This window comes from Chenopodium quinoa, unplaced genomic scaffold, assembly GCF_001683475.1.
Source record: "Chenopodium quinoa cultivar QQ74 unplaced genomic scaffold, ASM168347v1, whole genome shotgun sequence".
NCBI classification, from domain to species: Eukaryota; Viridiplantae; Streptophyta; class Magnoliopsida; order Caryophyllales; family Amaranthaceae; genus Chenopodium; species Chenopodium quinoa.
The window spans coordinates 3,444,802-3,516,890 of NW_018744895.1; the positions used below are offsets into that span (position 1 = coordinate 3,444,802).

General features: G+C 40.6%; 4 protein-coding genes across 4 annotated transcripts; 1 reads left to right on the forward strand and 3 right to left on the reverse strand.

Annotated features, from left to right (window-relative positions):
* Positions 1 to 32,599: 32,599 nt before the first annotated feature.
* Positions 32,600 to 33,978, reverse strand: LOC110705974. The gene is made up of 2 exons (XM_021883899.1): positions 33,931 to 33,978; positions 32,600 to 33,214 (listed from the first exon to the last, which is right to left on the reverse strand). The coding sequence occupies exons 1-2, from the start codon at positions 33,976 to 33,978 to the stop codon at positions 32,600 to 32,602; spliced, it is 663 nt and encodes a 220-aa protein (XP_021739591.1).
* Positions 33,979 to 34,970: 992 nt separating this feature from the next.
* Positions 34,971 to 39,148, forward strand: LOC110706073 (elongator complex protein 6-like). Its single transcript, XM_021883988.1, has 5 exons — positions 34,971 to 35,313; positions 36,032 to 36,104; positions 37,186 to 37,397; positions 38,243 to 38,389; positions 38,686 to 39,148. The coding sequence occupies exons 1-5, from the start codon at positions 35,020 to 35,022 to the stop codon at positions 38,806 to 38,808; spliced, it is 849 nt and encodes a 282-aa protein (XP_021739680.1). The 5' UTR covers positions 34,971 to 35,019; the 3' UTR covers positions 38,809 to 39,148.
* A 635-nt stretch (positions 39,149 to 39,783) lies between these two features.
* Positions 39,784 to 40,404, reverse strand: LOC110705975. Its single transcript, XM_021883900.1, has one exon. It carries the CDS (start codon positions 40,402 to 40,404, stop codon positions 39,784 to 39,786), a length of 621 nt encoding a protein of 206 aa, XP_021739592.1.
* A 4,903-nt stretch (positions 40,405 to 45,307) lies between these two features.
* LOC110706074 (two-component response regulator-like PRR73) lies at positions 45,308 to 59,649 on the reverse strand. Its single transcript, XM_021883989.1, has 10 exons — positions 59,455 to 59,649; positions 59,302 to 59,364; positions 58,439 to 58,932; positions 51,289 to 51,450; positions 51,021 to 51,154; positions 50,580 to 50,741; positions 47,446 to 47,626; positions 46,911 to 47,364; positions 46,026 to 46,767; positions 45,308 to 45,742 (listed from the first exon to the last, which is right to left on the reverse strand). Exons 3-10 carry the CDS (start codon positions 58,794 to 58,796, stop codon positions 45,638 to 45,640), a joined length of 2,298 nt encoding a protein of 765 aa, XP_021739681.1. The 5' UTR covers positions 58,797 to 58,932; positions 59,302 to 59,364; positions 59,455 to 59,649; the 3' UTR covers positions 45,308 to 45,637.
* Positions 59,650 to 72,089: the final 12,440 nt, after the last annotated feature.

Here is a 72,089-nt window from a genome sequence, read left to right on the forward strand (position 1 = left end):
CTCCATACTTACCCCTCTACTAAACGACACTTTCGACTTCTCAAAATTAATTTTACGACCAGATGCTACTTCATATTTGTTGAGTATATCAACTATCACTTCGCATTCCTGTCGAGTCGTCCTAGCAAAAAGTAAGCTATCATTTGCAAACAAGAGATGAGAGATAGAAGGCCCACTCCTACTTGCTTTTGCCCCATGTAGCTCACCAATCCGAACTTTATTATGCAACATATGAGAAAAAGCATCAGCCACCAGAATAAAGAGATGCGGAGAGAGTGGGTCTTCTTGTCTCAACCCCCGGGTAGGGGTAACCTTTCCACATACCCTCCCATTTATAATGAAAGAATATGAAACCGAGGACACACAATGCATGACCAAATTCACCCACCTTCCATCAAAACCCATAGTGAGGAGAAGTTTTCTCAGGAATCCCCATTCAACTTTGTCGTAAGCCTTACTGATGTCAAGTTTCAAAGCAATAGTACCTTTTCTACTCCGATTCCGATTTTTCATCGTATGAAATAAGTCTAGAGCAATAAGTGCATTATCAGTAATCAATCGGCTCGGAACAAAAGCACTTTGATTTTCAGTAATTACATCCAGCAGAATAGATTTTAATCGGAGAACAAGCACCTTCGAAACCAACTTTTACAAAACATCACACAGGCTTATCGGCCGGAACTCAGACATACTTGTAGGCGTTTTAACTTTCGGAATAAGTGCAACATTAGTATGATTTACATGATTCAGAGATGAGAGACCACACAAAATATTGCGAACAAAATTAAACACATCATCACCAACAATATGCCATAATTTTTGATAAAAAATGGCATGCATACCATCTGGGCCGAGGGCTTTGCAGGGAAGCATACCTCTTCTTTAGTATATGGACGGAGCAGCTCTTCATTATTTTCCGCCTTTATGCATGTCGACACATGTTGCAGCACCTCTTCGATACTCTCACTCGAAGGGTTCGAGGAGGCAAAAATATTCGAATAGAACCCACTCACTATTTCCTCAAACCGGTCATCATCCTCCTACTACACGCCTTCTACATCATACAACCCTTCTATGGTGTTTTTCGCCCTCCTATAGGAAGCCTTGTGATGGTAGTAGCTAGTATTCCTATCTCCATCACGCACTTCTAAAACCCGAGACCGGAGGAACCAATATGCTTCATGCTTTCTATGTAAATCATCAACAGTTTGCTCAAGTTGATCACTCCTCTTGCAAGACTCCTCCGTAACCCTGTCTTGCTGAACCGATTTTAATGCTAGTTCAACCTCTTCAATCTGCTTTCCCAAGGCATCAAATTTGTCTTTACTCCAAACCGTCAGGCAGCTTCTAGTAACACCAAGTTTGTTTTCCCAGCACATCCTGCTCAGACGCATAATACCACGCCTTCCTTACTATGGTCTCGCAAGTATCATCAAATAACCAAGCAGTTTCAATTCGAACTTGAAACTCTTGGTTCTTTTACGCCTCTTCCTAGCTTTCGGGGTCAACCGCAATAGGAGCATGGTCAGAGCAAAATTTTAAAAGGTGTTCAACTAAAGCTCGAGGATAAATACGAAGCCAAGAGGAAGAAGTTACAAAACGATCCAATCTTTCTCTAACCCTTGTGCTCACCGTTCTCCCTCTTTCCCATGTCCACCACTGACCTTTAAATCCAATGTCTTAAAGATCACAAGAATCAAGAACTTCCCTGAATCCTCCAATCTCTCTCCTTTCACGACTTACACCCACTTCAATTTCATTATATGACAAAATTTCATTAAAATCCCCCCCCCCCAAAACAATCAGATCACTAGCCTCATCACATAGATGTTGGATTAATTTCATGTTTGATGTTCGTTCCCCAACTCTGGCCACCCATAAATTCCCACAAAACGCCATCTATCATTTCCCTTCACCACATCTCCACAAATGTGATTCTGAGAAAAAGAAACAAGAGAGAAATCAACATCCTCCTCACTCCAAAACAGACATAAACCTCCTACCTTACCTCTACTAACTACTCCAAATGCATTCGTGTAACCAACTCTTCCTTTAATTCTTTCTACAGCTTCCTTACTAATTTTAGTTTTCGATATGAAAACTGAATCCGAGCTCACTGCTCTACTCTATTTACGGAGCCTTCGAACTGTCCAAGGGTTGCCTACACCCCGACAGTTCCAAGATAGAAGACTCATTGCAAGCGAAGGGGTTGGAACTCGCCAACCTTCGTCAATAAAATAGATGGCACAAGTGATTGGGAACTAATCTTCCTTCGTTTCCTCTCTCCTTCACTGCCTTCCATATCTACCTCCAACTCATCACTACTAACTCTTTTTTGTGCTACAAAATTAAATTCCCCCCCCCCTCATCCACTTCCATTGCCCCTTCTCCCTCACTCCTTTCAACCCTCTTCCATCCTTTCCCCCCACCTTTCCTACCTGCTGCACCGAAAATAAAAGCAGGTTGCAAAGAATTACCCTTACTTGCTTCCCCAACTCTCACCATCCTTGCTCCCTCAAGCCCCACCACTTTTCCCTGTCCTACATCCTCTCCAGTAGTTAAAGCAAGCTGAGCGTCCCCTGCCTCCTTCTTTTTCTCACAAAGCAGAACACTACCACGCTGCCCTCCCTTACCAGCCCCCTCTTCCAGCAATTCCACACTTCCTCCAGTCAAAATACTCAATCCCGAGGCAACAGCAGTCATATCTTTCTCTTTGGTTATGAAGAGCTGCTTCCTGCTACTAACAATGTGATTTAGCTCATCAATATGTTTTTGAACACCTTTCCTCAGCGAAGCACGCAAGAACAACCCCCCAACCCAGCCTCTTAGATCTCTCTCTTCTTCTAACACCGTAGTGCAGTCCTTTTCTGAATGGCCAATGATGCCACACGTAAAGCAAAAATACGGCAACCTTTGGTATTTAAATTCAATTCGAACCTCCTCGCCTTTCTTATCCTTCACCCATTGATATCTACGCAAAGGTTTCTCAATGTCCAACATTAATCTAATTCTCCTAAATCTACCGAGTCCTAGCGTATCTTCCACCACCTCCAAGAATTCGCCTAGGTTGGCTATTAAGGCTTTAACATAAGCATCCGACCTACAATTGAACGGCAGGTTCATTACTCTAATCCAGAATGGGGATCGAGTTAAATTGACACGGTTAGGCTGTTCATCACCCTTAATTTTGTTCAAAACGAGCAAATTGTTCTCCCAACACCATGGTCAGCCCTTCATAATCTTCTCTTTATCCTTCCAATGGAAGAATTGGAAAGCGTACAAATTAGAGCTTACAACCCTAATCACCAGATCATTGGACGGAGCCCAAACCTTCATCATTGTCCTTTTAAAAGCTTCAACATTGTATGGACGAGATGTGCAAAGTCACCCAATTAGCAAAAGGTCAATGTTTTCGTTCGATTGTGCACAGGCAACTTCCCCTAGATCAATTAATCCACCTTCATCCTCATCAATCCGAAGAGTCGCGCACTTCTGAATCAAATCTTCGGCCATCGCCGAAGCTAATGTTGTCGTGGCAGAGATTAGTCGCTCGCGGCAAAGAGACGACTTTCTTTTGAGGAGGGAACCCTTTCTTTTGAGGGATTTTATCATTAAGTAGAATGAAGTTAGTTACGGGAAGATTTGTTAAAATGTTATTTTTTTCTTTTCTTTATTTAAGTTGTTTCATTAATAATAAACTAATTAAGTGATGGTTTTGGGTCTTTATCTTGTAGTCATGTTATGCGGGAAATAAACTCATTTGTATGAACTCCTTTTTTCGAAAGCCTACACATATAAGTTCCCAATCGTGTTTCTTCATTCAAAAAAAATTAAGTTGTTTCATTTATCACGTTTGTTTATATATATATATAAGCAACATTTGTAATTCCTAAATTCCTAATGAGTAATTAAACGCATTTGTATGAACTATTTTTCCGAAATCCTACAAATATGGTTTTCCGGTCGTGTTTTTTCCAAAAAAAAAATTAAATTATTTTGTTATCAAATCACATTTGTTCCTAAATATATCTCAGCAACTTTTTAATTCCTAATGAGTAAAATTATAATTAATACTACTATGTACTCTGTCCAGTATACATTGTGTTTGGGTCCAAATGTCTTCCATTGGGCTAGTCCAAAGGTTTTAATTACAATGCCCAAAAACAAGGTTCAACCCTCTCAAGCATGCCAAGCCATATAAGCCCAGTCAGCATGGAAAGCCCATCTAACTTCAGGGCCCAGTCCATCCAATGAGCAAAGGTAAAAAAGCCTTCAATTGTCTTTCTTCACATTCATTCAATACAAGCCTCAAGCAATTAATTCTCTTGCATAGCTTTCTCTCTCTCTTTGACACTGTACTGACTTCGGCATCGAAGGGGCCTTCCTGGGCACAACCCCCGAGGCCAGCTTACTTGTGTTCACTGTGCAAGAAACCCTCGTCCCAGTCTTAACTTGGACCAAGATCAGTCTTCTCCCACCGAAAAGGACCAACCGAAGGTCCTATTGTTTTCATACCGAAACAATTTGGCGCCGTCTGTGGGGAAGATACATCAAAACAAGCCAAAAACCAACCAATCTTAGTAAAAACCAGGACTAAGAGTGGTAAAAGTGCCAAGAGTACTAAGAAGAATGCTCCTTCCTCTCCGAGGAAAGGTCCAATTACTCCACCCACGGTGAGAAGGAATCCACTTACTCCACCCTCACCGGAACCTTCTTCTTCTTCAAAAGCTCCTTTTTCCTCGGAAAGGGCAGCGTCGGAGAAATCTCCATCCCATCATACTCACCAACCGACTAGCTCATATCAGCAAAGTCAATCAAACGCTAAGAGTCCTCCACGAAGCTTCAATTCTCGGTCTCAACCAAGAACAACTCCTCAAACGGGGCCCTCTACGAAGGAGGTGACGAGAGCAGTCGCGGTCTTCATGGACCTCATGAAGGTCCAAGGAGGCAACTTTCCACCCACACCCCGTGTTCACTCACCTTTTCCGCCAAGAAACCTGAGAAGGAAGATTGGCCAAGAGGAGAGTGGACGAGCTCCATCCTTTAAGGAGCTAGGGGATAAATGGGAGGAGGACACATGGAGGACAGAACGGGAGAGGATAAAGAACCCCAGTTCTTCGAAAATTCCAAAGCCCGGAACTCCCAAAGTTACAAAACCAGCAATACCACCTCTGCGTGGCCAGAGCCTGCTCACCTATACGTCAACGAACGTCTAGGCTCAAGGGAGGCGAGCGTGCATAGTCGCCTCACCTACCTAGAGGGAACCGAGCCCTACCCCCGAATCGTCTCAGCCGAGGAAGAAAACAACTTCAACCTCTTTAAGAGGGAGGAGCGAGGTCCCGCCGGCTAGACGCAAAAGGAAGGCCGTAATGGTTCCTACTAGTTCACCCTTCCAAAGCTGGATATTAGAAGAGCATGTGCCAACGGTGAAAATCTCGGCGCACATCACTTATGATGGTACTTCGGACCCAAAGGACCACATTGCCTCTTACAAGGGGCACATGTACCTTAATCCCAGGTCCGAGGCCACTTGGTGCAAGTACTTCCCAACCACTCTTAAGGGGGTTGCTCAAGCATGGATCACCAAGAGAGTAAAGAAATGTTCAATAACCGGTTGGAAAGACCTTTCCAACAAATTCAAAAGCAAGTTTTCTACGGCAAACCGCCGAGAGAAAACAACTGCATAGCTGATGGGTCTGCAGCAAGGGGAAGACGAGAGCCTCCGAGATTATCTGACTTGCTTCAACAACGAGTCGTCCAGAATCACAAGTCTGGACCAAGGGCTAGTTGCTTTCGTATTGCGGAACGACCTGCAAGCTAGAAAGTTTCTGGACTTCATGGTCATGCATCCACCGCAGACCTTGGAGGAATCTCTAGATGCCTCGGATAAATACATCCGGGCCGAAGAATGGAACAAAACCAAATCCCAGTCCCTATCCAGGGCTAGGAAGGCAAAAGGAAAACAGTTCGAAATCCAAGGCCAGAGGAAAGGAAAGGCGAAAGCCTCAAACTGTCCTCGGCTCTTGAGCCGAAGAAAGAAAAGACCCCATATACGGGGAGATATGAATCGTACACTCCTCTCACCCTTCCACGTGCTAAAATCTACAACGTAACTAAGGACGAGGGGAGGTACAAGAAGCCGAGGACACTCCCACCGTAGCATCAGCAGAAAGGCAAGGACCTATGGTGTGAGTTCCATGAATCTCCTTTACATCATACCGAGGACTGTCTCCAGCTGAAAGATCAGATCGAGGACATGGTTCGAAAGGGCTACTTGAAAAAATATCTCGCGTATAATTGTGAAGAGAAATGAGCCGAAAAAAATCCTCGGGAAGATCTAGATTTCCCTCGGAAAAAGGACAAGCCGCAAGGCAAAGACAATCCTGATATTCTTGTCATTTTCGGAGGAACCTGCTCTCGGAATGCGTTAAAACGCCCTTGAGGGGCTTGACCCATCAAGTGAATCATGTAGAAATCCGAGCACCCCACTCTCCTGTGCCGAATATCACGTTCACACCGAAGACTGCCGGGGGGTGGCATACCCCCATGATGACCCGCTGGTAATTATTACGGGCATCGCGAACCACAATGTCTGGCGAACTCTCGTCAATGGTGGTAGTGGCGCGAATATCCTCTTTCGGGGAGTATTTGACTAGTTGAAGTTGGAGACCAAGCACCTGACTCAAGTGCCCTTCCCAGTATCTGGATTCAATGGTTCTTAAACATATCCTGATAGGAAAATTTCTCTTCCTGTCACCATCGGCAAAGGCCGAGCAGCCCGGAATATCATAGTCGAGTTTTTGGTCGTGGACGTTCCGTCTGTGTATAACGTGATTATGGGGAGACCCATTATTCACGATGATGATATATGTCTCGGACTAGGGACACTCCAAAAAAATTCAGGGCAGCCAAAAGGAGGCTTGAAGATGCAACCACCTCAAGCCATCCAAAAGTCGTCGCGGCGACAGGGATGATGAGGAAGAAAGAGAAAAGGACCGATGCACAAAAAAGCCTAAAGGCTTAAGTGCTTCGGCTCAGAGCTGCTTCGACCCAGGGCACCCCACAAAAGAAAAATCTTTAGGGAAGGAAAAAGCTAGTTCATCATCTAAGCCGAAAGACTTAGAGCACCAGCAGAAATCTTGGAAGCCTGTTGATATTGACAGCAGGCCAGATTGCGAAGAGTCCAGTGCCAAAGCTATGGAACTGGACCATCAGACTGAATCAATAGAGTTAGTCGAAGGGGATACTAAAAAATGTGTCAGCATAGGACTCGGACTTGATCCGAGCGTCCGTGTTGAACTTATCCAACTCCTTCGGAACAACAAAGATGTGTTCGCTTTCTTGGCAGCAGGCATGCCCGGGATTGACACGAACCTCATCTCTCACAAGCTTAATGTCGACCCCACATGTCGATCAGTTAAACAAAAGAAGCGGAATCACTCCGCAAATAATAACCAAGACATCGCAGCCGAGGTCAAAAAACTTCTGGATTTAAGTCTCATTGAACCTTGTCAGTATCCGGAATGGTTGGCCAATGTGGTGATGGTTTAGAAGGCAAATGGCACTTGGAGAATGTGTGTTGACTTCACGGACTTAAATAGGGCCTGTCAATAGGACTTTTATCCCTTGCCGAGGATCGATCAGTTAATCGACTCGACAAGTGGGCATGCCTTGCCAAGTTTCATGGACGCATTCTCGAGGTATCATCAGATCTTCATGCATCCCGATGACAAAGCAAAAACAGCCTTTGTTACAAGCGTCGGGGTGTATAATTATAAAATGATGCTCTTCGGATTGAAAAATGCGGGGGCAACATATCAAAGGCCGGTTAATCAGGTCTTCGCCGAGCAAAAATGATGTAACATGGAAGTCTATGTTGACGATTCTATCGTCAAAAGCAAAAAGGACCAAGACCATGTAACGGACCTGGCGGAAACCTTCGCCACCCTAAGGAATCATCAAATGAAGCTGAATCCAAAGAAGTGTGTCTTCGGCGTGAAGTCGGGCAAGTTTCTCGGCTTCATGGTCAGCAAAAGGGGGATTGATGCCAATCCCGCCAAACTGCAGGTAGCACTTGATCTTCCAGAGCTGAGAACAAAGAGGGACGTTAAGCGCCTCACAGGGAGAATGGTCGCCCTGTCCAGGTTCATCTCTAGAGCCTCGGATAAGGGGTTTCCCTTCTTCATAGCGCTGAAACTCCCAAAATCAAAAGAAAGCTCATCTTGGGAAGACGAGCAAAAAGAAGCCTTTAAGCAACTCCGTGAACATTTGGCTCAACTCCCCACGCTGGCACGCCCAGCTGAAGGAGAAACTCTGTACTTATATGTGGCAATTAGCCCGGCCACTATAAGCGCGATTTTGCTAAGGGAAGAAGAAAAAATTTAGCAGCCGATCTACTTCGTCAGTCACACTCTGACGGATGTCGAGACTCTCTACCCCCTACTCGAAAAAGTTGCATATGCAATAGTGGTAGCCGCTCGGAAGCTGAGACCCTATTTTGATTGCCATCAAATAGTGGTCTTAACTGATCAGCCGCTAGAAAAAGTCCTCGGCAAAGTTGAAAAATCTGGTAGGCTAGCAGAGTGGGACTTTAAGCTCACTGAATTTAGCATCAGCTACCAGCCGAGAGCATCCATCAAGGCTCAGGCCCTGGCGGACTTCCTGGCCGAGTGTTCTTATCAAGAGACTTTGGACGAGGAAAAGAAAGTGTGGACTGTTTTTACGGACGGATCCTCCACCGTAAACAGTTCGGGAGCAGGGGTAGTCATAACCTCGCCCGAAGACAAGTCCTTTGAATATGCACTGAAATTCTCATTCAAAGCTTCAAATAATGAAGCCTAATATGAAGCAGCACTCGCTGGATTAGAACTGTGCAGCATTGGAAGTCAAACATGTTTGTTCAAAGACAGACTCTCAGCTTGTCGCAAATCAAATCCGAGGTGAATATGAGGCCAAAGAGCCCTCAATGATAGCATACCTTACAAAGATCAAAATAGTTATTGCAAAGCTGAGAACTTTTGAAATCGAGCTGATCCCAAGGGGTCAGAACGCACAAGCCGACGCACTCTCCAAACTTATGAGTTCAACTCTAACTGAGTTGAACTGGTCTGTCTATGCGGAAGTGCGCCGAGAAAGAAGTGTGGACGAAGCACCTGAGATATGCTGCGTCACACATGAGCTGAGCTGGATGGACCCTATCCTAGCTTACAAGCTTCGGGGAGAAATTCCCGAAGACAGGAACTTAGCCTCCAAACTGAAGAGAATCAGCTCAAGGTTCATCATCTTCAGAGGAGAGCTACTGAAAAAATCCTTCTCAGCCCCACTATTAATGCATTGGACCAACATATGCTGACTACATCCTTCGGGAGATCCATCTCGGCATCTGTGAAAATCTCATCGGGGGAAGAGCCTTAGCCCATAAGGCATTGAGGGCTGGGTATTATTGGCCCACCATGATCCTAAATTCTAAGGAGCTAGTTAGAAAATGCGAAAAATGTCAAAAATTCGCACCAGTCATCCATCATCCATCCCGAGATCTTCAGCCGATCCTGAACCCACTTCCATTTGCTCCATGGGGACTGGATATCTTAGGACCATTTCCCGATGCTCCATATCAAAAAAGATGGCTGATAGTCGACATAGACTATTTTTGCAAATGGATCAAGGCCGAGGCAACCTCGGACATCACAGAGCAAACTGTCAGGAAGTTCATTTTGCAGAACATTATCACTCGCTTCGGAATTCCGAAGGTCTTTGTCTTCGATAATGGGAGGCAGTTTGATAATTTGCCGCTAAGGGGTTACACTAATCAGTTCGACATTAAATTGGCATATTCTGCAGTATGTCATCCGCAGAGTAATGGATAGAGGAACTTCCAAGAACCCCCTGGTCACTTCGAACGACTGAAAAAGAGGTAATGGAACATTCACCTTTTGAATTGGTGTATGGCTCCAAAGCCGTTCTTCCAGTAGAAATCAGCATAGAAAGTCTATGGGTAAATTTCTTCTCGGCCGAAGAAAATGAGCAACTCATGAAAGAGTCCCTCGACTTTCTAGACGAGGTCAGAGATTCGCCCCGAGACAGAATGGCAGCATATGAGCAAAGAATCATCAAATTTTACAACCGAAGAGTCCATGCAAGACTTCTCAAAATTGGGGATCTTGTCCTTCAAAATGTTGCATCTGTGCAAAAAGGCCGCATTCATGGGAAACTCTCAGCCACTTGGGAGGGACCCTATGAAATTCATGATGAACTTCAGCCTGGAACATACCGACTTCGGCAGTTGGATGGTCATGAGCTGAAGAATCACTGGAACGCAGATGTGCTTAAGAAATATCATGTGTGAAGCCCTTCGGGGAAGAAGAATCTATGTAAGTGCATCTTTCTGATTAATGAAAGGCCTTTGAGCCACCATTTATTCAAATTTAGCAAGTTTCTTTTTTTTAGTCTTCGATATTTTTTGAAAAAATTGAAGGTTTTCCTTCAGCGCCGCCCGAAGTATTGCCTAATGAAGCATTGTGCTTTGGCAAGCCGTAAAACCTACCAAGACGAGGATAAATGATTTCACCCCCGAAGTATTACCTAATGAGGCATTCTACTTCGGAAAACTCACTTCCTCTGGGCAAAGAGGTCGTGAACAAATCCGAAACACTTCCTAAAAAATAGGAACAATGATTGCACCCCCGAAGTATTGCCTAATGAAGCATTGTACTTTGGATGAATCAGTTCCGAGAACAGCGATTATACCCTCGAAGTATTGCCTAATGAAGCAATATACTTCGGATGAATCAGTTCCCTAGCATAGTGTTTCGGATAGTCATTCCCTCGGATGAATTATAGGGATCAGGATAATATTGATTTCGGAGTCTAAGGCTTCTGAACAACGAAATCAAATCCTTCAAAAATAAAGAAGAAGAGAAAAGTAAAAAGAGCATAAGCTTCAAAAATATGAATTACTACAAAAATTTTGCCAAGGCAAAAGCCTCAGATGCACTGAAAAAAGTTGAAGCAAGTGCTTCAGAAACCGAAAGATCACAACTTCAGATTTCTGAGGGGGCAAGAAGTTCTTAGCTAAACAATTTTTCCAAGCCAAAGCTCAACACTAAGAAATATTTTGAAGAAATTCAAAGAGAAAGATAAGTAAAGAAAGAGAGGCAATGGAAGAGAAAAGCATAGCAAAGCTGCGACAAATTCAAGCTGAGAATTTCAAGTAAAAAATGCAAAGAAGCATCCTAAAATTGGCAGCTGCCCACAAGCGGAAAACACAGCTGTCGAACTAAGTACAAATTACTCAAAGCAAAAAATAAAGTAGAGTTTTGTACATTCAAAGCGAGCTGAAGCAAAAGAAAGGCAAAAGCAGATGCGACAATAATATCAGTTAAGCACATGTTGATCCGCAAGATTCTGCAGACGACTGCCTGAGTTCCTATGCTTCGGCATTAGCAGGATCAGCACTCGGAGTATTGGAGGCCTCAGCATAAGCAGAAGATGAGGCAGGCTGAGCAGAAGCTTTCTCAGAATCTTTTTCTTTCCTTGCAGCCTCTTTTTCTTCTTGGGCCTCGGCTTCAACTTGACAAGCTAGGAAAGCAGCTTCAGCTGGACTGGCCTTGTTCATATGAACATCCTCAGGATCCATAGACTAGGTCTCAACCAAATCCCAGTTAGCTCAGACTTCAAAAACCGAAACCTTAATCAGCATGTAAAGTCAATTGCCAAGAAACCTTAAAGTCGTTCTCAAAGCCCTCTTCATACTGCTCTTGGGTATAAACCCAGACTTCTAGCAGTTTCTGAGCAGCCTCAAGTTCACTCGAGTCTAGGTAGCTCCTTCATTCTGGGCCTTTAGTTGGCTTTGAGCATCAATCAGCTTGGTATCTTTACCTTTCAGCTCATCCCTTAACGCTGGATCTCGGCTTCCGGCTCAGATTGTTTCTTTTCAGCCTCTGCTTCAGCTCGAGCAGTCTGTCCTCAGAAGCCCTCGACCATTAGGCGCCAAGTCTCAACCTCTCTTTGTACCCTCTACTCAATCCAAGCCTTGAAATCAGGAATATTTTCAGCCCTGTATTCTTGGATCAGCGCATGATACTCGTCCAACCAAGGGAAGACGGTCTGCTCTAAATCTTGGTAGAAGGTACGGAATTAGACGTTCATAGACTCCATCTTAGCTCTAAGGGCAAAAGCAGCTTCCTCAGCATCTAGCCTCTTCAGCTCAGAGATCCTGGCCTGGCACTCAACCTCCTCGGTCTTATCTGCCTTTGCTCTCAATTCATCGTTCATCTCCACGGCAAGGAAGTGGTTATGAAAGACCTGTAAGGATAAGGAACATGGATTAGCCGAAATATAAAAAAAAAATTCCGAGCCGAAGCTCAGTACTTAGGAAAATTTCGCGAAAATTCAAAGCAAAAGCTAAGTAAAAAGAGCAAGGCAATGGGAAAGAAAAACTTAAGCAAAAAAGCTTAAGAATAATAAAGTCTACCTGCATCAGCAGCCTCTGGTTCTCCAAAAAAGGGTCTAGCACCCTAACAAGTGGCTCGGATGCCCCAAAAGCAGCCCCAACAGTCCAAGCTCTGGCCCTTTCCAGCTAAAACATACTAGAAAGGTTGCCGAAATACTCCGTGGCCGAGCTGCGCTTGGATTCGAATAAGTTTCGGGCATGATCGGGGATAGGAACTAAGGGGACAGAGCCGAACCCCATCTCGGCAGATTGGAAGGTCTTGAAGGATTCAGCAACCAAGGTAGAAGGCATATCAATGTTTTTGGCTTCTTCAGCTTTCGCTTCTACCTCGGTCTCCTCGGACTACCAACACCAAGACCTTTGGGGTCTTCACTCAAAATCTGCACTTTGTCCTCGAGGTGGACGAGCAGTGCATCGGCCTCCCTCCGAACCTCATCAGAAAAAGGTTCGGCCACGTGCCGAGGGACGGAAGGAGGAGTCTTCATTAAAATTTCTCCCTCGGCACGGACCTCGGGAGGGGGAGGAGTCATTTCTCTTTATTCCTTCAGCTCATCCTCCTCGAGCCGAGGCTTCTTTATTGGAAGAGGGGCAGCCTGAAACTGCCCAGGAAGAACAACTCGCCTTTTTCTCTTCGGGCCAGTCATTTCTTCGTCTGATGAATCTTCAAAAAAGGGATTTGCTTTAGCTGGCTCTCCTCTATTCCCTTCTCCTTCGTCAGACTACATCAGAAGGAATAGGAGGGCAAAGAGCAGTATGAGTTCAAAAAGTTCCAAAAAAAGAAAAAAAAAAGAATCCAAGCCGAAGCTCAGTACTTCAAGAAATTAAAAGAAAAGGCTAGGTAAAAAGAGCAAGGCAAAAGAAAAGAGAAAAGAGAGAAAAAGTTTAGACAAGTCTGGAAGTCTTACTGAAGTCTTCAACAGACGAGCGTCTTTAGAATCTTCCTCTCCTTCGCTACTTCTATTCACGGCCCAACAGTTGAGGTAGAAGGCTCAGCTCCGCTTTGGAAGGTCGTAGCGGCAATAGTTGCAGTTGCGTCTTCTTAAGCGGAATGAAGGAAGAAAGGATCGATTTTTTCGAACCAAGGCTTCTGCGTTTGGTACTCAACAGTGCTGACCACTTGAAGCCTCCTTGGGTGCAGGGAAAGGGCCCGGTCCTTAGAATCAGTGATCTTCGGGGTGTTGGTGATCGGATTCCTTTCCTGACTGATCTCGAGCACTTCGTAATCAATGCCCGAGTTTTCTTCGCACAACTCTGGAAAATAAAAAAGACAACGGTTAGCTTGGCCGAAAGAATTAAGCATCAAAAATAGAAAATAATGAAAAATATAAAGCTTTCGGCCTCAGCCGAATCCCTTACTGCCTTGGTACTTTCAGCTGAGGCCAACAACAGCAAGGATCTTCTCTTGGAAGATACAGTGGCAGCAAGGCAGCCAGATGGTTGGCACATTTGCCATTCGGCATGTGGCTCCTGCCGAAGAGATCCATCTGTTTGTGATCAGCATCAGTAAACTCATCAGGCCCGATGATGAACATCTTAGGGTCTGGCTTCCTCAAGTATCAGGGGCCGCCGAAGTAATTTGGATGATCCTCGTCTAATGGCACCCGAACCTTGATCCACTTGCTTCTCCAGTCCTTAACCAAAGTATCATTCGGATAAGTTGAAAGGAACCCCCTTTCGTCCTCAATTTGCCACCAGCCAAGGCCATGCCATTTATTAGACTGTGTGTTCGGCATCAGCTTGTGCGTGCAGCGGAAGCAATGCATGCTCGGCTCAAGCGCGTAAAACAGGCAGACCTAGAGATAGGTCATTATCCTTCGTATGATAACGAGGGTCAACTGAGCCAAGGAAATGTTATACCCGTTCAGCAACTTGACTATGAAGGAATGGGCAGGAAACCGAAGCCCGTACTGCAACTGCCGAGTGTAAACCCCAATATATCCAGGTGGGGGGCGATGAATTCTTTCCTCGGCAGTGGGCATTTGGCACCAATACCCGTCCTCCTCCATTATGTCGTATAACACTTCAAGGTGCTCGGTAAAGCAATAGGTGGAGTCATTTTCGACCCACCATGAATAAGGTGCGACCGTCATTATGCCCTCATTCTCATGAACATCGGTCCACTCCCATTCCTCGGGAGTCAACGGCCTAGATGCTGAGGTCGCACTTCGGCCAGAGGTACTAGCTCCCTCCGAGGCTCTGGGGGGCATGCTGGAGATCGGCACAGCCCTGAGTGCAGCCCCCCTCGGGATAGCAGCAGCTCCAGCCCTGGCATTAGGGTTCTGGCCATTGAGAAATGGCATCATTGCCAAAGGGCGATTTCGCCTCAAAATTAATTGCGGCATTTCCTCCTCCTCTTCCTCAACAATTGGTTCAGATTCCATTGGTCTTTTTCCTCGGTAACCGGCCATTTTTAAACAAGGGAAGTGCGAGAAACGGAAAAAAGAAGGGTATTCAAAAAAACAAAGAAAACCAAAGAAATTTCAAGGAAAATTACCTTTATCGAATATGAAATTTGCCGATCTTTGAGTTTGGGGAAACAAATTCTACCTTAAAGCTTCGGATTGCTGGGTATAAGCGGGAAAAGAATTCGGGTAAAGGGCAAAGATTAGGGAAAAACGGGTGTGAATACGCGAATGGAAATGAATTAAAGGACGAACGTGGGATAAGTGGTTTAAATATATTCTAGAAACAAGAATTTCGGGAGTCCGTGCCACTAAAATCCCCCACTAATCCTACTTCAATGATCAGCTGTTCATATTCTTCTCTAATTAACTACCCACTAATCCATATAACTTCCCCATTACTCCATAAATTAGTCGTTATTACCTCAATAACCACCAAATTTAAATGCTCATTAAAACCATTTACTTCCCTCCAATTTGGCAAGTCAGAACCCGACCCATCATCCTGCTGAATCGGGTTTGGTGGGTAAGTTGTTTGGGTCCAAATGTCTTTCATTGGGCCAGTCCAAATTTTTTAATTACAAAGCCCAAAAGCAAGGTTCAACCCTGTCAAGCATGCCAAGTCATATAAGCCCAGTCAGCATGGCAAGCCCATCTGACTTCAGGGCCGAGTCCATCAAATGAACAAAGGTATAAAAGCCTTCAATTGTCTTTCTTCACATTCATTCAATACAAGTCTCAAGCAATTAATTCTCTTGCACAGCTTTTTCTCTCTCTTTGACACTGTACTGACTTCGGTATCGGAGGGGTCTTCCTTGGCACAACCCCCGAGGCCAACTTACGTCTGTTCATTGTGCAGGAAACCCTCGGCCCAGTCTTAACTTGGACCGAGATCAGTCTTCTCCCACCGAAAAGGACCAGGCGAAGGTCCTATTGTTTTCATACCGAAAAATATTGTGATAGAATTTATTACAACATAACATATTGAAATTGGAGTGGAGTATTGGTATTGGTGACTATAGTTACAACATGTAAGTTTTTGGTGGTCTTATGTTCAAGATACAAGCAAATACTAATATTATTTTTTTTAGTGGGAAATCTTTAATACATACATGATAATTTGTTCGTATGAACTATGGAGTTATTGACTATGGAGAGTATTTTATTGTTTAACCTATATGTTTGAAGCCTAAGGCAAAGCTAAAGGCGTTTGGTTCGATGATCAAAGGCTTGGTGCGTTGAACAAAGTCCAAAACCTTTTTCTTCATTGCAAACCAAGAATAAAAAAGGCCATGAGATTAAAGTTAAAGACCCAAGTTGGATAGATTAGAATTGCAACCCGATTTTTTTTTTTTTTTTTTTTTTTTTGAACAAAATCAGTTCATTTACAAACGAAATCTAAATTAACAAATACATAACTTCAACCAGGTTGTAATTGAACAAATGTTGCCAATAGTAATTGAAAATAATAAAATTACCTTTTCTTTTGAGGACATGCTTTGTTTTTCTTAATTTTTAACAATATATTGAAATTCTTGTCAAATATCCTTATTTATCTAATTTTGATAACGAATCTATGTAAATCTTTTAAGCTTTTGAAGCTTTTTAAGGGTGGTGTTAAGAAAAAATAGAGAGATCATGGGAGGTTAGAGAGAGAAAATGAGTTTAGTAGTTGAAAAAGAAAATACAGAGTATGAATTTTTTCCTTTTAAAATCACAATTAATATGTGATGTAACAACACACTACTAGATGTGATGTCACATGTTCTATATTACAAACAAAAGAGTCATTTTGATCGTGAGACCACAAATTAAGGGTGTTGTTAAATGTCGCTCGCATTTTTTCCATGAAATTACGTATTTACCCATCGTATATAAATACTCACGACACTTATACACATTTCACGCTCATACTTTCTCTCTCTAAAATTTTATCTCTCTAAAAATCAATCCTAAAATTAAAAAATCAGAAATTTGAAAAAAAAATCTGAAAATCAAAGAAACAAAAAAAAAACAGAAAATTCAAAACACAAACACCCACATCCCACCACCAATCCAAGGAGGGTAGAAGAAATTCGACGATGGCAGACTCGCGGCGAATTAGGGTGACTTACAGTGGTCGTGGCGGCGGCAGTGGAGTCGGCGAACAGGTAATTACGGAAATTAAAAAGTTTAAATCGAAAAAAAAAAGTTTCAGAATTTTGGTACATCCGTCTGAAATTTCCGGATGTACCAAGGAGGATCTGGAAATTTTAGGCAGATCCTCCTTTGGTACATCCGGAAATTTCAGGCGGATGTACCAATTTTCCAGTTTTTTTTTTCGGAAATATTATTATTATTATTATTATTATTATTATTGTTATTATTATTATTATTATTAGTATTAGTATTACATTTAACAACACCCTATTATTATTATCATTGTTGTTGTTATTATTATCTTGTTATTGTTATTAGTATTATTATTATTATTATTGTTATTGTTATTAGTATTACTATTATTATTATAATTGTTGTTTCTATTATTATCTTGTTGTTATTATCATTGTTATTGTTATTGTTATTGTTATTAGTATTATTATCATTATCATTATTATTATTATTATTATTATTATTATTATTATTATTATTATTGTTGTTGTTGTTGTTGTTGTTAGTTGTTGTTATTATTATTATTGTTGTTGTTGTTATTATTATTATTATTATCATTGTTGTTGTTTTTATTAGTATTATTATCATTGTTGTTTTTATTATTATCATTGATATTAGTATTATTATATTTGTAATTATTACTGATATTTGATTTGTACTTGTTTAATGTTGATTGAGGGTTCGGGTGCTCGTCATGCAATATCAAGACGTTTAAATGCGTCTGTTAGGAGGGAGTCAAGTCGTCCGGTAGCTACGGGGGCACCGTTACATCATGAGCAGCAATATGGGTCTCATGGTACTTGGTCGGGAGAGCATCAGTCACAAGGGAGCCTCCCCATGTACTCGTCGGGTGGAGTGCCTACATCTGACGATGAGGACGAAGAGCGGGCAAGTCATGCTGATTGAGATGAAGAGTATGACCCACAGGATTATCATACGGTATATAGGGGTCAGCAAGGGAGATTTGTTAGTAGTAACCAAGCGAGTCAACCATCTACTAGCTCAACAGAGACATGGTTAGTTCAGCAGCCGATGCTAGGTGGTCCTGAGGATGGTACTGTCATCCTAGTTTCGGTGGTCACGTGGCATCATATATATTAGGTGGGCAGGAGCGTAATGTTTTGCGCTGTTTGAGCAGGACACAGTTATGTTCTGAATTGGTGAACTGACGAGGTCATCTTGTACAGGAGCAACTGGAATTGATTAATGGCAATGGTCTGTCTCACTTACCCGAGATCATGTTTAGGCGTTTTGACTGGCCGTTGATTTCTGCTTTTGTTGAGAGATGGCAGCCAGATACGAACACATTCCATATGCCATTTGGAGAGATCACGATCATGCTGCACGATGTGTACCATATTCTTGGGCTTCGGGTTGATGGTTCCCTGGTTTCCACTACTCCTAGCACGGACGTCATACGGGACGCATGCTCGGTTACCATGGATATGACTGCAGAAGAGTTGAATGAGAAGTGCGGTACTAATACCATTTGGCAGGGTAGTGGGGTGTTAACCGAGAGGATTTTGGATACGACTTTGGAGGCGTAGAGGCCCTTCAGTGTCCATTACAGTGCCTACATGTGGTTAGTACTAGGCGGAGCACTGTTTTTGGACAAGAGTGGTAACCGCACTCATCCTTCCTTCCTCCACGAGCTTGTTGTTGATGATATCCCGATCAATGAGTACTCTTGGAGTTCAACTACTCTAGCCTATCTGTATCGGCAGTTGGGTACGGCATCGCGAAAAGATGTTGATTCAATCGCTGGTTGTCTCACGCTTCTCTAAGCGTGGATCTACGAGTACTTTCCGTGTTTTCGGCCTCAGCAGGGTACCTTGACGAGGGAGCTTAGTATTCCCCATGCGGCTACGTGGGATGTTGGACCGGGGTGCCCTAACAAGAGCATGGAGCGCCTCCTCGCATTTCGTGCTAAATTGGATCAGCTGACGGACCTTGAGGTTAACTGGCTCCCGTACGGAGTTGATCCTGCATGACACGTGCCACCCACTCTATTTATTGGCTGCATCCAGTACCGTAGCATCATTGAGCCATACATGCTTGATCGAGTGGTTCGACAACTTGGATTCGTCCAGGACATTCCAAGGACCATTATCAGGCCTAAGAAGGCCAATAGACCGACGAACTTGAAGATGTATCAAGTAGACTTTCCGACCGAGATGACATCTGTGATGTGGACTCGGTTTGTCCCTGGTTCGTCTTTCAGTGTTGTTTTAGGTTCCCTCACCAGACTTGGTGGTCGAGCTCCTACGATCGCTCCTGGTTACATGCAGTGGCTGTACAGATTTTCTCATCCTCGTCTATCTCCTCGGGGGTCATCAGCTGGGAGTAGACTAACACGGATTACGTAAGTAGTTGTATTTTATTATACTATTAATACGACTTCCAAAAATTGTAATTTCAATAATATGTTGTTTTCTTATTTGCAGTGGATGGATCGGTCCATGGAGTTTATCAACAAAGCACTGGAGGAGTATCCCAACATGCCGCGTGGAACAAGGGCATTGGCTGAGCAGCTCCGAGATGCCTGGAAGGCGATGATGGGGTTGTGAATTACTTGCCTTTCAGTTTTATATTACTTGTCCTCATTTGTTTTATATTACTTTGTATTCGGCATGTAATGTAAAAACTGATAACTTTCATATTTGGTTTTGTTGGAACTTTGCTTAATCTCTTTTATTATTTTATATTACATAGTTACAACTGTACAACATCAGTGAAAGTACATAGATGATTTCACTACCTAATTAATGCATCCCACATGTTCCTTCTAACTTCATACTACTGATCCCATCCATCAACACTAGGCTCGTGGTACTCGGTCCACCAACCTGCAATCAGGGGAAGAGGTGAATCTTCTGCAAAATCAAGACGGATGAAATGTGACCCACCAACTGTACCAATCACGAACTCTCGAGAGGGTGCCCTGACCGTGTTTCGTGCCCGCAACGGTAACACCGTGAGGCTGAAAGGAATGGTGTCCTTCCAATAAGTGTATTCTTCCGATAGAGGGTTCAGAATTACTACAGAGCTAATTTTTCCATAAGGTCAAGTGATCGGAATGCCTAGGTGGAGGCCGCTTCCGATCAGTAATATCAATGTGCAATTGATGTTACAACTTAATCTTAACTGAACCCTTTGGGTCGAACCCAATCGAATCACCAATCCGAGACGACGAATTAATCCGAAAGGATTTAATGAGTCAGCAGAGTTTTACGAATACAGACGTCGAAAATTGATCCTAGGGCGTCGAGACCGAGCGTTGCAAAATCACAAGCGACAAGTACGAGTGTAGTCGTAGCACCACAATGGTCTAACCATATGGATGCTAGGCTAGTTCGAGCTAGCATGCACCTAGAATGGCTAGGCGCACCATCGCAAGCTCAAGGCGCACCATCGCAGCCTAGGCATGCGCATGGCAGCCTATCGCAAAGGCCACAAGCACCAGGCAGCCCATCGCAGCTAGCAGCGTGCTAGCCTGGGTGCCTGGGTGCGCATGGCAAGCCATCGCAAGTGCCACAAGCACCAGGCAGCCCATCGCAGCTAGCAGCGTGCTAGCCTGGGTGCCTGGGTGCATGTGGCAGGCTATCGCAGCTAGCAGCGTGGTAGCCTGGGTTCCTGGTTGATGCGTGTGCGATCGTTGCGTGGTGCATGGTGCGTGGTGCATAGGATGATGCGAGGGAAGGGGCCAGCATGCGTGGCTCGCTAGCAGCACGCATGTTGGTTGTGCTAGCTATGGTGCGTAAAGGAGGTGTGCGTGGGCTGCTAGGGCCAGTGCCAGCACTATGTGCTAGCAGCGCCCAGCGCCAGCACACAAGCACCAGCACCAGCCCAACAGCAACACGCACTGGCTGGCTGGCTGGGTGCTGGACAGCAGGGGAATGCTAGCTAGCAGCCCCAGCTGGCACGCTAGCTGGCAGCCAGCTAGCCCTCCCTTAACCCGGTTTGTTCAAGGGTGTGGGGACCAAGTCAAGCCCTTTGGGAGCAAGGCATATGGTCCCCCACCTAACCTTGGCCACCACTCCTTTGCATGAGAACATGCCACTTGTCGCAATATGATTAACATGATTATTTATTTAATTTGGAAATTAAATAAATGATTGATTTTCAACACTCCCACATTGGTGGAGGATGAAAAACCAAGGGTTCATTTCCCTATAAATACCAAGCTTGGGTATTGGGAAATAAACAACCTTGAGTGGAACTAAAAAGGCAACTCTGAGAAAGAGTAAACCTTTGATTCGTAAAACTCATAGTTATTTTGTTCGGGTCTTGACTAACCTTCAAGACTTAGGACGCTCGGGTCGGGTCGAGGATACAATCCGTCGGAGATCTCGTCTTTTGGGGATTTTGAAGTAAGAGCTCTTTGGGAGCGAAGCACGCGTCAAAGGTATAATTCTTGTTCTTAATCTTGTTTGATTAAGTTTATTATGCTTGTTAATTGCTTTAATTAAGGGGCGGGTCTTGGTGGGTTTCCTTCCGCGTAATGTCGGGTCACTACGAAACCCAACAGCGGTATCGGAGCCACGCTCCTTTTAATTTTTGCAATTATTCTTTAATTAAGGTGTTTTAAAAGAATTTGAATTTTTAGGTTCATGTTCTTCTAATTAGATTAGATGCTCGTTTTAATTAATTTTAAAACTCGATTTTATTTTCGATTTGGCTGTCGAACCCAGATTTTGGCTCAAAAATAGTGATTTTTGGGTGGAATCGATATTCTGGAATAGATTCAATCCTTTTAGGAATGTCCAGAAGCCAAATTCGAACCAAAAACCCAATTTTTCTGGGGTTTTTCGTTTTTCAACGAAAATTTTTAATTCTTTTTAAGCCTTGATTAATGCAAGCATTACAAGGTTAGATTAAATGCACATTTGCATCGCTAATCTACTGGTTTTAAAATATCCTTGAGCATAATAATGGAGTTTTTATTAGTGCTTAAGTTGATATACCAATTTTTCACATAAACTTGTTTTTCACAAATTTTGCAAATAAATTGCAATAAAGTGTGAAAACTTGTTGTGATTTTGTATTTTAAGTTCCCAAATAATGTTAAAGTTCTAATCTTTAAAGGTTTAAATGATTGGAACCCTAACCCTAAATTCCATGTTGAACAAAGTTTGGATTTTTTCATGTTTGGTTGATTAAAATCCATTAAGTTCAATTACTTGTGAGTAAAATTTGATTAATCTTCATATTGGAAGATGTAATCTTGGTATTTTACACAAGTATGCAAGTTGGAAAATTTTATCATTGGATGGTTAAGTTATTTTTCCAACTCCCATTTGTCAAATCCATTATTAATTTGCATATTGGCAAGATTAATTTTGGACATAGCTCATTTTATTTTAAGCATAAAGTTAGACCTAATTTTGTTCAAAATTGAAATTTTGATAATTTAGGCTTGTGCACCAATAAAATAAATTTATTTAAGTTAGACTTAATTTTATTTTATTTTTCCTCAAATTGATTCTAAAATGTAATTTAGAATTAATTCATGTCACACGTAAATCAGGATTAAAATCCCGAGTCATAGCACGCAAATCAAGGCAAAAACACCCAAGTGCCACCAAGGCTAGCCGGGCTGCCTAGCAGCCTACATGTGGCTGCCTGTGGTGCACACAAGGGTGAGCCATGATGCTGCTGTGCGCCTTTGTGTGGCGGGGAGGCATGGGCTGATGTGCGTGGGACAGTGGCTGGGGTTGGCTTGCGAGGGATGCTGCTGGGCAGCAGGGCAGCAAGCACCAGCCCAGCGCACCACGAGCATCAAGAGGCGCCTGCCCAGCAGGCCAGATGCTCGCAGGCACCAGCATGCTAGCAAGCATGCGCAGCATGCTAGCAGGCAGCTGGGCCAGCGCTGCTTGCTGAGCATAGCAGGCCTCGCCCACGCACCATGGCGCCAAGCCATGGGCTGCCTAGCAGCCATGGTGCGCACCCACCAAGGGTTTTGTTGGGTGGTTTTTGCTTAATGTTTGGGCTATGATTTTTGCGAAAATCTTGTCGTTTTAATAATTTTAAATAATTATCTTAACGAGGTTAAAAACCTCGATTTCCGATTTTGCAAAATTTTGACAAATTATGGGTTATGCCGACTTGATTAATCGGATTAATTAAGTACGGATGCAGAATTTAGTGGGAGCTTAATTAAGTGCGTTAACATTTTGCGTTTAGAAATAATGGATTAAACCACTTTGACTAGTTTTAATTAGGCGCGTTAATTGGATTAACCACCTAAGTTAGTTACTAGTTTTGCGTGTTTAATTATGTACTTCGTAAAATTGCATGGGCCATTCACAAATAGTGAATGGGTGAATGGAAGATTGTTTTCAAAACAGGTTCTTTGAAAATGGCAACTAGTGGGGCCCGACTAGGATAGAAAATACGGACTGTATTTTTGTAAATCTAAATACGGCCTGCGAACCGTTAAGTATTTTTGTACTATTAAATTAATCTTAGTCGTTCTAGCTAGCTTCTTTTATTTCATTTTGGCCAAGATGTCTCAAGACGGCGTTTCGACGAAGACGAGCCAAGATGAAGACCCATGGAAATTGAAGATTTCAAGGGGTCATGCTAGTTGCCAAATGCATCTATATTTTAAGCCTTATATATTGTTATTATATATGATTGCTAGATGCATGTCTAGGATTTCTATTATGTTGCGACGATTAGTTAAGTTCACTTAAATCAACCAACATAGAAACCCTAGGTCCCTTAATAATATTGAGCTAAAATTTGCCGTTCCAAGAATAACACTTACCGAACTAATGCGCGTACGTGATGGATTACGCCAAAGCGAGGCATCACTACTTCCCTAGGAACGTAAGGTATACTAGGTATACAAGTTGTCTTGGTAAAGCTCAACGATATCAGTAAGGAGTCCTTAGATGTCGTGGCAAAAGAGATAACATGTCAAGAATGCATTAGATGCGACATTTTATCAAACCGAGAGTAGCTTGGAGCTATTAGCAATTGGATTGCTTACCTTAAGATATTTAATGATTAAGACAAGCCAAAGCATGCTTAACCATTTCTTGATCTTTGGGATCTCGGAATCATTTTATTCTCGCCCATAAGGGACAATTTTAAATGCGTGGATAAAATGCTCAATAAGATTGAATATTTGCATGAACGTTTTAAATTTCAACTTATTGATGTATGAATGGTTTTTCACTTCAAATTCTTTCAATTGTAGAATCATGTCTGCAAGTAACTCAAACAACAACCAATTGTGCCCGACACTCCTCGAAAAGTTAGCTATCAAGCTTAACTTAACAAACCTTAATGAATGGGAAGAAGAACTCAGGAGAACTTTCCGGAGTTGTTCCAAAGAGTATGTTCTGGATACTTCCCTCCCAACCCTCTGTTCCAAGACCCTCTTGGGTGACAAAACTTATTGTGCATGGTCGAAAGACTGCAAATTAGTGTCACAATTCATGGCTAACTCTATCCCGGAAGAATGGAAAGAAAAACTTCCATTCTCTTTCCCGGACTTGTTCCTTGGAGGACTAAGGGATGTTGTCGGTGTGAGATTCTCTAAGAGTTTCAACGACAACAATGATGGACTCTTGTTTGAAGTGACTAGGTCACTTACGGACATGAATGTAAAGCCATCGGATCAAGGTTGTCTTGCGAAAGAGAGGTACCATCTTTGGTCTACAGTCTGCAACACTAAGTTGAGACCGGGTATGCCCCTCCGACCCCATGTGGAAAGAATGACTAAGCTCTTCAAGCACATGGAACTCCTCGGAATTCCACTAGAAGATGGAATGGTCGGTCATATTTTGCTCACTTCACTCCACTCAGGATATGATGCGCTAAAGGCATATATTTCTGAATCAAAGGAGACACATTCCTTGAAGAATGTGGTGGAGCTACTTCACCGGGCCAACTCATTTGGGGCAACCAAAAGACCGTCAAGAAGGAGGGATCTCAAGGTTAAGGCCAAGATGCGTTGCTTCTATTGTGGCGGGCAAGGCCACTTCAAGAGAGAATGCAAGCTCTTTCGGGAAGAGGAGGAGAGGAATGGAGCATCCGCCTCAGATATCTTCCTTAACACTTGTGGATTAAGCTTATCATAGGTATTGGATACCAAGTGTGACTCACATAATGTTGCCTTTTCAGGGACCAAGTGAGAAGCTTATCAAGTGTTGGTGCAAGAGCAAGAAGACGACGAAGATGGTTTTTCGGTCGTGCTTGCATGCACTATTTTGTCTATGACATGTAATTAAACTAATTCTAGTTTTTCATCATGCCTTTGAACATACTATGATCCATGGTGTTGGACACCTAGGAATTTTGAGTGTAAGACTTTGACAATAGTTGTTTCAAGTTTGTCTTACAAATTTATGTTCAATTAAATTGCATGTTTTTACATATGATTAGACAAAAGTCGATACCACTAGCTAAGACCATCGATTCGAATCAAACCTACTTGTGGCATTGACGTCTTGGCCATATTAACATCAAACGCATCAAGAAACTTCTTCAAGAAGGTGTTCTTGACTCATTCGACTTAGAGTCGTTTGAAAATTGCAAAGGATGCTTATTAGGCAAGATGATAAAACAGCCATTCTCCAAGTTGGGAGAAAGGGCAAGTGACTTATTAGGTCTAATACACACGGATGTATGTGGACCAATGAGCACACTCGCAAGACAAGGTTACCGATATTTCATCACTTTCACCGACAATTATAGTAGATATGACTATGTCTACTTAATGTCGAATAAATCTGAATCCTTTGAAAAATTCAAAGAATTTAAGAAAGAAGTTGAAAATCAACTTGGCAAGAAAATTAAAGCACTTCGATCGGATCGAGGTGACGAATATTTGAGCCATGAATTCGACGATCACTTGAAAGAAAATGGCATTCTTTCAGAGTTGACACCTCCCCGAACTCCTCAATGGAACGGAGTGTCCGAACGGAGGAATCGGACCTTGTTAGACATGGTTCGATCAATGATGGGTCTTAGTGAACTCCCTATCTCTTTTTGGGGACATGCGCTACAAACAGCAGCACTAACACTGAATAGAGCTCCGTCAAAAGCTGTTGAAAAGAATCCATATGAATTATGGACTAAGAAACCTCCTAGGTTGTCTTTTCTCAAGATTTGGGGATACGAAGCATATGTCAAGCGATTAATTTCGGAACTTCACCCCAAATCGGATAAGTGTTTCTTTGTGGGATATCCAAAAGAAACCAAAGGGTATTACTTCTACAATAAATCCGAGAACAAAGTTTTTGTTGCTCATTATGGTGTCTTTTTGGAGAAGGATCACCTTTCCAAAATGACAAGTGGGAGGAAAATCGAACTCGACGAAGTTCGAGAGGACGAGCAACAATGTCAACCTGACAAAACTGACAATCTAGATACTTTGGAAGCATCTAAGAAGATTGGTCAGAATTAAACAGACAATGTAAATGCTCAACCGATTACCCTACGTAGGTCGCAAGGGCAAAGATCTCAACCAGACAGATACCTCGGTATCGTCTTAACCGATGATCAGGACATCCTAGTCATGGATGGTGATGAGCCGGCGACATACAAGCAAGCTATGACGAGCCCCGACTCTGCAAAATGGCAAGAGGCCATGAAATTCGAGATGGACTCCATGTCTGAAAATCAAGTCTGGGACTTGGTGAATTTGCCCGAGGGTTATACACCCATTGGTTGCAAATGGATCTTCAAAGTGAAGACATACAAGGATGGAAATGTATCGATATACAAAGCTAGACTGGTGGCAAAAGGTTATAGACAAGTCCACGGGATTGACTATGACGAAACTTTTTCACCAGTTGCAATGCTAAAATCCATCCGGATCATCCTAGCGATTGCTGCATATTACGATTATGAAATATGGCGAATGGATGTCAAAACCACCTTCCTTAATGGAATTTTGGAAGAAACTGTGTATATGACACAGCCAGAAGGTTTTGTCGATCCAAGCAACGCTAGAAAGGTTTGCAAGCTGAAGAAGTCTATTTATGGACTAAAGCAAGCCAGCAGAAGTTGGAATCTGCGATTTGATGAAGCCATTAGCAAGTTTGGTTTTATCAAGAATCCAGATGAGTCTTGTGTATACAAAAAGGTCAGTGGGAGTGATATTGCATTCCTAGTCTTGTATGTCGATGACATACTTCTCATTTGAAACAACACAAAATTGTTGGAGTCCGTAAAGGGCTGGTAGGGCAAGTGCTTTTCAATGAAGGACTTAGGAGAGGCACAGTACATATTGGGCATCAAGATCTACAGGGATAGATCTAAGAGGATGATTGGATTAAGCCAGAGTACTTACATTGATAAGGTACTGGCTCGATTCAACATGGACAATGCCAGAAGAGGGCATTTACCCATGTCCCATGGCATAACTCTCAGCAAGAAACAGTGTCCACAGACATCTGTTGAGCGAGAAAGAATGAATCAGATCCCATATGCTTCGCTAATCGGATCGATCATGTATGCCATGATATGTACAAGGCCAGATGTATCGTATGCCCTGAGTGCAACGAGTCGATACCAATCGAACCCGGGAGAGGCGCATTGGACTGCGGCCAAGAACATCCTTAAGTACCTGAAAAGGAACAAGGATAAATTCCTGGTGTATGGAGGCCACAAAGAACTGGTTGTTAAAGGTTACACCGACGCTAGCTTCTAGAATGACCGAGACGACTTCAAGTCACAGTTGGGGTACATATTCTGGCTGAATGGAGGAGCGTTTAGCTGGAAGAGTGCCAAGCAGAGCACCACAGAAGACTCTACAACTGAAGCCGAGTACTTGGTCGCTTCAGAAGCTGCCAAGGAAGCTGTTTGGATTCGCAAGTTCATTAGCGAACTTGGTGTTGTACCCTCAATCAAGGGGCCGATAGATCTCTATTGTGATAACAATGGAGCTATCGCTCAGGCCAGGGAGCCAAGAGAGCACCAAAAGGTCAAACACGTGCAAAGGCGATTTCACATGATAAGGGAATGGAAATCCGAAGGTGAAATCAGAATTTATAAGATTGGCACGAATGATAATGTAGCCGATCCTTTGACTAAACCGCTGCCTCAAGTGAAACACAACAAGCACATTGAGGCAATGGGAATCAAGCATGTTGGAGACTGGCTTTGAAATTCCCTATAGATGTGTTTTAATTAAATAGGATATTTAATGTAAGACACTGTATTAAAACCATTCATTAATGGAGTAATTAATTTTTGTGCAAAATTATCATTCACTCCATTACTATTTAATTGTGGTTTAGAATTAAATAATGAGTCCATTTGATTTACAGAAATATTCAAAACAGGGTATCAAGACCATGTCTTGGATAAAGAAATACCTGTTAAGTGAACATTGAATATTAAATCGAAAAGTGTCCCTAATCGAGGTCATCTAACAGATGGACGATTGATGACCGCCATAGATTAGTGTGTAGTATGATTTACAGCACCGTTTCTTGTGCTGCGAGGACGTGACAGTCATAAATCATTTGCACAGGCACAGTTTGGAATTGTACTGGATAAGACCTATGAGAGTACTTTAAGAAAATTTAAATTTTGTCAAAAGTACATTTCTCATTATGACTATCGGAACTTGTTTCCTCCGACCATGAGTACTGTGAAGTTTTCTTGTTTGAGTACTAGACTCTTTGATGTTTCCAAACGTCTGTCGTAACTGGGGATCATAACGGGAACAATCAGGAGATTATGTCCTCTTAGTAAGAAGAACTTACAATACAAGACTGGGATTGTCCCCCTACTAACAATAGGGAAAAATGTTTTGTTGTTTACAAGGCCGCTCGAAGAGCGAGACTGTGAAAATGCATGGTCGTGCTCAGATGGATTTTAGAAATCATCTGCTTATTGACAGTCGAACTCGGAGATCGAGAAACACTTCTGAACGTAATAAGGATGACAAAGAATCTTACCTTATAGTTCACAAAGAAACATTAAGTGACATAGGAAATGGGCTATACACTGTATGCACACTTGTCCGGAAGGACAAGTGGGAGATTGAAAGGAATGGTGTCCTTCCAACAAGTGTATTCTTCCGATAGAGGGTGCAGAATTACTACAGAGCTAATTCTTCAGTAAGGTCAAGTGATTGGAATGCCTAGGTGGAGGCCGCTTCCGATCAATAATATCAATGTGCAGTTGATGTTACAACTTAATCTTAACTTAACCCTTCGGGTTAAACCCAATCGAATCACCGATCCGAGACGACGAATTAATCCGAAAGGATTTAATAAGTCAGCAGAGTTTTACAAATACAGACGTCGGAAATCGAGCCTAGGGCGTCGAGACCGAGCGTTGCAAAATCACAAGCGACAAGTACGAGTGTAGTCGTAACACCACAATGGTTTAACCATGTGGATGCTAGGCTAGTTCGAGCTAGCATGCACCTAGAATGGCTAGGCGCACCATCGCAAGCTCAAGGCGCACCATCGCAGCCTAGGCATGCGCATGGCAGCCTATCGCAAAGGCCAAAAGCACCAGGCAACCCATCGCAGCTAGCAGCGTGCTAGCCTGGGTGCCTGGGTGCGCATGGCAAGCCATCGCAAGTGCCACATGCACCAGGCAGCCCATCGCAGCTAGCAGCGTGCTAGCCTGGGTGCCTGGGTGCATGTGGCAGGCTATCGCAGCACACAGCCCAAGCCAGGCACCATCGCAAGGCATGGCACCACGCACAGCACCATCGCAATGCCAGGGGCTTGCGTGTGTGTGCATGTGTGCCTCGCAGCCTCGCACAGCAGCAGCAATGATGCGTGTGGGGTTGTGCGTGTGTGTGCAATGGGGATGCTAGGCAGCAGCACCACGCATGCATGTGCGTGTGCGTATGTGCGTGCCTCGCACCAAGCATAGTAGTGCTAGGCACTGGCTGATGCGTGTGCGAGCGTTGCGTGGTGCATGGTGCGTGGTGCATAGGATGATGCAAGGGAAGGGGCCAGCATGCGTGGCTCGCTAGCAGCACGCATGCTGGTTGTGCTAGCTATGGTGCGCAAAGGAGGTGTGCGTGGGCTGCTAGGGCCAGTGCCATCACTATGTGCTAGCAGCGCCCAGCGCCAGCACACAAGCACCAGCACCAGCCCAGCAGCAGCACGCACTGGCTGGCTGGCTGGGTGCTGGGCAGTAGGGGACTGCTAGCTAGCAGCCCTAGCTGGCACGCTAGCTGGCAGCCAGCTAGCCCTCCCTTAACCCGGTTTGTTCAAGGGTGTGGGGACCAAGTCAAGCCCTTTGGGAGCAAGACATATGGTCCCCTACCTAACCTTGGCCACCACTCCTTTGCATGAGAACATGCCACTTGTCGCAATATGATTAACATGATTATTTATTTAATTTGGAAATTAAATAAATGATTGATTTTCAACACTCCCACATTGGTGGAGGATGAAAAACCAAGGGTTCATTTCCCTATAAATACCAAGCTTGGGATTGGGAAATAAACAACCTTGAGTGGAATTAAAAAGGCAACTCTGAGAAAGAGTAAACCTTTGATTCGTAAAACTCATAGTTATTTTGTCCGGGTCTTGACTAACCTTCAAGACTTAGGACGCTCGGGTCGGGTCGAGGGTACGATCCGTCGGAGATCTCGTCTTTTCGGGATTTTGAAGTAAGAGCTCTTGGGGAGCGAAGCACGCGTCAAAGGTATAATTCTTGTTCTTAATCTTGTTTGATTAAGTTTATTATGCTTGTTAATTGCTTTAATTAAGGGGCGGGTCTTGGTGGGTTTCCTTCCGCGTAGTGTCGGGTCACTACGAAACCCTACAGAGGCATGGGTAGTAGCAGGTCGGTACGGTGCCTACACCGAGAATAATCACCTGTGCATTGAACCAAGTAGCAATAGGAAATAAATCCTGAATTGCAACCATCCAATGTCGTGAATCAACCGCCCCACCATCCCATTGAATACATTCTACATTCATCCAAACCCTTCCAATCCCGTAAATCCTTTCATACAACACTAGATGAGCGGCGACCTCGTTTGCTATTGTTTCTAGAGCGTCAAACCATTGCCCTTGATCACCGAAGAAAAAGTCAGCCACATAACGAAAGCCACAGTTTCTATCACCAATGACATCCTTCCATGTTGTGATGTAAGGCAACATCGGTCCTGGAAGCAAGTGCACATCCTGCATTGACTGATGTTACATTGATCTTCTGCACGAAATAAAAGATCATTTATTAGTACGCTACAAGCTGAATACGTGAAATTCACAAGTGCAAATATACTGACTTACCTGAGGTCGCTCCATTTTGTTGGGTAACACGTTGAGTGTTTCGACGGTCGACATGTTCGAAATAACAAGGATCACATCTTGTATCATTGTTCCTTCGTCGACCTCGAACGTTGTGGTTTACTTGCGGTTCTTCAAGGTTTGAATGATCCGGATGCAGCTCCTCCTCAATGATGCGAGATACATTTCGAAATACAGCAGGATCACTACCAATGACCTCATCAACCAGGGAACGAAAATGTGCAGCTTCCTCGGTCAAGTCGTTAACGAACACAGGTTCATCAACACCATAACCAATAACCAAGGTCTTCCAGAATGGATGAATTTGCCTGATATACAAGCCTGGCTATGCAACTAGCGAATCATGTATCTGGAAAGCACATGGCAAACCGTGGGTCACACGCATTACACATCCACAACGCTCGTACACCTGATAACTCAACTCCCTCATCCTTCTCGTCTCATCATCGAGAACTTTCAAACAATGCTGAGACACCTTGTCGTTTATACGTGACAGTGGCAATTGTCTGTACTTTTCACCAATCTTCGACCTTGATGCCTCCGAACCATTACGAATTGCAATGATCTGATTACCAATATGGCAATGTACTCAGGCACATACGGTATCCAAAGAACCTGTCGTTGATTCAAATTATAAAAAAACGTTACGATTTATAATTAAAACAAAAGACGAAGAAAATGCAACAACTACAACATTATAACAACGAACCTGTCGATGACTCTGCAAGTACTCGTGTTACCTAAGTGAAGAACTTGGTTCATCCAAAATGTCACAACTTTGGTTTTATGACAAAGTCATGTTCTCTCAACATAACTAATCACTGCCGGATAACTTTCCCACCGAGCTTTCATTGTATCTACATCAGCATTATAATCTGCCTCGGTAGCAGCATCCATGATACGTTTCCATTTGCCGTTTTTGAAACTCACATTGATCCTCTTGTTTTGAACATATCAGTCACCCTAGCCTCCACATCTTTGCTGATGTGCCATCGACACAGTAAATGCGATATCCCTGGAAACACTTCTCTCAATGCCGCACAGAGGCCAAGCTCACGGTCTGTAAAAAATACCGATGGTTCTCTATCATACCCAATCAACTCCCTTAATCTCTACAACACACACTGATAGCTTGTCGTGCACTCGTTGCGCATGAACACATAACCGACAAGGAAATTCTGATTTGTCGGTGTCACACCTACTATCTCAAAGAACGGCATCCCATATCGGTTGGTCTTGTATGTCGAATCCATACCGATCACATGTGGGTACGTGCGTAGTATGTTTACCGTGACTGGGTGCACCATAAATGCATGCTATAAAACGTCGAGGTCATCGGCCATGACCTAGTAAATATACTGACTCTGTCTCGCCAAATGAAGAATTTGCTGAACAACTCCTCTGCCATCAGCCATCTCCGTTCTCAAGTCATTCTGACGGTTGTAAATGTGTCTGATGTTTGGATGATCATCAGGAAATTGCTCTGCAATAGTTGCCATGATGTTACACGGTGCAATCTTGGACTTTGTCATGTCACGCACAACCTTCTTTGCATTTGGGCTCAAGCCACTGATTTTACGATGACCCTCCTGATACACAATCATTGGATGGTTATGGGTCCCAGTTGCATCATTTTTTGCCCGGATCTTCCAACTGTCTGTGATAAACTCATAATATATCTTGATGTAGAAAGGACAACCATTAGCTTTGGTTTTTGTGTCCTTCCGAATTGCGTTCTCAAGATCTCTCGGCTTGCTCTTTCGTCCCCGATCACATCTAAAATATCGATACGGTCGATCATTTTTGGTTTTGTTGTAAGACGATTTAACCAATATAAATCTCATATTTATGGCAACAGCATCCGCCCATTTAACTACATCATCAAACGTTGGAAAAAACGTGTCCGTGACAAAATTCGCACTATAATTCACACCGTCACCGCCGTCTTCAAACTCCGAATCCTATAAAAATAAAAGAAAACACACAAAACACTCCAATATTATTATTTTAATCATAATATTAATAACAATATTTATAAAACAACAACAACAACAACAACAACAACAACAACAACAACAATAATAATAATAATAATATCACAATATTATCACAACATTAACCAACATCATAACATTAACAAATATTAACTAATATTAACTAACATCAACTAACACTAATATTAACTAATATCACAACATTAACTAATATTAACTAACACTAACATTAACTAATAATCACAACATTAACTAATATTAACTAACACTAACATTAACTAATATTAACTAACACTAACATTAACTAATATTAACTAACACTAACATTAACTAATATTACAACATTAACTAATATTATCTAACATTAACATAAACTAATATTAACAAAAATAACTAATAATAACAATAACAATAATAACAATTACAAACCACATTTTTTGCGCAACCCAATTTATGCTCACCATTATAGTAATAATACAAAACAACAACAACAACAACAACAACAACAACAACAACAACAATAATAATCAATAACATACATACAAAAAAAAAAAAAAAAAAAAAAAAAATCCTGCAAAACGGACTTCTGCCCAGAAAATTCGGGTCCTCCATAAAGTCCGTTTTTCAGAAAAAAAATTTGGCCAGAAGTCCCCTTTTCAGGAAAAAAAAATCCTACGACTTACAAATTCTTCCGACGATGCCTCCGGTGTACAATCGTTGTCGTCGTTCATCGTCCAAAACCCGTTGCTAAAGCTTGATAATTTTATTTTTTAAAAAAAAATTAAGATTTTTGGTGGTGGGCTAGGGAATTTTCGGGCTCGAGAATTTTTTAAAGCAAGTAGTGGGTTAAAGTGCTCGGGAATAATATTAAAATGCTCGGGAATCTTTGTGACAAAATGGCGGAGCCTTATATAGCCCAAATTAAGAAAAGGGCAAAATGGTCACTTTATATTAAAATGGGAGCGATGCCTGGTAAATTGGGAGCGAGCCTAGCTAGTAGCTACTCCATTTGTTTTTAAGTTACGTGCCCATTACTCATATTTCACGATAATAGGAGAAATATAAGAAACTAAAAATCGGGCACGTTCAACATGTGTCAATGTTGTTTACTCTACTGCCATAAAAACAACCGACTGGGGGTGAGAAAAAATCCGAGTACCCTAAATCGGAATCGGAATCGGAATCTGTTAGGAATCGTAGGTTTCGTTACCGAAACCTCTAGGAACCGTAGGTTCCGGAACCGGAATCTGTACAAGAGGTTCCGGTTTCAGGTAGTAAAATGGAGAACCTGTTGCAACAGGTTCCGCTTCAAGTTCTTAATTTTTTGGAATCAGAACCTGTAGGGTACCCTATAACCTATTAAAAGTATTACTTAATTTTAAATTATACGCCAATTCTAACTTATTTTTTAAATAATAAATATCAAAATCACAATTATAAATATACGTATTAAATTTGTTAGACAATTACTATTAGTTTGTTTATTTTGCGAGTTGCAATTATTATAAATTAGTGACCAACCAGTTTTTATATTAAAAAATCTGCAAAAAGTTAGTAAGTATATTACAACACAGGGTACCCTATATCAGAACCAGAACCTGTAGGTTCCGATTCGGATTTCTAATTTCTAAAAACCTGTTCAACAGGTTTCGATTCCCATTTTAAAGAACCTATTGCAATAAGTTCTGATTCTGGTTCCAAGAATTTTTAAGGTAACTGTTATGCTCACTCCATACTGACCATAATGTATAAAATTTGAACAACCATGAACCATGTCATTTGACATCCCAAAAACAATAGGGAAAAAAAAGAGCTTGAAAATTGCAACAATGGAGGGAAGTTCAAATCTACTGGATGAAGCTCTTGGAATCTTCCATGACATCTCTTCTTCATCTTCTTCCTCACTACCCAGTCGCAGTTGTGTGTTGATTGAAGATTGCGTCGAAACTAGCGGCGCTTTCGTCATTCATCACATCCTCAAGCGTTCACTCTCTTCTTCTGCTTCTGTCATTTTCGTCTCCCTTTCTCATCCTTTCTCTCACTATGATCGCATTCTTCGAAAACTGGTATGCCCCATTTGTTCTTGTTATTTTCAATTTATTCGTCACTGTTTTGTTTAATTTACAGCACTTTGATACAATTTTTATAAAATTTTTAATTTATGTATGATTGTTGGAATTGATTTTCCGGTTTATATTGTAGTATAGCTTGAATTTGAACAATTATGGAGTGTGAAAATGAATTAGGGTTTTACTGATAAGTTGTTAGTTTGCTGTATTCCTGGAAATTATTTCAATTTTCCTGCTAAAAATTGCGGGTTTTGGTATTTGTATTAAAATGAATTGAGATGGTTTATGTAAGTTTGGAATTAAATGCAAAGTTATGGTCAGATTGATCACTAATTGGAATTTGCTAAGCTACTTGTATCTTAGAATAAACAATTTCAAGCTACATTAGGCTGAGGCTTAATTTTCGTGGCGCCGTCGTGACTAGACTAGAGAAGAAAGTGTTAATAATGATTTTATGTCCATCTATAATGAATGAAGGAGAAAATTTGTATTTCAATGGACAAGCAGGTGAGACTTATATCAGATGAAATTATATATAACTTGTATTTCCATAGGAGGTGGTCATTCGTGCTTTGCTTTTCGTTTCATGCTTGATTGGATGAATTGATAACAACATAGCTATTCCTTCTTCTTTCCGAATGACCAATGCATCCCTCTTCTCGCTTTATTGATACTGTTTGTGAATGTTGAATGTTGATATTTGGAGCTGTAACAGGGTTGTAATTTGGCTGCTCACCGCGATAGTGGAAGGTTTTTCTTCTTTGACATGCTTATGCTAGGATGCACCGGTGAGAATTTCACATATACACTTGGTTATTTTTATTGATCATTTTAACTAGGTTTGCAATCTATCCTACGCCTTGTTGATTCCATATGTACCTTGCATGGTGTCAGAAGATATCTGTTTTTTCTTTATTTTTTTAGGTCCTTGATTCTTTTATTTATGTTTATAAAATAATAATGTATGAGAGTCACTTAGGAAATTAGATAGGTTGAACTTGTTTTATGCACTGAAAATCTGGTATTTATATTGATGGATATGTCAAGGCTCCAAAAAGTGAGAAAATTAATAGATTAGCATTATTTTTTGGAATTGTAACATCTATTGTCACTCACTAGAAATGAGTGAATAATATAACCTTTTCAGTTAATAATGGTATTTTTCCTCCTTCCAATAGACAATCCCTTTGTATACATTTTTAAGACGGTTTAGTGATATAGGAGAAAGTGCTGAGGAGAAAACAGATTATGGAAGAAAGTTGTAGGTTGGTAGCCTCAAAAGAATGTTGAAGTAGTATTAAATTTTTGGGGGAGATTGTCCTTTTGATTTGGTTTGCTAACCTGCTAATTTAAGAAATTCTCAAGATTCTTAACTTAAGATGGGTTATATGATTGTCCATTGACAATATTTCAGTTTTTGTTTAATGGCTTGGTAGATATACTAGTTTTTGAAGTATCTATATCTGCTGCAATTATTGATGAGTTCCCCTCCTTGAGATTTTTATGAACCAAATATTGGAAATATTTAATTTGCACTAGTCTTGAGTTATGGCATGGGGCTTGGTATGTGGGTAAGACTTAAATAGGAACAGGAGGCTTTAGGACTTGACTGAACATAATGCTGTTAAAAAATTATTACTTTCTGAGTTTGATATTTTGATGATTTGATCCTAAATGGCCAGATTAGATTGATTTTAGACTTTGGCTTGTACTCAACTTTTTCACTGAAGTATCTATTTCTAGATGTATAGGCCTTTATCAGATTGGACATAGTAGGATCATCTATAAATTTATACTCTTAGAAGTTCTTGAAAATGCTCCTTTCTTCTCATTCTTTTTCTCTCTTTTCTGATTAATGTTTGTAACCAGACCAAAGCGTGGGAAACATACATACTGGTGGACTGATCGAGTTTTACGGGAAAATCCAAAAAGTTGTAGAAGACATTATTTCCAGTAGTGAAAATAGTAAAAATATCACTATTATGCTTGATGATTTCTCCCTAATTGAGGTGGCTGCCAAGGGCTCTTTCAATCACAGCTTGGACTTTCTGCGATATTGTTACACTTTGACTTCAGAATTTGTAAGTTGACACCTTTTTTCTTGGTTGTTTTTGCTCCCCTCCCTCACAACTTAAAGAGAAAGAGAAAGCTTATTTTAATGCATGCTGGAAGGTAGCATATCGGCTTTGTGATTTAGTTCCAACTTCCAACTAGATTAGTCCAATTCCCATTCTGGTACAGTGTTAACCTATGTACCTGTTGGTCATAACTCTCATAAGTGCTGCAGGCCCTTGACCTGGAAAAGTCTAAGAGATGGTTAAGTACTATATGGTATTATACTTTTGGGCTTCATACTACTCTTGGTGTCATTATTTTGGACATTTGAGGTTGTATTACCTAGATTGAGGAGAACGCAAATGAGAATATAGAGAGTTGATTGACTAAAATTGTACAAGTACAATGTTGATAAATGGAAGAGCATAAATTTGGAAATTTTGTACTTCCTCCGTTCCATAAATTTCATTTTTTTAAGTAACTTTTACTTATGGACCATTAAAGATATTAATCAATAAAGTTGTGTTGGGAAGTGTAAAACAATTCATGTTTTAATAATTTTGGAATGGAGGAAGTACTTATTAATTTATAATTAACTCGGAAAGTAAGATGAAAAATGTATTATAGGTCTTGGATTATGATGTAGAGAAAGTTGATAAGCTCATGCCCTCTTTGAATAAAAGATTATCCATTGTGCACCTGCAACAGGCATGTCCTGCACCTGTTGACACTTATTTGAAGTAAAGATATTTTTGAAAATTTAAGATAATTTCACTGACAATTCAATTATGAGTTTGATGTCATGCACAATTTGACGCAATCTAGGTTTTCAATAAAGTTTGTTTTGATCTTCTCATTCGCCTTTCTCCAGGGATGTTCCCTTGTGATCCTTAACCATGAGGATATCTATCTTGGAGAGGAAAGTTTGACACCCATTGTACAGATGGAGTACCTAGCTAATATATTGATCAAAGTTGAACCATTGGCGACTGGTTTGGCAACCGATGTCCATGGACAGGTAATATTGTAATTTTTTTGGCAAATTTCAGTATGTCTGTTAATTATGCTAAATTTCAATGTTCTGTTATCTGTATCATCTTATACTTAGCAATTTTTGGCAAACTTCTGAGATTATAAGCCGCTTGTTAGATTCTCATGCATGAGTTTTTTGGGTGGGGTGGTGCAAGATTTCTTTGCCAAATCTATCTTATATGAAAGTTGTTAATAAGAAGTTGCAAGGCAAATGAAGTGATTGGCATAATGACCACGCAGAAATTTGAATCTCCTCTCTAAATTTTGTTCTGCAACTTGCAGTTGACTGTACTGAACAAAGGAATGATTGACAAGTCAAGGAGTTCAACAAACAAGGTACAAAATTTCCACTTTAAACTCAAGGAAAATGGTAGCAACTGCTTTTATCCAGGAACTAGGGCGTGAGGATAGAGGCCTTGGTGCCGCCATACAATTAAGTATTCATCTCAGTGGTGTGAGAACAATAGAATGCTGAGGATTTGGAGCCTTCGAGTATAAATTTGTTTAATGGGATGTATGAACTATTGAACTTCTTGTTTGATCCTTGTAACAGAATAACAGAATGTATGAAATTTCCCTTGTGGTGCCTTAACTTATCAACTTCTTTTCACTAAACAAGAGATTCTAAACTATAGAGCAATTAGAGCAGCAACAAATTAACAAGTGTTTTGTGTTCAGACAACCAAGAGAGAATAGACATTTTTTGGACTGTATGAGTAACATCATATATTTTGTTTAATACATCATTCTTTTTAAAATTGCTACATATTTATTTTTTTAAATAGTGAATGCATAAATTTTATCACTAATTTTCCTCGATAAGTTCAAATTATGGCAAGTTTATACTTTGTATTTGGAAAATATAAATTGAGATTAATACATTAAGATCCCACATGTATGTTTTTTCTTCAAGTGAACCGCCAAAGATAGGCATGAGAGAGAAAAGACCTCATAAACTCACGTCATGAATGGGTAGCCGCCTCCTTGAACCCCTTCTCCTTCCGTACTACCTGCCCCTTCACCACCACCACCGGACCTCTTTTCACCACATTTTACAACATTGATTTGATCCATAAACATCCGTTCAATCAATGAATTTACATGTTCTAATTTAACCATAAACAAATTCTGAACCCAAACCAAATGTAGATTTGCATTTGACTCAAACATAACTTAATCTTAATGACTCAATTATAGATTTGATTATGCTAATACTCTTTTGGTTTAGCTAGAAATAAGGTCCAACCGTCCAAGAGAAAACAAGGTATAAATACAACAAAGAAATTTCAGTAGTAAGCATGAAATTACAGTGATATTTACATAAATAAATCAATACAATTGTAACCATATCATTTTAATTTACAAATATAGGTATCATATCTACAATTCTTCCAAATCAATTGGTAGAACTCTGTTTTTGTATAGAAATTTCTGCCTATCCTCCATTTCACATGTCAATTCCTCGTCATCATTATCCTCCATGATTTTATATGAAACATAAATTTTGTTCATAACCAAATAAGAACCCACACCAAAAACCATCATACCTATGAAAAAACAACTAAACAAGATGTTAACCAACGCCTTACCGCGATGCAATGATTCGTGTTCATCACACTTAATCACATGCCGACCATAATGACCTATCTTCATTGAGCAACCTTTGGGAGCGAAATCCGGAGTCCATAGCATGAATCCCATGACAATGAGCCAAAGTCCTTGAAATATTATACCAAGTGACCTAATGTAGCACAACATGAAGCTCTTAGGCAACCATATGCTTAGAAGAGTGGAAAATAGGCACACCATAACCACTAGTTGTTGGAGCAAATGGTATTGACCCTCTAAGCCTACATGATCTGTTGTGTGGAAGTGAAAGAGGAGAAGCTCTTGGGCAAAGGCCATGGCGGCGAGGAAGTGGCTCATATTGACATGAGCCTTGGTGCTAGGCTTGATTTTGTCGAGTAGGATAGCAAAGAGAGCGTGGAAGGAGAATGCCATGGCAATGAAAGAATGCTCAAACTGGTGGAGATGAGTGGCTAGGATTGCTCCATTATGATCGAATGGTGAGCTATGGAGCTCCATGAAGATGAATATAGAGCATCCACTCAAGATCAAGTAAAGTTCCAAATACCTTGAGAATGAGGAAGGAAACCAAGTGTAGGATTTGAAGCATTTTAGAGTTGCATGGTTTTTTAGATGATTGTAGAGATGCCAAAGGCCTATTATAAAAAACACTAATCCTAACAAAACATGACCATCTTTACCTCCCATGTTGTAGGTACCGTCTTGGTGGATTGATGTGGAGCAATGATAAAACACTCCGAGGGATGGATCAAGCTTTCAAGTCCGAAAGATTATGTGTAAAGGCCGTTTTGATATTTATGAATTTTGACTATATAGGAATGTAATTTTGGAATAAAAACACTCCAGAGTTTTGAACTTCGTCATTAATGGGCTAGAGAGATTATAAACGGGGCGAAAGAGAGAATATTTTAAGAAGCATACTACAATAATGGTACGGTAGCATAACAAATGAGTAAACACCATTGTTAGTTAGTTAGTTATGTAATAGAAAATATGCATGGTTGAAGTTTGCTGAGAAGCTAGGCAATGTTTGTCTCACTTTTAAACTACTCTTTCAAATTCACTTTTAAAACTAATTATAATCTCTCTTTTAAAAATGTGGTTTTGGTGCGTTTACGGTAAACTAATTTTAATCTCTCCTTTAAACTACTCTTTCATTTTCTCAATAGAAGAGAAATCCTTGTACTCTACCCATCAAGTTTGTTTGATGTGATCTTTACCATTAACTTATGGAGTTTAGTTATTGGTATATTTTGTTCTTGTAAATGAAGGATAATCATTTATCTTATCCCAAAAGCAACAATTTAAAAGGAGCCAATAGTATAAAGAAAAGTTTGGTAGACCAAACCTCGTATATATGTACAAGCAACATACGAAGTATAAATGTATAATACTTCGTATTACAATTCTCCAAGAGTATAGTCTTGTAGGCATCCTCTCAAAAAAAAAAAAACCTAAGACAATCAATGAAACTATGAGATTATAAAATTTCTTGCATTCTTAATTAACATAAGACAATTTTTTGGCGTCGTTGTAATTGGAAGATATAAATTTGTGTATATATATATATATATATATATATATATATATATATATGAACGAAAAAAATTGGATGAGTCAGACTCATGGTGAGTTCAATATATCTGACAATAATAGTTTAATAGCTGACAATAATATTCTAATATATGACATTAATATTCTAATGTCTGACATTAATAATCTAATATCTGACATTAATAATTTAATATCTGACATTAGATTATTAGATTATGAAATTCAGATATTAGATTATTAATGTCAGATATTATAATATTAATGTCATATATTAGAATATTATTACCAGATATTAGAAAATTATTGTTAGATATATTGGACTCACGGTGAATCCGCTCTCACGTAAAAGCTTCTCGTCGGTGAATGATGTATATAGGTTAAAAGGTGATCTATCAACATATGTCTGACATTAATAATCTAATATCTGACATTAATAATTTAATATCTGACATTAGATTATTAGATTATGAAATTCAGATATTAGATTATTAATGTCAGATATTATAATATTAATGTCATGTATTAGAATATTATTATCAGATATTAGAAAATTATTGTCAGATATATTGGACTCACGGTGAATCCGCTCTCACGTAAAAGCTTCTCGTCGGTGAATGATGTACATAGGTTAAAAGGTGATCTATCAACATCCCATAAAAGTGTTCAAGCCAAAATCCCGTTTACATGTTAGATTTTTGTGCCGATATTTTTTAACATTGTCCATTATTCAAGAGGAACTATTGTTAAATCCCATTAGAAATTTAGAACCGTCATGAAGTAGATTAGAATTACTTGTACGTTTTAACATTAGGTGGATTTACGACAAAAATTGTAAAGAGAGAGGACTAAAGAAAAAGAGTGGAGCCTATCATGGATTAAAATACCGTAATGTTTTTCATGAAGTACAAATTATGTCTACATCAATGCTTATGTAGCTCGCTCTTTACATCGTCCCAAACGAAAAATACAGAGGCCTTCACAACCTTCAGTTTAGACGGATTGGCAAACACTAGAGCGACTTCTATGGTTAATGGTATCCTCAAATCTCAAGTCGTGCACATACACTTGCAACCATTTAGGTAAATCTTTGTATTATGAGGTATGTACTATCATTGTTTTAAAAAATAGGTATGTACCATCACTATACAAATAGTGGCAATATTTTTTTAGTACAAACTTTGTATTCATATGATATGACATGTGTGGAATGTTACTTGGAAAAGCAAGTGGGTATAAGCAGACTCGCCTTAGTTGGAGTGAGTATAGGTATGATTTTAGTTTATAGTGGGCAGGTATGAAAATTGAAAGCCATACTCATCATCATGGGTAATAGACTAGTGGGTGGTGAGGAATTTGAAATATTACCCACCCAGCATCCACGCACTCACCCGCTTCATTTCCATTATTACATTATTACTTGTATCATCATCATATTATAAATAGTTCCGACTAAGTATAGTCGTATAAACAGGTAGTAACAAGATAATAGTTGAGTTTATATATGTAGGAAATAGATGGGGGCGGATATCTATATGGATGATGTAGCAAGTGTGCATTTATAATTATACCCACTTGGGTGCGTGGGTATAGATGTTAGATATACGCGTACCTGCTTTGGGTAGTGAGTAGGTGGTGGGTAAGGCAAAGGGAGTACTTGCATTTGCTCACTCGTTTGTCATCCCTAGCATTAATTTAACAAACAAGAATAGGTCATACTCTCTGTGTCCTAAATTACTTGCCCCATAGCCTTTTGTACAAGATTTCGTGTAAGTGAAAAATGTAGAGGATAAAATGATAAAAAGTAGAGAAAAAAAATGGGTTGATGAGTGTGACTGTGTTAGTAAACGGGCAGAGTTATGGGCAAATACAAAGTATATTATAAAGTATATTCTTCTACGTGGGAAGTCTTGGAAAAAAAATTGAGTGGGGCGTTCAAAAAAATAAATAGTAACACTGTGTTTGGATAGAGAAAAATGGAGGGAAAGGAAGAGAAGAGAGAATGAGAGCATCCACAATGCTTGTAAATAGGTCTTTGCTCGCAATTTTTAAATACTTGGAGCTAGTAGCTTGCCATTGTGGAGCTACAAGGGTTGTAGCTTTGGTAAAACTACATAGTTCTACAAAGCTATGTAGTTTCACTTCAGCCAAAGCATGTGTTGTCCACTTTGAATGAATAAGTTGTTTGTGATTTCTTTTTTTACATTTATTTTCTCTTTTTTTTTTTTTTTTACAAAAGGTAGTAGCTTGCCATTGTAGAGGTTGTAGCTTTAATGATGCAAGTAGTTTGATGTAGCAACCCAAAGCTACAAATGATGCATAATCCTATGTTTGGATATTAAATGCAAGGAAAGAAGGGGAGGGAATTAGAAGATCTTTTCTCTTCCCCTTTTATGAACCAAATTCCTCCAATGTTAGAGAGATTATGAAGGAAAATGAAAGGTCACCTTCTCGCTCTCCTCAACTCCCCTTTCCCTTCACTATTGTTATTGAAACATAGTGTAAATGAATAAAGTATGAAAGATTTTAACCAAAAAAAAAAAAAAAGGAATAAACTAAGAAAGATGGAGAAATGAAGGATGCATGTACCAAACAAAGTAGATAAAGCAAGAGAGAATGAGTGAGTTATTGTACATAGTGGGGGATGAGTCTTCTAAAAAACTCATAGCGGAAAGTCGAATTTTTAGAAACGGTCAAACGGAGAGTATCAAAGATGTGCATCAGACACTGCGAAAAATAAGTTATTTATGGGCTGTTTGGTTGAACTTGTTGGAATGGAATCGAATGGATTTAGAATCCTTTCCATGGTTTTATTTATTTGGTTGGACTATTTAAGTATGGAATCTCATACTTGGGGGATTCTAACTCCACCCCATTTCATTGGAATCTCATTCCCACCTCGCCTCTAAGGATTCATAATCCATACTATTACTCAAGTATGAGAATCCATTCCATGATTAAACCAAACAACTTTAGATTGGTATGGGATATAGAATTCATACCACCCAAGTATAAGAATCCATATTAATCCATTCCAGCTTATTGAACCAAACGACCCCTTAGTAGGTGAAAATTGGACTCAGAAGTATCTTTTGTTGCTTGATAATATGAATATGAATATAGTGAATACCCTTGTGAGAATCTCTTATCCTTTCCCCTCACTTAGCAAAATTGGATCAAAACCTTGAGCATTGAGGACTAATCAAGGTCACTCTCCTTACCGGGGAAAAAAAAAAGTACAGAGTATACAGTAGATGAAAATTTGAGGCGTCCGTTGATCTCTGGATTGCAAAATGACACTTTTTGTACAAATTACAACCCCACTGGAAAACTATATGAAAAAAGAAATGATGCAATTTAAGAAAAATGTACTGTATATACGAAGTATGATTTTTGGTTCTTTCAAAAAAAAAAAAAAGGTACGATTTTTGGTTTTATAGAGCATATGGAGTTACTGGAAGATTATGAAAACCCAGATTTACTCACTTTGTATGAGCATGTAGAATCCATCTTAAGAGTACTGACAATTTATCTTCGTCTGAAGGCCTGAAGCTCAGAGCCCTTAAATTATCTCTATATACAGCTCTGTTTGTACAACCTGTAGTTTCATTGCTAGACACACTCGACATGAACCTTTTCTGTTTAAGATAACTTTTCTCCGTGAAACTCATCGACAGCATTACTGGGGATCGCATCGTAGAAGAATCCCATAAAAGGGCGACCTATGAAAGCTTGAAATTTTGTCTCAAGATTTGACACCAAAACAAGTAGTTAAAGCAGCACACCTTTAAGGAGAAGCTTATTTCCAGAGGCAACCCTGGGGGCTACCATGTTTAAAAGTAGTGAACACAGCTCAAAATAGGAACCATGAAAACACGAAGGAAAACATGTCTTCCTACAGTCTAGACGAAACAGAATCAATGAGGTTTGACAGTATTTCGCACCTCATGCAGTCGTAAATTTAAAAAAAAAATTAAAAAAAAAAAAAAAAGAAAAGAAAAGAAAATAAGGCAAATTGAAATCTTTTACATATCTGGACAGCTAACACTAATATGGGCATAAATGATCTCGCCTGCGGCTTCTGTAATGAGTCGTGTTAGCTCTCAGCATACTTTCCTTTGGTTTCTCGCTCTTGGCGCACAAATTGTCCACGAACACGGGGTCTTTGATCTGCCAACTTCTTTCTGCTTTGATATCGCACCTAACGTCATAAGAAAGCACTAATCAAAATGCTGTTGCTGAGTTATGATAGCAGGCTTCAGGCAAATGTAAGTACAAATTCCAAACCAGAAAGCTAATATTCACGTCTTAATATAGTTGTTGCATGAATAAATAAACAATGTGAGTCCTACAATACGCTCTTCATATATGTGTACTGTTTATAATTCTAAACTTCAGCTACGAATATGATGCTTTAGAACAAACGGCATGACCATAATAGATGTCCAAGTATATATACGATGGACATTAATTAGTAGTGTTACCTTTTTGTCAAAGCATCTTTCTTTGCGCTTCAGTCGAAATTTATTCAAGGCAGCTTCTCGTTGCGCTGATCGGTTTTGATCTACACCAACACCACTACCACTTCCACTTCCACTACCACTACTGCTTCCATTATCAACACCATCCTTTGCAGTTATCCCACTATCATTGACCTTGTTCGACCCTTCAGCATTTACAACAGCACTAGTTCCATTACTCCCATGATTACTTCCACTGGCACTCCCATTTAAACTGCCATTGGTAACATTTGCTTCAGTGGGCACTCTAGAAGCGTTTGAGGACGACCCACATTGTAGGGTGCTTTTCGACGTATCATCTTGAGGTAGAACCTTATGTAGTTGCTGTACACTATGGAAATTATGATGATGATAGTCATGGTGGTGTTGGTTCTTGAGTTGCTGATCACCCGTCTCATTTTCTTGCAGCAGAGCAGTATTTAATGGTCCACCAGTGGTCTTACCACTTTGCACTGGCTGGAACACAGATGATTGTTGAGAACCATGGACTGTTGATTTTGCAGGGGTTTTATCATTGGCCATAACAGGCTTTGTGAAAGATCTATCAGTAGTAGAGCCCATGTTGTTGTTGTTACTGCTGCTATTCGAAATTTGGTTAGGAGGGTCAGAATTGGATTGCTTTGCTGCTTCTGAACTGTTATTTGGTGGAGAGCAACTACCAACATTACCAGTTTGACCCTGGTTACCAGTTGAGCCTGTATTGTACCTACAATAAATTAATAAATTAAACATTGTCCATAAATTTGTTTTAATTTGCATGAGATAGGTAGGTGTGACAGGCCCAGAGTTCACTTGTAGTGATCAAAATATAATTGAATTTCAAATTCCAACTTCTCTAGCACACATTACCTGGTGAAGGCTGAAAGCTGTGAATGCCTGAGGATATTCTGGTCCAAGACATTAGTACTTGCGTCTGCAACATCACCCACCCTCTTCAGACTGAGCTCAAGGGAAGGCAAGTCCTCGTCATAGTTCATGACTTTGTCTTTGTTTTTGGATATTTCAGAAAGAACAGGTGGTGCATCAGATACTAAATTTCCTCTAAGATGTTCTTCATTGCTGATGGCTTCTTCAGGCAAGTTCATAGCCTGAGTATTTCGTTCACCTTTAGGTTTTTCATTGTTGATCTCTAGATTTTCCTCATCAAAATTCTGACCATCATTTTTCAGGTTCAGGTCTAACTGTGAAGTTTGGAATTTCTCAGCAGCTGTTGATAGGGTCAACTTTCTGTTTGGTCCATTAAGCGAAGAATCTGTATTTCTAGGCACACCAATCTCCAAGTCTTTTCCCATCGGGACATTGTCTGATATAGGTGGACACTAGGTCATTGGATGGTTCAAATTCACACAGTATATTAACTTTTAGCAAATGCAGTAGAAAATACCAAGTTGATTATCCTGTCCATCATGCTCTTGCATGGCTCCAGGCATCCAGCTGCTGGCATATGCCTCAGGCATTGGATAAATAACCTGAGCACAAGTGCTATCAGGTGGATCAGTTCCTTGGTCCCAAGCTGATGGCCGTTGGGGGCTGTCAACTTCTGCAGCCCTTTTTGTCCATGAACTCTAATTGACCCAAAAAAAAAGAGGGGAAAATTTAGAGAAAAAATAAAAAGAAAGAAAAGGTAGGAAAGAAGGCAATAAGGTTGGTAACTTCTAACAGACTAACACCAATTAATATGCACAAACATAGGCATATTAAGACTATAAACTAAAATTTGTGTGAAGTGCACAAAAACATGTGAGACAAGATCTGTAAAAGAAGAATTAATCCATATTCTTGCACTACAATATAATTGGTTTTGAGACATACAAGTTATAGAAAATGATTTACATAAAGACCAAGCAAACACATAAAATGCAAAGGAAAAATAAGCCAGCTTTGTATTAAAGCAAAGCACGCCAATCCCACTAAGGGTCAAAAGAACAAAGACAGGAAACTCAAGGAAACCATACAAAAAAAGTTGTTATAATGAATGAGAAGACCTTTCAAAGGATAGGTTTAATGATTACATAAGCAACAAGTGAGTTCACCCATTACAAAGGAAGTTCAAGCCAATACACCACTTAAGTCAGTCAAACATGCCAATGAAACAAAACCCAAGAATGCGGAACTTCAAGTCAAATATAATTTTTTTTTTGGATGTTTATAGAGCCACAAGGGCGGGTGATGATAATCGATCCCAGGATCCCCCTGGAACCGGGAGGGAAGCTCTAAACAACTGAGCTATCCCTCACTATCAAGTCAAATATACGAAGTACATGAACTTATAATTACCTTTAAAATGAATCCTTTTCATACAAAAATTATTCGTTTACTTTTTACAACCAAAGCAACCTTATTCTAAACACAGTCAATCAGGCCAAGTTTAAAATTTAGAAAAATGTGTAGTTGCTGAAGCGGACCTTTTCAAGTAATGGATTTTGCAATGACAAATTGTATTTATTTTGGATATTTTTATTGTGATGCCATGCAATATTTGATTAAGAAAGTTCCTATAGAATGTCCAAATCTAGCTTCTAGGGGAGAGAGGGGGGGGGGGTGGCATTAACACGAATAACACCTGACTGGTCTGGGTGATTTCAAATACACTTAGTAGAGGGAGTGATAGACAACACCTGACTGATCTGGGTGATCCCCTGGTCTGGGTCAGCTTCACAGATGACCAGCCTTATATCACATAAGTGTACATCCTAAAGAACTGAGGGGACATGAAAAAAGAATCTCAATGATCCTCGTTTAAGCTAAGGCAGAAACCAACCAGAAATATAATTTAAGATGAAGAACAGACAGCAGAAAGGCCTGTCAACAATTCTCAGATGAAACAGAAAATTGCTTATCCTTGGACACCTGTTGCCAGATTAATGACTAATATGCCCTAATGGACAAAATAGATGATCCTCAAGACCTAAAGGAAAAAAATTTCAACGCAGAGATAAAAGGCAATCATACAGATAGGCAGGGCTAGCAAGCTATGGGGAAATTTGCATGTCTACTTCAACCTACTTAAGCTTCCTGTGAATCCTGTCAGTGCACTAATAGAATGAAAGGGTTTTCAATAGATTGAATACGTTACACATGCAAACATTTTACCAAGTTTTACCTACAGGCATCAGCCAAATATGAAAGATCGAGTCTGAAAAAATTTCCAACCAAAGTACGTAAAAACCTAATGTCACTAAATAGAATTTACCAGTTTAACTTCCAAAGACAAATATTTTTGGAACTCGTTCGACACAAGCTTCAGCCCCAAATTGAAAGTTCTATACAAATTTTGGAAAATACGTTGGAAAATGGTGTTCAGCCCCAAGTACCTATGTTACCCAACACTTCCAACCAGACACTTCGACCATCTTGTAATACATGTATAGAGAGAACATGTCAAGGGAGAGGGGAAGAGGAGAAATTATGCGATACATGCTTATAAATGTGCCTGAGATTGTAATAATAACAAGAATTAGCAAAAACAAATCAATCTGAAATGTGTGTATATGTCTGCTACATGAAAAGTACATGCACAAAGTCTTCTAGATCAAGAAAAATTTTCATGAGTGTTGTGTCCCCGCACCTGTGTCCTATACTCTTATGGACAGTGTCCCTGTGTCTGGAATTTTTGTATTTCAACCTGTCTGACACTTGCATATGTACCCACCCAACACTTGTACCCATGTCTGAGTAGCATAGATAACAGGGAAATTAGTATGAATATCTTCCACTTACTAAGTACGTATTTCCTCCATTCCCTTAAAATTGCAACAGTTGGACTATCATGTTTGCCAACACACAACTTTGACCATTAATATCTTTATTTTTATTAGTAAAGATTATAACATAATGTGATTGAAAAAATTACATTTAGACTAATCCAACAACATTTTAAAGAGTACAAAATAACATTTATTCTATTATTATCCAATTTATAATTATTAAAACATGTTGTCAAAGTTAATATGTGTATAGTGTAAAAGTCAAACCGTTGCAATTTTAAAAAGTAGAGGAAGTATAAGTGTATAACCATAGCTTCCTAGTAAATATTGAAATGACATTCAAATGAGACCAGTACAGTACAAAATGCAGACTGCCTATCAGCTACTAATGCTAAAGCCTGAGATCATTGACGCTGAAGCAGGAAGCACTTCAGTAACAAAACAACAATAGAGAGGAAAGTAGACAGCCTCTGGAATCCAACGAAATATCACAAATTCACTGTTTCAATATATTAGCATAATTAACAATTTCTACAGCATAGTATCACAAACACAGAAGCAAGGAGAGGAAAATGCAGCTAACTTCCAAACACACACAGCTCAGTCTATTCACAACCATACTTGAATCTAGAAAAACATGTAGCATAAATTAAACACACACCAAAGTCATAAGTGAATCAAGTGCCAAGAAATCCATAAAGATTCTCATTTAATCTTCAGAGACTTACAAGCAACCACCATCTAAATTAATCACATTATTCACACATAATTTAACAATGTTAATTAACTTTAATATTAGGGGTCATGTTACCTGAGTACCACTCCCATTGTCGCTTCCATTTCTAGCTTGTAAGCCAATACTTCTGTTGTCATCTTCATCATCACTGCCAGTGTCATCGTTCGACTCTTCGGCACATTTGGCTCCTATAGACTTTTCATTCCGTATGAAGCTTTCACCCCCACTACCACTAGACTAAGAAAAGAACAAAACAATGAAACAAATTAATGAAAGCAACACCAATACATACTGATAACAAAATGTATTAGCAACCTATCAATTTATGATAGGAAAAAAAAGGATGTATAAAACAGCTGAAAGTTTTTATTCTACATTCAAAACAGAAAGGCAGTGACCATCATGCAGAGTTTAATACTTCTATTTTTGTTACAGCCTCCAAAAATTGACTGAATGATATGTCAACCAATATGACATCAAGTTCACAGCAAGCTGGGAAGATTAAAAATTACTTACATAGTGACACCTCCTCCATATATGCTGCCAAAGGTTTTTAAGTTCATTTTTCCTTATCGGCTTCATCAGAAAGTCAGCAGCACCCTTGGACAAGCATCTAACGACGAGACCCATTGAATCAAGAGATGACATCACTGCAAACAAAAGCATGAACGATTAAACATCTAAACCTAAATAAAGAAAGAACAAAATATACACACAGAAAGATCAGAAAAGCACAAATCAAATATAGAACATACAACAAAGACAACAAGTTACAAGAACTTACTAATAACTGGAGTATTATGGCAGCTTGTGTGACTCATTATCTTGGACAGAAGACCAATACCGGATAGTCCAGACGTGACAACCTCAGTCAAAACTAGGTCAATCTGATTGTTTAAATCTTCTAAGATTTTCCATGCTTCTATACCACTTGACACCGCTGTGACTGCAAAAGTTCAAACCATGAGTTCATCACCAAATGAAAATAAAGGAGTAGAAAAACACACATACTGAATTTACTTTTACCTTTTTTTTTAATGAAATCAAAATCTAATATTACAAATATATTCAAATCCAAGCACTACTTCACTAAAAGACATCAATGTAATTGGTAAAAGGGTATAAAGAACCATATACAAGCCATTCTGAGAGCCTTATTTTCGCAAAGAACTAGTAACTTAAATCTTCTAATAATCTTCAGCGATTGCATATAGCAATGGACACAGTTTCTTTCTCCCTAAACTAACCATGAAATCAATATTATGAATTTCCTAATTGAGGAACAACAATAGCCTTTGAAAGCTTGATTGTGAAGAAAGATCAAACAAAACCAGCTAAATAGGTACAAATTGAGCAGGATGTATTTAGAGGCAAGACAAGAATTCCAAACCCAATTCTGCAAACCTCTGTCAGTCAGAAAATAATACACAGCCAATGCCCAAAAGTACAAAATTCAAAAACTTTCAAGCCTTATAGAGTGCTTATTGTGGTAAGGATCCACCTTCATTGCTAAGTCCTATTTCAATCCCATCGATTGTCAATACTCATACCTTGTTGGCTGTCCCACACCCCCCATCAGACTATCCTGTTACGTAACAGGGCTTATCCATAAATAGCATGTACAAGCCGAAAGTCTGCCTCATCTTTGACAAGTTTTTAGCTAACCTCAGCACCCCATCCACAGCCCCCCAGCACCCTCCAAAGGAAGGAATGGGGAAAGAGAAACATAATGTCGATATAAATTACATGGGGTGGAGGGTCAGACTCATTTATGTCTTAGGAAGCAGAACAGGAACTGACAGGTGTCACTATACAGCTGAGGATATGTACTTCTGAACTTCTTACCCTTCACACTAGTTGGGAACCTTGTCAAAGGCATTGATGTGAGACTATGGTACCACATACCATGATAAAATAGGACAAAAAAGTTCATACTTTTTATGATACAAGTTCTAAATTGTACTAAATTTATATTTTGACAGTTCAAACTAAAGTATACTCCATTAATCCATTGCAAATGTTTGTAGCTTTTGACAGTTGACACAAAAAATTCAGATTAATTGTTTAAATTTCGGTATACAATGTCCTAGGGATGTCACTGGGGCGGGTCTAGTAGGAGACCCGCCCCATCCCCGCCCCGATGGGGCGGGGATGGGTCTAGCTTTGGCGGGTCGCGGGGCGGGGATGGGTCTAAAATCCATACCCGCCATGGGTGATGGGGCGGGGATGGTTGTTATGTAATACCCGCCCCGCCCAGACCCGCCCCATACCCGCCCCGCCCTGCCCCGCCTGACCCACCCCGTACCCGCCCCGCCCCGCCTGACCCACTCCATACCCGACCCATACCCGCTTTATACCCACCCCATACCCGCATAAGACACGAAACCCACTTACCCAATACCCACCCTCATTCAGTCATTCACTCATTCTCAAAACAAAAACCCTAGCCTCACTGCCTCACTCTCTCCTCTCACAGTCTCAAGCGCTGAATCTCTTCCTCAAGCCTCAAACCCCTCTCTTCGATCCTTCTTCTTCAACCTCGTGGTCCTCGTCTGCAATCAAATCTCTTCGATCCTTCTTCTTCAACCTCGTGGTCCTCGTCTGCAATCAAATCTCTTCGATCCTTCTTCTTCAACCTCGTGGTCCTCGTCTGCAATCAAATCTCTTCGATCCTTCTTCTTCAACCTCGATCTTGCAAGGCTGCAACTCATTCAATTTAGGTAAACGTTTTCGCATTATTATCTTTGAGTTTTCTTAATTCAATATGTTCAATTAAGAATTTCTTAATTGGGTTTTCGATTGAAAGTATGTGATTCGTCTTTTATTTATGATTTGTTCGATTGCGGTTTTCAATATTTCATTTGATTGAGCTAGGGTTTCGTGTTATATTTGTATGATACTTTCAATCTAATGCAATTATTGAACTTTTTTTTTTCAATTGCCATATTGCTCATATACACCTCCTTAAATTACCATTCTAACAATTTTACATTAGTACTTTGCTATAAATTAGAACATTTGTTGCCGTTGATTTCTGTTCGGTGTGACTTTAATTTGTAATTTGGTTTGGTTCATTCTTGAAACACTCCTAATTGTTGCATTTGTGTGGTGTTGTTGTGATTGTAAGCTGAGTTTCTTGTTTCAATTCGTATGTGCTGGTCAAATTTTGATCAGAAAAAGTATTCAGAATGAGTACTTTTCATTAGTTTTCAATTTAGCTAAAAGAGTCATTAATTGGTCCTGGAAAATATGATTTTGACTGAATAATGTACAAAGATAAGAATGATTAATGGTTTAATGCTGTTTAAAGACTGCATGAATTAGGATTTGTAGCCCTTTTTGGGTTTTAATTAGTGGTTTGCTTTGATCTATATGGAGGTGATTAATTTGCTAGAACACTGATTGTTGGTGGTGAATTATTCGTTTAAGAGACGGTGAGTGAGTGGTTACCCTTTGCCCCGTTTCCCAGAAATTGTTCTAGTGAAACTATTAGGAAAGAAAAAATCAAATTTTTTCGTGTTGATTACTGTTATTTTTTGTATGATAATGTATGAATATGATGACCTCCAAATTTTTTAGTTTATTAGGGTTTTAATCTAGAATTTTCATTACTTGTTTTTTTATATTTAATTTCACAAAATAGATATAATAAAGTCGAAATATGTATAGATTGTAATTAGTATTTCTCATTAATTTCAGACTTATAAGTTTATGTTTATTATTTTAGCTTATGTGTGATAACTAAATTCGGATTATGTCATTTGACCACTTATTCGATCATTATAGATTTAGTTACTTTTTTTTTTTTATTTAATTCATTTACTAAGATCAATCTCTGTAGTACACACTAACTTAACACACTTTGTATATAATTAAGTGGGGATGAATTTTGATTGTATTGTAGTTCAAAATATATATACTGATTTTTTACTAAATTTGAATTGAAAATGACTGGCTATTAGCCTATGAATGATGCATGGTGTGTGTGAGCGTTTGTGTTTGTATCTATGTGGCTCAGTGGCTATAAATTTGTGTTGTATCCTGTATGTAGTGGTTAGTGACTTAGTGTGATAGGTGGTTAACTGGTTATGCAGCAGCAACAATATATTAACATAGCAGTTACAGTATGACATTATGCATTGATAGGCCTTTCAACATGATATCTTCCGATAGCTGTGCTAGAAGCATGATCTGCCTTTGCTGCTGTGCATTGCTAATTTGCTATTATTAATTTATTATTGCTGTTTCTGAGATGTCAAATGTGTTCAATACTGTAGTCAATATGTCTAGTGCATTAATTGTCTTTATTTAATTTTTACAGGGGAGAATTTGTCTGAGATGTCAAATAACGCTAGTGTTCCCACTTCCGCTAGTAATACTCCAATTGCAATAGATGATGATGAAAGTCCTCTAGAGACTAATTCCGATCCTTCTCTCCTACCAATTACTAGTAGGCATACTTCGGCAGTGTGGTCTGATTTTAAGAGAAAGAGAGTTGGGGATGTGATAAAAGCTGAGTGCAACCATTGCTCCAAGCTACTTGCTGGTGGGTCAAAAGCAGGAACTACTCATTTGAAAGATCATATAAAAATATGTCCAAAGAGAGTATGTCAAGATCTTCGACAAACAAGAATGTTTGGTACAAAAAAAAACTTGAATGATAAGAATGACACGATGACATTGGCTCCTTACGAATTCCACCAAGAAGATGGAAGAAGAGACTTGGCAGAGATGATTATTTTGCATGAGTATCCAATTAGCATGGTTGAGCATATTGGTTTTAGAAAATATAGCAAGACACTCCAACCTGGATTTAAAGTGCCGTCTCGCAACACAACTAGAAAAGATATTATGAAAAGATATGAGCTTGAGAAGGAGAATGTTGCAACCTTGTTGAGGAAAGCAAAGGGTAAGATTGCCTTAACTACTGACATGTGGACAGCTGACAACCAGAGAAAAGGTTATATGGCGGTCACCTCACATTTTATTGATAATACATGGAAGTTGCAAAGTCGGATCATAAGGTATTGTTTTCTGGTTACTTATAACTTGTTTATTTTTTTTTGGTTGTCTTTGTATTGCTATAGTTTTTTGTGTGAATTTTAAAATCATAAGAATTATAAGTTGTGATGATGGATGATAATAATGAGCCCATATATCCACAATAGTATTGAATAGACAAATAATATATGTTATTTTCATTGGTTTTGGTAGGTTTTTATATGTCCCCGCCCCTCATACTGCTGAGGTTCTTGCTGATGCTTTGAAAGAAAGCATTCAATCATGGAATCTTGATCTTAGGTTGTCTTCTATAACCGTGGATAATTGTTCAACTAATGATGCAATGATGGAAATTTTGAAAGGAGTGTTTCCATATGGCTCACTTTTATTGCGAGGTGATTTTTTTCATATGCGTTGTTGTGCTCACATATTAAATTTGATTGTTCAAGATGGTTTAAGTGCTGTGGTATCAAATGGTGTTCAAAGAATTAGGGATAGTGTTGTGTTTTGGACTGCTTCTGATAAGAGAGTACAAAGGTTTGAACAAGTGGCTAAGCAAATAACTCCTGAGTGTAGTAGAAAGTTAGCACTTGATTGCAAAACCCGGTGGAATTCTACTTATGAAATGCTTTCTATTGCTACTAGTTATAAAGAAGTGTTTGTTGTTTTAAGTGCTCGTAATAATTTATATAAGAATCCACCGACCCCTGAAGATTGGGAAAAAGTTGAGAAAATATGTGAACATTTGGAAGTGTTTAGTAAAACTACCCTTAGTTTTTCAGGAACAAATTACCCTACGGCCAATCTTTATTTTCCTAAAATTTGTGCTTTGAGAATTGCTATTTCTGGTTGGCTTTTATCTCCTCATGATTATGTAAGGAAAATGGCCGACATTATGTTACAAAAATATAACAAGTATTGGGCTAGTGTGAATGGCTTAATGGGAGTGGCAACAATACTAGATCCTAGATACAAAATGGCTCTTATTCGCTTTTATTTTGCAAAAATTTTTGATGAGCATGACTTTGAAATTGAGGTTCGTAGAATTAGTGATCTTCTACGAAGATTGGTTGATGAATATGGGTCTAAGATGGGTAAAACTCAAGGTAGTAGCAACCAACAAGATTTTGATTTGGGTAGTAGTAGCAAATCCAATGAAGAGACCTTTATGCAAGAATTTGCTGAATTTTTACAACAAGATAAGGACTCAAGTCATGATATATCAGATTTGGATAAGTATTTAGATGCTGCTAATGTGCCTCTAGTCCAAGATTTTGATATTCTTAACTGGTGGAAGACAAATGGAGGCACATATCCCATTCTTCAGCAAATAGCACGAGATATATTGAGCATTCCTGTTTCTACTGTTGCATCAGAGTCCGCATTTAGCACAAGTGGTCGGGTTCTTAATCCTTATCGTAGTCGGCTTTTACCGGAAGCTGTAGAAGCTTTGATGTGTACTCAAAATTGGATATGGGCTGCTTCTAAAAGTAAATAGCTAAAATAAAATTTTATTTAATTAATAATATTATTTATTTATTTATTTTAATTAATTCACATTGTATTTGCAGATTGTGGAGAATTTAAGGATGATGAATATGCTAAATTAGTGGGAGAATTAGAGGAAGGATTTGAAACATGTGATATCGATTCTGGAACAAGTGGACTTTGCACCGAATAATTCAAGGCCTAATGAATTTCTTGTTATGTATTTGAATATTTGTAGACTTGTAGTTATTTTTAATATTTGGACTTTGGACAATTTGGAGTTAGTGTTTTTTTTTTAAAATGGTTATTTTTAAAATGGTTGATCTTGCAGTGGTTTTTGTTGGATTTGAGTTAATGGGATTTGTATGCACTGCTACTTTTTCATTAGTCTACTATGAAGTCTGCAGGGTTTCAGTTGACACTTGAAACTTGAAAGACAGTTGCTTTTCTCAATACTAAGTTGGCGGGTATGGGGCGGGGAATTGGCGGGGATGGGGCGGGGGTTTGGCGGGTATGGGGTGGGGGTTTGGCGGGTATGGGGCGGGGACGGGGATGGGGCGGGGGTGGTTTTAGAGTTGGACCCGCCGGGGCGGGGACGGGGATTATTTTCAGACCCGACATGGGGATGGGGATGGGGATGGGGATGAAAATGTGAGGCGGGGATGGGGATGGGAATGCCAAAATCCGCCCCGCCCCGCCCCGTTGACACCCCTACAATGTCCTATTTAGCCCTGGACTTTCCTCTAGAATCAATACCCTTGATTTCTTCCAATCTCGTTTTCCCTGTAAATCATATAATTCCTACCCTCATTCTTTTTCTACCCTAACTTTCAGGATTCATTAAATGATACACAGCAGGATTATGGTAAATTAAAAAAAATGAAAATAAAAAATAAACCCTATATATAGGAACTAAATAGCTTTACTTTAAGGCAACTCTTTATTCATTAAATAAATTAATTGTTCTTCTTTAAAAAAAAAAAAAAAAAAAAAAAAAAAAAAAAAAAAAAAAAAAAAAAAAAACTTTAAATGTATATTTGAGAATATTAAAATAAAGTTATAATGATAATTCTAGGATAGTTAGGCCAGGACATATGATGATTGATGATAATTTGAGCCCCCTTTATTTCTTTTATTTAATTTAATTATGTTGGAGACTGATTCCCATGCGGCCATGCCTTTTGATTCCAATATTATCTACATAATTCTACTAGATCTCTTCCCTATCCAACTTTCCTCTATCTACTTATTTGCAAACTTACAACAAATATATTGGAGAAGCTAATCAACACCGTAGGAGGAGCGAAATTTTGGAGTATTAAAAATATAAGGAAATAAGAAAATAAAAGACCCAATGCATGAAATTTTAAAAGGATAACATCTAGTTCAAATAAATCAAAATTTATTCAGCCAAAAGCCCTTTAAATTGGAGTGTAAAACCTCACCCTCATAGCTACAGTTCCGTAGCAAAGCAGTAACAACATGACGAGTTGAGTCATCACTTTCTACAAGCAAAACCTTGGGGTTACCAACAGGAAGAAACTTGTCCCAACGAACTCGCCCTTGAACTTGTGATTTAGACCGGTGAGTCACCACAGGAAGCTGAACAGAACTCACAGAACGCCTGCTGTTTGCATCCTCACCATCATCGATAATTCTCAATTCATCCTCCTCGGAAAGCCCCTGCCCTTCACCTGCAACCCCACCCCTAACTTCTCTTTTCTCAGCTTCTTTATATTGATTAAGCTCTGCCACCACCTTAACTCCACCGTAACCATTTTCATTTTTGTGAATGAACCTCATCAACCAGACTCAAAATGTCAATTACAATTATGCAAAAGAATCCATTCTCCAACTTTAATCCAACATGTTCATAAAACAACCCCTGCATCTTCGAACAGAACACGCCTTCGACATAAGAAAATCCCTTTAATTATCCCTATTTAGATGGCCAAAAAAAGGGAAGTTAATATCATCATACACACCCTTAAAACAACCTAACAAATCCACAAAAACAACACTGATTCCCTTCTCCAAACTCACAAAGTCAATCAGAATCCAAATCCAATTTAAATTAACATCAACCACAACAAAACCCATATAAACACATATCCAAATTCCTAATTTCCCAACTACAATTAAAAAATCAAATGCTTCAAATACATACAGACACAAACCCTCCACAAAAATCAACTTCTCTGAACCAAAACTTACATAAATAATCAAAACCCCACATAAAACAACACAAAATCAACAAACAATAACTGTTTTACATCATTTCGAAAGCGAAATGAAAGAATTGACATACCATCTAAAGACCCCTGTTAAGCTCAGCTCAGCAAGATGAATCCATACCTGCAAAGTACAAACCCTGCAGAAATTTTCAACAACCCATCAAAAAAAAAACCCAAATCAAACTAAAAATTGAATCTTTATTCACTAGAGAAAAAAAATCACAAACCAGTTTAGGGTTCTTGTTCTTCGCTCTTTTTACAATTTTCAGACAGCTAAAGTGATATAATAAATAATAAAATAGAGGAGAAATTATATTTACTTGTTTGGAAAATACCCAAGAAAAAAAAAAATAGTCCCCAAAGTTTTAATCTTTATAATAAAAACTCGAACTTGAACTAGACTCGATTTATTTTATATATATCTTTTTGAATATTTTTGTTGTGCGACAGCGGAAGCAAAGGTCGTAAACAAACAAGAAAACAATAAAGAAATTCAATGCAAACAATAAGAACAACACCAAGAATTTACGTGGTTCACTATCGATGTGATAGCTACGTCCACGGGCACCGAGATCGAATGATTTCACTATAAACTGGCAAAGATTACAAAGATTACAATGAAGAACTTAATCACTCAAAGTATTCTCTCTCTTGTGTTTCTCTCTCCGTTACCCTAATAATGATAATAGGAAGTTTATATAGTAGTGATTCCTAATTAAGATATACTTAGGTTACAATATCACAATATGATAAATATTAAATTCGTAATCGCTGAAAAAACCCAGATCGCCCGGTCGGGCGAAGGCCCGCCCGATCGGGCGCGAGAACACGTCTTTTCCAACAACCGAAGTACTCCAAAAAACCCCTTCCGCCCGGTCAGACCGGGCAATGTCCGCCCGGTCGGGCGAAGGCTCGCCCGGTCGGGCGAAAGCTCGCCCGATCGGGCGCGCGAGAGCAGCTTCTTCAACGAATTTGCCAGGCACCTCTTCTTCTTCCGCCCGGTCAGACCGGGCAATGTCCGCCCGATCGGGCGGACAAAGCAACGAAGTACGAGTCACCTAATACTTATCAACAATCTCCACCTTGACGAGAACTCGTAGTCAGCAAACGACCCCATCAAGACATAGTGAAAAACATCTCAAGCCAAACCCGATGCAAGACTCATGCATAAGCCATACATCCCGATAAGTCTTCAACCAAGACCCATCACATACTCGTCTCCAAGTATAACAACTCATAATGCTCCACCTGCATCACAAGCCCCGGGCAAGCTCCACCTTAATGCCAACACACCTACACCAGGAGCTCCCCAACTTCGCCCCTCAGGGCCTACTACATCACGTAGTAATCAATATTTAGCAAGTCTAAGCAATGTTTAAACTTGCTAAACGGAACAGGCTTAGTGAAGAAATCAGCCGGGTTGTCAGCAGTCCCAATCTTCTTCACCTTAATCCTCTTGTCAGTACGCAAGAAATGATACCTGACATCAATGTGCTTCGTCCGATCATGGTGTACTTGATCTTTAGCTAAGCAAATCGCACTTAGACTATCACAATACACTGTAGCAAAATCCTGTGCAATACCCAGTTCACCTACTAGGCCTTTGAGCCAAATAGACTCCTTAGCTGCAGAAGTTAGAGCCATATACTCAGCTTCAGTAGTTGACAACGTAACTGATGACTGCAATGTAGACTTCCAACTAACCACAGAACCACCCAAAGTGAACACATAACCAGTCACAGACCTCCTGGTATCCACATCAGCTGCATAATCAGAATCACTGTACCCAGTGACCAAGCATTCCTTACCATTCCCGTACACAAGACCAATATCAGTTGTCCCTCTCAGGTAGCGAAAAATCCTTTTCACCCCTTGCCAGTGTTCCCTCCCAGGTCGAGCCATAAACCTGCTTACAACACTAACAGCATGCGCAATATCCGGCCTAGTACAGACCATAGCATACATCAAACAACCAACCGCGTTTGCATATGGAACTCTAGACATATAAGACAACTCCTCCTCTGATTGAGGTGACATAGACAAAGACAACTTACAACTAACAGTAGTTGGCGTACTTATAGGCTTCGATTTTTCCATCCCAAAACGAGACAAAATCTTTTCAATGTAGCTTTTCTGAGTCAAGAAAAGCTTACCTCTAGCCCGATCCCTGTAGATCTCCATACCCAAAATCTTCCTAGCTGCACCCAAGTCTTTCATGTCAAACTCCGAGTTAAGCATCTCCTTTAATCTAGCAATATCAGATTTATTCTTTGTGGCAACCAACATGTCATCAACATATAACAAAAGATAAATCATGGAACCATTATCCAGCTTACTATGATACACACAGCAATCATATGAATTCCTGTCAAAACCTTGTGAAACCATAAAAGAATCAAACCTTTTGTACCACTGTCGGGGGGATTGCTTAAGTCCATACAATGACTTTAGCAATCTGCAGGCATAGTGTTCCTTTCCAGGAACTTCGAATCCTTCGGGCTGCTTCATCAGAATCTCCTCCTCCAAATCGCCATGAAGGAAAGCCGTTTTAACATCCAACTGCTCCAGCTCAAGATCAAAATGTGCTACAATTGACAATAACACACGGATAGAAGTATGTCGAACCACAGGTGAGAATATCTCAACAAAATCAACCCCTTCTACCTGACTGAACCCCTTAGCAACTAGCCTAGCCTTAAAACGTATTTGCTCAGTTTCCGACAACCCTTCTTTCTTCTTGTAAATCCATTTACAACCCACAAGCTTCCTCCCTTCCGGTACCTTTACCAGTTCCCACACTCTGTTCTTGTAAAGAGACTGCATCTCTTCACCCATTGCGGCAAGCCATTGCGCAGACTCACTACAACTAATTGCTTGTTTATATGTGGCAGGTTCAAATGACTCTACATCATCAGCTACACTCAATGCATAACCTGTCATCGCATCAACACAGCAATTTCTTCCCTCCATCTCTTCAATCAATCTAACAGGCTTCTTGATAACTCGTTTAGGCATCTCAAGAATGGTGTCAGGTTGACTAGATGACCCCTGATTAGATTGCTCCACCTCATCCCCAGAGTTAGAATGAGTAGGAGTAATCTCAGGTTCAGGAGTACCCGGCACTGGAACATCAGCATCATCATCAATATATTGTACCCGAGGTAAATCAGCAATGGTAGACTGATGTACCTCAAGTACCCCATCTGTCTGTAATAAATTGTCTCCTTCCCTTCTCAAATCTGAAATCTCTGCATTTTTAATTGAATACATGGTGTTTTCATCGAAAGTAACATCCCTACTAAGAATGACCCGACCCTCCGAAGGTGAAAAAATTCTAAACCCCTTCACACCATCCCCGTACCCAACAAAACACCCCTTCTTGGCTCGTGGATCCAGCTTACCCTCAATAACATGATAATAAGCAACACAACCAAAAATCTTCAAATTCGAAAAATTAGGCAACTTACCACTCCAGATCTCAAACGGAATCTTGGAATCAATTCCAGAATGAGGACCCCTATTAATGACATAACAAGCTGTTAACACAGCTTCACTCCAGTACCTCCTCCCAAGCCCTGCATTAGAGAGCATGCATCGAACTCTCTCTAGCAGTGTCTGATTAACCCGTTCTGCTACACCGTTCTGCTGTGGTGTCTTCCTGACAGTATGATGCCGACCTATACCCTCATCTGCACAGAACTGATTAAACTCGTCTTTGCAAAACTCTAGCCCATTGTCCGTTCGTAGCTTCTTGATCTTCCTTCCTTGTCGATTTTCCACCAAAGCTTTCCATTGCTTGAAAACTTTGAAGGCCTCATCCTTTGACTTAAGCAACCTAAGCCATGTGTATCGGGACTTGTCATCAACAAATGACACAAAATAGTGGTAACCTCCCATACCTTCAACTCTAGATGGACCCCAGCAATCTGAATGGATGTAATCGAGCACTGCATCAGTAATGTGAGCACCCTTGCTGAACTTTGACCTGTGTTTCTTACCAAACACACAATGCTCACAAAATTCAAGGTTGGCAACCTTGACCCCGGATAGAAGACCCCTCTTGGACAATAGCTGCATCCCCTTCTCCCCCATATGACCAAGCCTCATGTGCCAAATCTTAGTCATCTCCTGGTGAGATACAGATGCGCAAACCGCAGAACTAGGCAGTGTAACACCCTCAAAAACATAGAGGGTGTTCCTTTTGATACCCTTAAGTACCAACTCAGAACCTCTGAAAATACACAACTCCCCATCTGAAAACACACCATTGTACCCCAATTCATCCAGGGTACCCAATGAAATCAGATTCTTTCCTAAAGCAGGAACATGCCGTACATTAGTCAAAGTTAACCTCCGCCCATCAACAGTCCTCAACCTCATGGAACCAATACCTGTGACCTTACATGGAGCATTGTTACCGACTATAACCATACCCCCATTGCGAGGTTCATATGTATCAAACCAATCTCGACGTGGACACATATGGAACGAACACCCTGAATCTAGAACCCAGTTATCAGATAAATCATCAGACCTAGCAGAACTGACTAATGCTAAATCTTCCTCTGAATTATAGCTCTCATTCGGTTTCTCTTCAACTACAGCAGCCTGGGACTTGTTTTTCCTCACCGGACAATTATTCCTAAAGTGACCCGGTTCTTTACAGTAATAACATGTTTTAGTAGTAGTTTTACTAGATCCATCCTTGCCGTTTCCAGCACCCGACCCAGCATTGTTCCCCTTGTTAAACCCCTTATTCTTTTTAGACTTTCCGGACTTAACAAACAACCCACTACCATTATCCCCATTATCACTCGTAGCTTTCATTCTGAGTTCCCTAGTATGAAGTGCTGCCTTCACTTCTTCTAAGGTTATAGAATCCTTACCAACAACAAAAGACTCTACAAAATTCTCAAAGCTAGACGGTAGAGATACAAGTAAAATCAACGCAGCATCCTCATCATCAATTTTAACATCTAAATTACGTAAATCAAGCAAAATAGAGTTAAGTTTTTCTAGATGTTCCCGTAAGGAAGTACCTGACTGCATCCGGAGGCTAAACAACCGCTGTTTCAGTAATAATTTGTTGGTCAACGACTTAGTCATATACAATGACTCCAGCTTCAGCCACAATCCAGCCGCCGTTTCCTGATCAGCAACCTCCGTGATGATTTGATCATCAAGACTAAGTAATATGGTAGAGTGTGCCTTCTCTTCCATAACTTCTAACTGCGAGTCAGTCGGTCCGTCTCCTGACTCCGAAGTAGTACTCTTTGGAGCCAACGGACGCCATATCTGCTGTTGTTTTAACAGAGCCTTCATCTTAATTTGCCATAGCCCGAAACTATTTTTCCCGGTAAACTTCTCAATTCTTATTGTTGAATCTCCTGCCATTGTTATCTTCAAGAAACTCTCCAAGGATTGAACCTGAGCTCTTGATACCAATTGTTGTGCGACAGCGGAAGCAAAGGTCGTAAACAAACAAGAAAACAATAAAGAAATTCAATGCAAACAATAAGAACAACACCAAGAATTTACGTGGTTCACTATCGATGTGATAGCTACGTCCACGGGCACCGAGATCGAATGATTTCACTATAAACTGGCAAAGATTACAAAGATTACAATGAAGAACTTAATCACTCAAAGTATTCTCTCTCTTGTGTTTCTCTCTCCGTTACCCTAATAATGATAATAGGAAGTTTATATAGTAGTGATTCCTAATTAAGATATACTTAGGTTACAATATCACAATATGATAAATATTAAATTCGTAATCGCTGAAAAAAACCCAGATCGCCCGGTCGGGCGAAGGCCCGCCCGATCGGGCGCGAGAACACGTCTTTTCCAACAACCGAAGTACTCCAAAAAACCCCTTCCGCCCGGTCAGACCGGGCAATGTCCGCCCGGTCGGGCGAAGGCTCGCCCGGTCGGGCGAAAGCTCGCCCGATCGGGCGCGCGAGAGCAGCTTCTTCAACGAATTTGCCAGGCACCTCTTCTTCTTCCGCCCGGTCAGACCGGGCAATGTCCGCCCGATCGGGCGGACAAAGCAACGAAGTACGAGTCACCTAATACTTATCAACAATTTTTATAATAATGAATGAATGGGTGTCCTGTAAAAGAAGGAGCAGTATACTACCAAAGAAGCAGATCAGAAGATAGTATATATATTGAAAAATGTTTATTAATATTGGAAAATATTAAAAAATAAAAAATAAAAAGAAATGCTGACGTGGAGGAGTGTGGGGTAAAATGGGATGCCAGGTAGGATGACACATAGGATAACTTTGCTGATTTGGAAAATTGAGATCTAAAGCTGTACTCTAAGAAGGTTGAGAGGAGGATCTAAATTGATCTTGGTGAATCAGATCTACAACACGTGGCGTCTTATGGAGAGAGTTAAAGGTTTGTTGTAAATCTTTTTATATTTTGTTTTTGTCGTAAAATCTTTTTATATTTTCTTATTTTTCTAATTAATTTTTTGGGGACAAAAAGGTGACCAGTGAGATGCTTTTTCTTTATATTTTTTGTTGACCATTTTGCCCTTTTGCTTTATTTTTGGCCCCTTTTACGGCCCCCTACCTCCACGTCAGCATCGAAAATAGCGGGGCCATGACCCATGGGGTAAAACCGTAAAAGCGTGGGAACTTGCCAACTTGGGAAGGGATCAATGTGAGACTGTGAGAGCTTTTCTTTTTTTATCACTTTACACTTCATTTTTAGGTGATGAAGGTGTTCACTCTACACTCGGATCAAACAAAGGATATAAAAGGGTGTAAAATTGTGTATGAGATAATTGTGTTTAGCTACTCCCTTCTTTCTTTTTCTTTCTCCTGTTTTTTAATAAGTTTTGTTTTTCTTTATTATGCTATATTAATAGCACCATAATGACGTTATTTTACAATGTAATAATAATTCACCATAATAGAATTTTTAGGCACAAAGTACAGTATAACTTTGTTTTGCTTCAATTTAATGTTGTTACAAAAATATTTTGAAGGGAATTGAATTTATAAAATTCTTTATATAAGAAAAATGGTACTCAAACGGTTAAATCATTTCAAGTTTTAAATTTTGTGATCAAGGCCCAAAATTATAAGTCGGTGAAGTCAAGTTTATTTTTAACATAATCTCAAAACACAATTTAAATTGTGAAGATTGGATATACGAACTTGAATTTGAAATTTACAAATGGTGAATGTGAAATTGTTGCTAACAGAGAGTGTTTCGGGGTTTTCTGATGTCCTGCGGGAGAGTTACAATTCCGAGACTGGAACTGGACGCTTGTACCTGCAAAACAAACGGATGCTCCGGATGATTGGAGATCCGCCTCCGACGGTCAAGTTAGTACTTGATTAAGGAGTAATTAATGCGGAAATAAAAGTGATTGGGTCTCTCTAGGTGAGAGTGTTAAATGTGCGTAATCCCCCTTAATGAGGATTAAGGGAGGTATTTATAACCTTGGGAAACGTGACAATCCTAGGTTTAGGTTAACCTAGGGCTGATTGGGCTTCCCTTGGAAGTTGGGCCTAGGTGACCGGTTTCTCCATTAGGCATGGAGGATGCCATGTGTCATGACATAATAGGTCCAAGGTGGACAAATAGGCGTGTGCCACGTGGCAAACCCTGACAGCTCCAACTGGGGTACACTTGGCAGGACCTGATTGGCCCACGTGGCACATTCCGATTGGTGGGAGCAAAATCCCCTAATCATTTGCCCTTCACAGGTGGCACGTGACTGGTCACGTGTTACCTGTGACAAGTGTCGCACTGTGACAGGCGACGGCCTGCTACAGGTGTCACTCGGCGAAAGGCCGAGAGATTCTCCCGTCCAAATTTTGAATTTTGGAAGGGACCCTTCGACTTCTCACTTCGCCTATATAAGGGGGTGTTGACTTCAGTCATTTTCACATTTGAGAACTTTTAGAGAGAACATTCGGACCCCTGAACTTGCTCTGACATTTCGGACCCTTTCTGCCTACCGCCTGCTCTGACAAGCCGACTATACAAGATTTCCAGAACTCCGTCAACTTCACTCGTTCAGGTAATCGTTGGTTCTCTTACTCTTAATTTTTTCGTTATTTTATTCTTTTTTGAAATGGCACCACGGAAGCACACGACACGACCTAGGTTAGTGATCAGCCGGTCATCGGGGACGGCTGAATCTAGGACTAGGAGTGCCGCCTGCCCTTTTCCGGACCCATCTTTGCCCTTTATACAAAGTCCGACTGTCTCTGTGTCTATGCAGAACATGATGGCCAGAACAAAAAGAACTGCTAGGATTTCGAACTCAGACGGCTCCTCCCACAGGGTGCCGATTAGTGAAACATCTGACCAGGCGCCAGATGTGGAAGTGAACCAAAGGGGCTTGAAAGCCGACAGTTCTGAGGGAGGAGTCAAAGTGACCTCTTCCAATTTTACATTTGACAAGTCTACATTCTCTCCTGCTCCTTTTGAAGGAGAGGAGGCGGGCCCCTCTGGGAGAGGGGATGAGTCGTCCTCTTCGGACTCGTCAGAGGACGAATCCGAGTCTAACTCTTCTGGTCATGCTTCTCTGGACACAGAAGAGAAAAACAGCCGCCTACAAGAGGCGAGACTTTCCCACGCAGTTGAGAAGGGGGACAATTGGGCGGAGCCATTCGCCTCTTAGCGAGAGCAGAATACCCCCTACTACTGCACTGTCCCACGGGGCCGGATCACGGCCATGCAAGAGAAAGTGGGGAGCTTTATTGCGAACCACACAATGGGCCCCGACTTTTTAGTTTTCGTGCCGGATCTAGAAGACACAGTCGTCTGGCCGGCTGGTACTAGTTATGATGGCGCCTGCTTTGGCTGCTACGAGGCGGCCATCAGGGCTGGGTTGCGCTTCCCACTACATCCGGCTGTTCAGCGGATCTTGGATGGGTATGAGTTGGGGTTATGGCAGTTAGCCCCAAACTCCTGGGTCAACGTACTCGGCTATGTGGCCGGGTGCGAACTGCACGGGGTGGAGCCAAACTTCGAGGCTTTCGCCCACATGAACTACCTCAGCCGGACCCCTAAGGCAGGCGGTACCGGCTGGTATCAATTGACGAGCCACAGAGGCTACCTCATGACAAGAGGTAAAGCAAACAAGTGGAAGGATTGGCGAAACACCTTCCTTATCATTGAAAGTTCAGACACAGAGCTGAACAAGCGCTTCAACAAGTGGAACAGGAATCCGCCTCTTCTTGCAGGCGGCCGCAGCATGCCGCATGTTCCCCCCAAAGCCAAGAAAGAGATCCTGGATAAAGGACTCTTTAAAGTAGAGTCGAGGGTCGACTCTACTACAGGGGTACGAGAGCAAGTACCCCTGCATTGCGTCCCGAGCTTCAAATGGATCTATGACGAGTACTTTCTGGCCGCCTGTGGCCTTAGCAGTCGGTGTTCAAGAGGTAGTCGGCCTGTCGAATACTCTGTTTTTCCATGCATTACTGTTATGAATTTTTATTAACTTTGCTATTTGTTTTTGCAGCGGACGCCATGAGCAAAATTACCGCCTCCAAGACTGCGGTGGCCATGTTGCGAGCCTCCATCATGCAACAATCCTCAACCGACTCCCCCAACAAGGGGGCGCCCTTGGTGAGCCCCGAACCTTTCACTCTCTTTTTGGAGTTGGGTTTATGCATATACTGACCGAGTTTTTTTTTTTTTTTTTTTTTTTTTTTTTTTTTTTTTTTTTAGTCGGGCACTCCAAGAGCCTCTTCTTCCCAACAGCCGGACTCCAAGACCCGGAGGACGACTGTTGCGAGCTCTCCTGGTTCTGCCAGGAAACATGCGGCGGCTGAGAAACAGCCGTCCACTCCTTCTAAAACTCCAATCGGGTCGCCTAGAAGTATGAAGTTGTCCTTGTGAATTTAGACTTGATCCCTTCTTTACTAGGTCTAACTCGTTTGTTTATGTTTGATGCAGGCGGCCCTCAGGAGCCGGACTTGGTCGAGGTGGCCAAGTCTATGATCAAAGCCGTCCCTCCAGCTGAAAGGGAGGCGGTCAGGGGTGTCGGCACCCTTGACCTAGACGGGATTGCAGGGGTCCTTGCTGAGGTATACTTAGCATATTTTTGGTTATTTGAATTACAGGACGCCTGTTTTTTGTTTGGAAACTGACGTCTATTCGCTTTTACTTAGGCCCTGCTCCGAGTGAACGGCCTCCGCAAGCCGCTTGACAGGAAGAACAAAGAGGTAAAGGCTGCAAAAGTTATGGCCGCCTCTGACTGTGATAAGGCAATGTTTCAAATTGCCCAAAATGAGGTTTTGACAATTGATATTCTTTATTATCAGGCGCAGGCTACTTCTGCTGTCCGGGCTCAGTTAGAGGCGGCCCAGAAGAAAAATAATGAGCTGGAGGCGACCATCAACAATCTCAAGGCCGAGCTGAGACCTCTTCGCCAAAAAATGTCCTCCTACGACACCTTGGAGAAATCCTTGGCGCACGTCAAGGAACGCCTGGTGACCCAGGAGAAGAGTCTTACTCAGGAGCTCTCGGCAAAAGCCGAGCAAGAAAAGAAGGAGCTGGTTTGGGAGATGATGGAAGACTCTGCTCAAATCCAGCGCCTGACCTGGGGCCGCCTCTTCCCCAATGCCGACTTTTCCTCCTGGGAAAAAACGTACCGCCAGTGTTCTGATAGATATAATCAAGAGATCCTGGCGGCTGCTGAGGACGAGGCGTTAGAGGAGGAGGAGCCGGTAGTGGCGCTTGTGCCGCTTGGGGGTGATACATCGAAGAAGGATGCAGCTGAAGCCGAGTCCAGCAAAAAGAGTGCTGACCAGGCGGCAGCTGCTATTATTGAAGATCTGTCCCCTTCTTAAGCTTTATGTCTTCTTTTCACGGCCTGCGTGCCGTTTGTTTCTATTTACCCGGCCAGGGGGCCGGGGTTCTGAATATTTTGTCGGTCTTCAATACCGGCTTTCTTTTGTATCTTTTACCCGGCCAAGGGGCCGGGGGTATAAATGTTTATGCCATTCCTTCGAATTTGTTTCGTTTTGAATTTGTTAAAATTTGTTAAGTATCGAAACTCTGATATCCAATTGCATACTTATACCGACTGTTTTGCATGGCCGATAGTTGCAGACAGGTACAAGGTAGTTAATCACTCCACCTATGCCCCTGGACGACTGGTTGTCTGTTTCCAGGCTAAACGATCAGTCGGCCACTTTAAAGACTAGATCTCCTTTATCCAAGTAGGAAGGTGGTTTCCTACCTGCCTTGCTTTTTTTGTTGTTTTTTAAGCTAGAGACTCTAGTCGGTCCAGGCCGACTATTTCCCGCCACATTTAACCTAGTGTGAACAGGCGCTGTATGAACACCTTTTTAGTCTCATACTAAATTTTTAAGGAGTGACCAAGTAAACATGATTGTTACGTAGTCGCCGGGTAACTGAGTAGTATAGGTTTCAAGCGGTGGGTACCGGTTTCTCCCCTTTATTTGCCAATGTTTGTTGGCTATTAACTCATAAGATACCGACTGTTCTTATCCCAAGTAGTTCAGTCGGTTGGTTGACACGGATGGTTACTGCGAACACTTGTTTGACCTGATTAGTCAGTTAAGTGAGGGGTAGCCTTATCCGGGAAACGGCTACGTGGTTGTCTTGGTTAGACAGTCGTATAGGTGTCGTGTAATGATTTTATAGAACAATGTTCCACCCAAAAGGGAGCTGCTCTCTGCGACGAATTTCATCCGGATGGATGCCGTCGGACGCCTGCTATAATGTTGGGACAGGTCGAATTGAACTTATATTTGGATCAGTTGGCTTGGCGCCTGGTCTGATCATTTTAGCTATGAGCCTTTGATAGTTCTTGGTGAACTGTGTTATGGGAGAGTAGCCGGTTGTATGAAACAGGTGGCGTGCCCCTCTTAAGTAAGAATGAAAAATAAACATGGAGAGTAGCCGACTGTTTGTCAGTAGGCATGCCCCTCTTAGGTAAGAATGAAAAATAAACATGGAGAGTAGCCGACTGTTTGTCAGTAGGCATGCCCCTCTTAGTACAAAATTGAATGAAACATCAAACTTTTATTAAGTAGCCCTCGACTATTTACATTATTCAAAAGAAATATTTCTTAAGATTATCTACATTCCAGGTTCGAGGCAATGGTTGGTCGTCTGGTGTTTCCAGACGGTAGGTACCATCCCTGACCTCTTCATAGATTCGGTAAGGTCCTTCCCAGTTGGGAGTTAATTTGCCAGACTCATTAGCCCTACCAACTGCTTCCATTTTTCTAAGTACAAAGTCCCCCACTTTGAGTGGACGCCTGTGTACTTTTTTGTTGTATGATCTAGTCATTCTCAGGCGGTAAATTTCATGGCGCAAGACAGCATTTCCCCTCCTTTCTGGGAGTGAGTCTAATGCCAGGCGCATGGCTTCCCAGTTTGCCTCTTCGTCATATAGCATTACTCGAAGAGTCGGCTCGTAGTGTTCTATTGGAAGAACAGCTTCCGCACCATAAGTTAGGAGGAATGGAGTTTCTCCAGTCGCCCCTTTTTCAGTCGTCCTAATGGCCCAGAGAACATGTGGTAATTCATCCGCCCATAGGCCGCCTGCTCGTTCAATCTTTTTCTTGAGACCGTCTGAGATGATTTTATTAAAGGCTTCTACCTGGCCGTTTGCTTGTGGACGGCCGACTGATGCAAAGTGGTGTGCAATTCCTAGGTCACCCAACCAGCTTTTGAGAACAGGCGTCTCAAATTGGGGACCATTATCAAAAACCATAGACATGGGAACCCCGAACCGAGTGATGACATTTTTCCAGATGAATGAAATTATATCCTTCGTCTTGATTCCCTTTACAGCCTCCGCCTCCACCCATTTAGTGAAGTAGTCGACTGCAACAAGTATATACCTCCTTCC

Coding starts and splice junctions, on each gene's coding strand:
- LOC110705974 (XM_021883899.1), bottom strand. CDS start 33,978: ATGAACGACGACAACGATTGTACACCGGAGGCATCGTCGGAAGAATTT. Junction 33,215..33,930: donor AGGCATCGTCGGAAGAATTT/GTAAGTCGTAGG, acceptor TTATTTTTATAG/GATTCGGAGTTTGAAGACGG.
- LOC110706073 (XM_021883988.1), top strand. CDS start 35,020: ATGTCATTTGACATCCCAAAAACAATAGGGAAAAAAAAGAGCTTGAAA. Junction 37,398..38,242: donor ACACTTTGACTTCAGAATTT/GTAAGTTGACAC, acceptor GCCTTTCTCCAG/GGATGTTCCCTTGTGATCCT. Junction 38,390..38,685: donor CAACCGATGTCCATGGACAG/GTAATATTGTAA, acceptor TGCAACTTGCAG/TTGACTGTACTGAACAAAGG.
- LOC110705975 (XM_021883900.1), bottom strand. CDS start 40,404: ATGGCATTCTCCTTCCACGCTCTCTTTGCTATCCTACTCGACAAAATC.
- LOC110706074 (XM_021883989.1), bottom strand. CDS start 58,796: ATGAGGTTCATTCACAAAAATGAAAATGGTTACGGTGGAGTTAAGGTG. Junction 47,627..50,579: donor ACAATGGGAGTGGTACTCAG/GTAACATGACCC, acceptor TGGGTCAATTAG/AGTTCATGGACAAAAAGGGC. Junction 45,743..46,025: donor AAAGATGCTTTGACAAAAAG/GTAACACTACTA, acceptor TTATGACGTTAG/GTGCGATATCAAAGCAGAAA.